A 72,089-nucleotide genomic window follows, 5' to 3' on the forward strand; every position below is an offset into this window, starting at 1 on the left:
ACTTTGTGACTCTGTGAAAGTACTCGTTTCTTTCTCTGTGGCTAGCATGAAGTCAAGGTTATCTCTGGTCCAGAATATCTGGCACATGACATATTTGCATATAAGCTGTTTAGTACTAAAATGGTTTTGACACCATATTTACTGCTAGGTTAAAGTCCTATAGACCAGTTGTAAATAGGAGAAATATCTCCAGGAGATGACTCTAACACAACACTAACAGGAAGGTAAGGCCTGAAGTAACACCACATAAATAGTGGTCCTCTTGTGTTATGTTAATTTTTAGAATAACCTCACAGCAACATTTCATCATGACATTTGCATCTGTGTACCCTAGTGGAGTCTTAGGTTGCTTCTTCAGGCACAGAAATATGTACTTCTTGCCTGTAGCTGCCAAAGTAAATAGAAATCAATGGGAGGCAGCAAAAAATGCTGAAGTCATTCCAATAGGGGAAGTGCCTGTTAATTTAAATTTTGCACTTGACATTGGTAAGGACTAATAGCAGAAAATAATGTCCTGGGCTGACTTCTAAAGTCATTTTGGTCATCACTTATATCTTCTATTTCTTTGTGGCTGCAAAAATAGTGTTACAAATAAGAAACACATCTAATTGTGATAGATCAGTAAAATAAAGGGGGAAAGTAGAAGTTGTGTATGCCTGAGTGTTATTAAGTCCATGGAAAACTTGTGCACAAAAAGGATCTGATCATGTTGTACTCGGGGTGAGTGACCTATGTGTGTGCATGCTCACACATGAGTGTATGCATGTGTATGATTTCTGAAACTTCAAAAGGCACCTCCTGCTGCTTTCAAAACCAGACAAAGATGTTTGAGGCCTGTTGGTAATTTAAAATAGGAAGATCTACACAGAGCCTAAGGTGGCTACACAGGAAATTAGAAAAGTCTTGACTCCACAGAGCAAAATGAATGTGCCATTGTATCACTAAATAATTGGAGGGGTGGGTCTGTGTTGTTGATGCTAAGCAGGTGTCCATAAATCAGAATAGATGTTTGTAATTAATTGCTATTAGTGTTAATAAGAAAGGGTTTTAAATAAGCTAACTTGCTTTTCCTTCAGTTAAATCTTATAGAGTTCAGGGCTTGTTATTTCAATCAAATGGATGGAGAAACTAAAGTGTTCTTGAGGATTCACTGAATAACCTGAAATTCTGTTACTTTCTCTTTTTCCTCGATAGAACTCCTAACTTTAGACAACAGATTCCTGGTCTGAGTTGTGGTGTCCCACATGCTGTTGGAACACCCACTTCAAAGAACACAGTTTTTGAAAAAGGAAAGGCCCAGTTTGTCAGTTGTTGAGGTGAAGGTTTTAGAGTGCCTTGTTCAGGACCATGAGTCTGTTCTGCTGTGGGTCCATCTGGCCCCACACCTGTCTCAAAGAGGTCAACTCCATTCGGCGGGCCCAGAACATCTGCTCTGTCTCCATCTTTTTTCCTTCAAAGACAGCTGTTAAAGGACAATAGAATTCTCTAGATTCATTTCTCAGATTTGTGGAAAAGCCTGAGTCAGGCACTTTGGTCCCATTGCACCTCCCAAGCCTGATGGTGAAGACCATTATTGTTTAATCTATATACATTTCTAGAAAGGAACAGAGAGAAAGATAGCCTATGAATTTGTCAGATGCTGGGGAAAAGATACTGCAGAATACAGATGGCCTGACACTTGAAGATTTGAAGTCTGCTCTGTGTTCATTCTGGGACTACAGCCTAGGGAGGAGGAGTCTGGAATCCTGTTGAAGGTGAAATTGAGATAAGGAGGATGGGGTGGAATCCTTGCTATCAGAGGACATAGGAGAGAACACTAACATTAACTACTGCACTTAGAACTCAAAGGCCTTTCTAAAGCAAAGCAGTATTTATTTTAAACTCAGCAAAGGTAAAAAAAAAAGTGCTTTTAAGAAGAGTTCTAAGGAATATAAAATATCAGCGAGAACATAGTTCATGGCTAGTCTGGGTAGGCTTAACAGGGCAGAAGGACACAGCTGACCTGCTCTTTCTGTATTGTGCCCTGGTTTTTGATGCCCTCCCACAGGCTATGGTTACCAGTAATCTGGAAAGTTGCTAGATGAACCACAGCACCATTACAGAGGGATGACCAATGAGCTCCCAGGATAAAGCCACAGTGTGGTTGCCCCAGGGCTGGGTCAACATGACCCAGAAGGCAGAAGAGGGTGAGGTTTATGAGCATTTGGGCTGAGCCCACCCCTGCTTACATGTTTCAGAAATGATCTTAATGATAGAAAAGAGAGATAAGGGTGGAAACTCATTAAACTTGTCAAATATGAGATGTGGCTGGGCAGGCTCTATGCAAGCATGGCAGAAAAGCTTTTAGAGGTCATAACACTTTCTTTTTTCAAAAAATGAGCTAGCAGCATTGCACTGAAGTGAAGAAACCATGCACTCTTCTAAAATTTAAAAATATTTCTACAATGAAAGATAGTAAGGTGCAAGCTGACAGCTTGATCATCAATGTTAATTTAAGCCTTTGAAGAGCAGGCTAGTGGGTTCCATGGGGACTTGGTTTCTATATTCTTGACCAATTCCACTGAGTCCATGTCTGAACATTAAGAAACTCCCCTCATAGAGTCCCTTTGAACTGGCCAGTCCCTTCTTCCCTGGCCAGGGTGAGGGTCTCTACCTTGGCTTAGTTCTGCTTTGTATGGAAGATTTTCCTGCAGTAAAAGTTACCTTTCTGGAAATATTTGCAGGAGTGAAATGCCACGTCTCCAACTTTGAGCAATATATTTGTCTGCCATCATTCGGTCTGGAAGCTTAAGCAGGAAGACCACTAGGAGCCGGACTTCAAGAGTGATCTGTCTCTAAGGAATAACGTTCATATTGTACTGTTTGGTCTTGCAATTCTTCCTAAGCTACTGTAAATTCTCAGCATAAATCTGCAGAAAGATTTCACCCTCCACATCAAACCCTTATAAGGACCCCATTTTACTCTCATTTTGGAATCTCCTTTCTTATAGACACAGGCAGGCAGAAGCAAATCAAGAATTCCAGACACTGCAACAACGGGTTAAGTCATATGTCAGAGGTGCAACCAGAACGCATTACAAGCTTTTCATCACATAATACATCACTCAGGGAAAAAAATATTTGGGGCAGCTTTTCTAATTCATCTTCCTGGTGTTAAATGAGCACATCTCTGGTGTTCGTGTCTTTCTGCTTCAATTAAAGCAATCATGCCTGCTCTTTTAGGAAACTATTAAGGGTTTATTACCTCTTTGTTTCATTGCTAATATTCAGTTTCTCTTCTTGATCTCCCCTTCCCAATACATCTTTCTTTCTCTCCACCTCATTTTGCTCCATAGCATGCCACACAGTTTTGCCCATTGTTGATAAAAATAGCCACTGTAAAGATATTATTTGTTTAATGCATATCAACAAGTGTTTGTGTCTTCTGTGTACTTGATATGTTGGGTGGGTAGGAGGCAGGCAAAAGAAATAGAGGTGGCTCATCTTCTCAATAGGGAGAAAAGATGTCTATATTCAAAAGAGCCAAAAAAAAATTTTCTATCAATATAGATCTGGGTATTTGATTACTGTATGGATAAGTAATCAAGTAATTTAAAATGAAGAGTAGCCCTCTTAATTAAGAAAGCCTGGAAAACAGTATGACACTTTTTTTTAACAGAGAAGAAAGGGAAAAGCATTTCAAACTGAGCAGATAGCCTGAACATACAGACAAGGGCTGGTGTGGACGAAGAGATGGTGCTTATCTGGCTCAAGTAGAGGGACTCTTGTAGAGGAGTCAAGTGGGGACTATTGATAGTGACCTGGAACTGCAAGGTTGAGAGGCACAAATTGGAGGCAGGGATTGCTGAAGTTCCCCCAACAAAGAGAGAAAGTGATACAGAAGGTAGGATATGAAGCTTTAACCAGAAATGGTTAAATGCAAGACTCCCTGGAAGAGAAGACCGTAAGGAAATAAAATTGCAAATGTTTGAATCAAGATGCCCATTGATATTCCTTCCAATCCACCCAGAGGAAAGTTACAATGTGATTCTATGCATTGTATTCTAGGTCCAGAGAGGTATCAAGATAAAGGAAAGAGGGAGGGAGAAAGAGAAGGAGTGAGAGACAGAGATATCTGCAAATGTTTTCCAGGAGAAGTGACATAGTTTCATGGAGGTTAAAACGATGAAGGTGGTTAAGGATAGCATCAAAAAAGGCAGAGGAGGGTGGAAAAATATGAGAACATCTAGGGCAAGCTAGAAACTCAGTTTGTTTGGAGGCAGACGTGAAAAGGAATCCAGAAGTGAGTTAGGATGGGTCATGCATGTCCCCTCTCCCAATTCATGTATTGGTCTCTAATCTCCAGTGTGGTGGTTTTTGGAGATGAAGCCTCTTGGAGGCAATTAGTTCATGAAGATGGAACCCTTATGAATGGGATTAGTGCCTTTATAAGAAGAAGCCAGAGATCCAGCCATTCTCTTTTCACCATGTAAGGATACCACAAGAAGTCAGCAGCCTCCATTCTGGAAGGGACTTTCACCAGAACTCCGCCATGCTGGCACCCTGGTTGCCAATGTCCTAGCCTCTAGAACTGTGAGAAGTAAATTTCTGTTTAAGCAACGTAGTTTCTGGTTCTGTGTTACAGCAGCCCAGGTTGAGTAAGAGGGAAAATGTTGGACTGAAGATATCTCAACTGGTTTCCTGCTCACCTCCATGACTGAAGCTCTCTTTCCAACATTTCTGTTAGGAATTATCTAGCTGTTCTCGAACACTAAGGCTCACAGGAAGCTCACCGTTTCTCAAGAGAACTCATGCCACTGAAAAACAATTCTGATAATTGGAAAACTCTTCTTCATATTGATCTCAAATGTGTCTTCCAACACTTTGCTCCTATTGATCTCCCTCCTGATCTCTGAGGCTAGCAGAAGAGGTATTAGCTTACAAGAACTCAAAAGCCAGATACCAGTCTGAGTTTCTGAGTTTAAAACTGGAAGCCATGAAATCTAGGAAGCGTGAGTAGGTGTCCTAGTGATAATTCCCGAATTTATCTGAGTAGGAGAATGATGGGGACATTCCATCTTGAGGAAGATGGACATAGCATCTCTGTAGGAAAACAGCCAAGTTGGAGAGAACATTTTGGAGACAAGCAAGACAGCATAGAAGGAGAGGTAGAAAGACCTTTAAAGCAATTGCTTAACTGCTGCGGTGAGCAAAATGTACTTATGTATGTGACTCACTTTTCCTATCTCAAAAAAATGAGACAGGTTACTTTAGAGAATCTTTCCAATTCACCCACCCCGTGATTCTGAGTTTTGGGAGCTAAGAGATTCAAAAGTAAAGAGTACTTTTCCTTATTATAGGTTAAAAAAAAAAGCAGAGAGGGCCAGGAATGAAAATGGAAAAAGTGTTGAATACAAGAAATATTATAGAGAATACTCAGAAGGTCAAGATGACAGCTCGGCTGTCTAGGCCAAAGGGAAAGCAAGAATTAACCATAACTCACTTCCTAGGTTTGGGGGCAGGGATGAATCATAATGCTTCTGACCTAAAAGAGAACTTTTAAAAGCAAAACTAGTTGGAAGGGAAAGAGATTTAACACATGGCATTTGAGAACACTGGAAACGTGAGTGAAAAGCTGGGGTAGGAGGTTTAGACCGCTGAAGCATGATGACAGGGGTTTTGTTGTAAGTCTTGGGACAAATGGTGTTACTAAGAGAGGGAGAAGAAGATAAGCCATGGAGGATGTTCCAAGTGAGAATGGGAGAAGCCATTGCAAAGGAAGTCAGTTGGACAGCAAGAGGAGGCATCACAGAAGGAAAGCAAGCACCTGTCAGAAGAAAAGGGAGCATTGCCCTATTTTGAACAAGACATAGTTGCAGGTTTATTCAGTCGATAAACATTTACAGAACATAGGCTACACCCCAAGTATTGTGCTAGATGCTATAATCATGAGCAAGACAGGCACAGTACCTCCCTCAGAAGTCTTGGTTTTGCATGAGGGAGATAGCTACTTATGAAATGATTACACAGTGAACACATAATACCATTTGAGAAGAGCCAAAAGGGAAATGCATATCATGGTTTCAAATATAAAACCAGATAGATCTAACCTAGCTTTGGTGGTCAGAAAGGCTCCCCTGACATTTGAGCTGCCTGAAGAATGATAGCAAAGAGAACTTCATGTTTGAAAGTCCTGTGGTAGGAAAAACATGGTGATTCAAGGAGAAGAGAGAAGGCCAGTGTGGCCAGTGTCCAGAGAAGAAGGAAAAGGGTGACACTAGCAGACAGTCATTAGTCAGTGGTCAGATACGCAGGGCTTTACCCACCTTCTTATGGGATTTTGGTCTTTATTTATTTATTTTGGGGTACTGGGGATTGAACTCAGGGGCACTTAGCCAATGAGCCCCATCCCCAGCCCTATTTTGTATTTTATTTAGAGACAGAGTCTCACTGAGTTGCTTAGTGCCTCATTTTTGCTGAGGCTGGCTTTGAACTCAGAATCCTCCTGCCTCAACCTCCCTAGCCACTGGGATTACAGATGTGTGCCACTGTGCCCAGCTTATTTTGGTTATTCCATGGACGAGGAGGAAGTGACACAATTGTATTTTTTAAAGTTTCTCTGGCTACGAAGGTAGGAACAGACTTGGTCTTCACACTTAGGGTCTATTGAGGAAACCCTAAATGTGCCCAAACCTGAGTCACATCAACCACCTTGGACAGGGTTAGAGGTTAGAACAGAACGAGGCATCAGGGAGAGGAGAGGGCACACTGCACAAGCAATATGCAGGACCTTGTGATCGCCTCTCATGACAGCGCATCTCAAAAAGACTCTATTTTCCCCCAATAGAGATGTAACATTGGACTGTATTGATATAACTTACTTTAATATTTATCATCTCTGTATGGGTGGGCATTTAAACTCTTCCAATTTTTTACTATTGCAAACAATACTGCATTGAAACATTCTTGAACATTTATCTTAGCTCCTGAGATATGCAGGGAAGTAAAAATGCCAGGTCAGAGTGCAGGAACATTTTAAACTTTAATAGATTATGACAAATTGCCCTGAAAAAATGCCATGGCAATTTTGAGCAGTGTTTTAGGAAATGTTGAGAGCAGTGTGTAATACCAGAGCCAGGCAGTGTAGAATCATGGCAGCCAGCAAGTGCTGGGTACTGTGATCTAGGGGTGAGGTGCAATGGAAGCTACTGGAGTTTGCTTAAATGTGGGCAAACACAACAGGGGCCACCCTAGTCCTTTGGCCTGAACAGTAAATTCCGGAAGATATGTTGCATGGAATATAAGCAGAAGTCTTCTGAGAAACTGGCTGCCAGGATTTAGAATCCTAGGTATGGTCTCCTTCAGTCTTACTCTTTAAGAATCCTGATAGTATCCAACAGCCCAACCTCCATCCTTCCAGAAATGCTCTGCTCTTTGGAGTTCCATAACAACACAACACACTCCATTATTTTTCCTTTTCCTTCATGGGCTGTAGTGTGAGCTTCTTATCCCCTTTTCCCCCTCTAAAATATTGAAGCTCCTCAGCTTGGGTCCTGGTCCCTCTTATCCATTTCTAAATTCTCTCCTCAAATGATCTCATTCCTTCCCATGTTTGGTGATTTTTATGTGCTGACAGCTCCTGAGTGTTTATCTTCATCCCAAACCTTTCCTGTGAATGTTGGAATCATATACCTGGAAATCAACTTGTGCACAAAGAACAGTTTCCATTTGCAATGTGTGCCCTCTCCTTGCGAGTTTCTCCTGTATTGGTGAAAGGCACTTCTATGCATCCTGCTGCTGAAACCAAGAATCTGAGTCCTCTGGAATTTCACCCTTTTCCTCACCTTCTCAGTAGTCTGTCAACAAGCCTACTCAAGTCCATTTCCTACAAATACTTGAACCTATCCATTTCCCTCTTTGCCCTCTCCACCTCCAGTCCAAGTTGCCATCTCTTGTCATTTAAAAATGCTATACCCTGAATTAAATTTTACTAATCCTATTTTCTTTGGTTCTGGACCTCTATGTACTTTACCATTAAAACAGTTTTAGGTATTTAGTTAGCTTTATGAAGACGTCCAAAGACCTTTGCAGGCTTGGGGTAAAGAATGCCGTGTTTGCTTTGGGGGAGTGGTGCTCACAGCAAGATAGGGTAGATTTCCCTGGGCAGCCTGGAGGGAATGAGGCAGATCTCTGTTTCTGGGGTTCCCCAGGTTCTCTCACTGTAGCAAGAACACTCCTTCCTCATCTGAGAGCTGACCGGTACATCCCACACTTTCAAGATTGGCCAAGCAGTGCTTGGTGAATTAACCATGACCAGTTAATTATTGGCTCTTTAAGGCATTTAAATCCACTAAATTTAGTTGTTGGCAGTAACAAGAACCCTGTGACTTATGGCCAAAGCCTTCTTCCACTTCTGAGGTCTCTTATTTTTAATCTATAAACTGAAGATTTGAATGTTCATCCTTACCTACTTCGTGAATTCCTGAGCTTTGTATCTCCCTTTCTCTCTGTCACACACATGTTGTGTAGAGCAGAGGGAAAAAAGAAGAGGAAGAAAATATAGAATCTGTGTGACCTGAGAAGACACTGTGAAAGCGCGGTGCTGTGGAAATAACTACATAAAACTTCTCCAAACACAGGAAACCTAACTTTTAAACTTTATCCTTTAGGACAATACAGACTCCCAGTCCAGTCCCAATACTCTGCCAAATGTCTGTCATCGTTTGCACATGTGAGGGCTCTGGTTGGCTTGATTTTATTGCACTTAAAAAAAAAATCTAAAACAAATTTGCCTTAACAATGGCCTGACATATTAAAAAGCTATAATTAATAAAACAGTGTGGTATTAAAATAAGATCAGATACATAGAGATGAATTAAACAGGCCTATAAATAGAGCTGTGCAGATGTTAAAATGTATTCTGTGTCAGAGATGGCACAGAACATCATTTAAAAAAAAAAAAAAAAACAGCAAAGAATAGACCTGCCCCATAAAAAATAAAATGTGATTCCTATCTTATACCAGATGCAAACATAAATTGCAGATTGGTTAAAGGCCTAAGATGTAAATAAAGCAGTGCTAAACCTATGAGAAGAAATATATAAATATTTTTAGTATTGGGACAGAAGCTTTCTTTTAACAAGATACAAATATATATATATATATACCATAGAGGAAAAAGTACTAAAATCCGACTATAGCAAAATGTATATCTTTTTATGGCAAAATCCCAAACTAAAACAAACAAAACCCCAAGCCTACTATAAACAAGGTTAAAATACAACCAAATAAGACATATGATGCTTTTTTCTTTAATAAATAAGTAGTAAGAAAACAAGAGGAACGGGGGCTGTTACGGACTAAAAAAGACCAAAGAGCCCTGGCAGCCTTGTGGAATGTGTGGGCTGTGTTTGGATCAGGATCAAGAAATCAAGTAGAAAAAGATGCTTGTGAGTCTGCTGAGGAAATTTGAATACTGAGTGATTTTTAAAAAAATATTATACTGTTTAAGAAATAATATTGTTTTTTTTTAAATCCTTATCTCTTAGAAGAGCTACTGAAATTCTTGTGAATAAAATTTTATACTGCCTGACACTTGCTTTAAAATAATCCAGCAGGTATGTGGGAAAGAGAATGGGATCAGGTGTACAGACAAAAGATTTGCAAGGATATATGTAAGATTTGAAGGATATATGTAAGTTTATTATATTATTTTTGTATACATAATCTGTTTGACATTTTCCATAACAATTTTTAAAAATATATATAATTAATGTATTTAGGACCACACCAGAACTATAATAAAGATGGAATAGATATTACCATTACATTTATCTTTTAAAAAGACAAGAGACATATACATTGCTTGTAGGAGTAGAAACTGGTTTCACTTCTACAGAGGATGATTTTGGCTTCACCTATTTTAAGGAATTTATCCAATAAATAGTTGCATACGTATGGAATAATATGAGGAGTCACTTAAGCACAATTTTTAATAAAAAAAAAATTGGAAGCAAACTAAATGGCAGTCAGTAAGAAACTGATGAAATGAACTCTGACTCAAAAGAAAAAAAGAGGATTTTACAGCCAATAAAATAAAAAAGGAAGAAAAGTTCCATGTAAACTGACATAGAATGATCTTTAAAATATCTTTAAGTGAACAAAGCAACATGTGGGAAAATGTGTAGTACACTACGTGTATATCAAATTTATAAAAAAAAATTGCAGGGTAAAATGTAAATTATTTTCTGTATGTGTATAAAACTTTTGGGGAGGGTATATTAGTACAATGATTTTACTCTAAGAAGAAAGAGAGAATGTATGTGAGAGGGAGATTTTTCACTGTGTTCTCTGTACCTTATGAATGAATTACTAGTTAAAATAAGATTTCTTTACAATGTATACAATATTAAAAAGAGTGTGATCCAAGATATATGTACTATTCTTACAAATGGGTAATATGAATACAAATAATCTATTAGAAAAATAAGCAAAAGATATGATAAAAGAAAACTGTTAAGCCAATAAGTCACCTTATAAATAGGCATATAAGTGAAAAATAAAACCAAAACTTTTAATATTTATTTATTTTTTGAAATATCAAATTGGTAAAAATTAACATCTAATAATATCATATATTGGCCAACATGTGAGGGAAATGGTCCCATCATTTTATTCTGGCGTATGAATCAGTATGGTCACTTGGGAAAACGTTTGGCAGCACCTCAGCAAAACAGAAACTGTGTATATCGTAGGCCCATAGATTCTACTACTGAAACTGTTTTCTACAGAAAAACTTCCATGAGCATACAAAGAAACATATACAAGAATGTTTATTACAGGATTGTAGAAAATAGGAAAAAACTGGAAAGGACCTAAATATTCCTCAATATCAGGTTGTAAATATGATGTATGTGCAAAGAAAAGTGATTAATTAGATTTATGTAGTTCAACCAGGATAGATTGCCAAAAACCCAATGTTAAGTAGAAAAAAAAATAAGTTGCAAAACCCATAGAGGACGAAGCCATTTATTTAAATAACAACATATACAAGCAATACTATGTATTACATGTGATGTATATATGTATATAAAACATGCATATTTAAATGGGTTAAAAGGACACAGAGTGGTTTCCCTTGGGTATGGGGAGTGGACTGGCTAGAGAGGCCTGGTTTTGGAATCTGATACATGTTATTAAAAAAAAAACTGGAAGAAAATATGACCAGATGTTAACAGTTGTTAACTTTGGATAGTATGATTGTGAGAATTTGTCTCAATTTCTTTGTATCTTTTAAATTTCTCAAGAAAACAGGGAGGGAGTAGGAGAAATCTTCCTCAGGGGAAAAGAATAATGTGGATTTTCCTTTGAGCTTTGGAAGGCCCAAGCAATGTGTGCCTTCCTTGTAAAAGAAAGAGGTCATGAGCTAATGTTTGACTTCCTCTGGTAGAACCTTCTGCTGATGGCAGTCCCGTTCCCTTCCCATGGCTCCTCATCTTGGCCTATACCAACAAAAGCATTCTTAGGAAAGGCAGCCATTTCCAACACTGGAAGGTTAAGGTCCTATCTGCCCACGTGAGATTGGGTTTGAGAGCAAAGAATTTCCATGAACCTGATTTGTATGTTTTAAGTTTTATGCTGTGTGTGTGTATGTGTGTGTGTGTGCGCGCTATTTTAATGGAAAACTTTATATGGGATCTTGAATTAATAATGAAAAATAGGTTAAGATGTGAAGCCTAAATTCCAAAGATTAAGTGCATTTTAAAGGAAAAGTTCTGAGTGAGCAGTGCTCCCAAATTTTTCGAAAAGAAAAAATTTGAAAAAGAGTTTTTGGAAAAATATTTCAGATATTCTTCAGGAAGGAAAGGCTTCAGACAATACAAGTAACTTGATTGGTAGATGTGTTTGGTAGTAAATGATGTTCTACTTACACAGGCTCCTTTTATTTACCTCTGAATAAGGCTGACCTTGAGCAATGGGAAAATATTACCTCCAACTCAGGTGATGTGATATGGGCAAGAACACAGAGTATTATTGGAAGAGAAGACTCTGAGGCCAGTGGACACTGAATAGCACCTTTTTAATGTTTTGATACAATTATAGCAGCTTATGGCACCAGTTGTCTGCCACCAACCTCTACTGTCATCCCTTAATGAAAACAATAGAACTCCATATCCACTCAGGGATCAAAAATGAGACATGCTTATTTTGACACCATAGTTTCTGTGGTAGCGAAAGGAACCAGATTGGGGATCATTGTCATTGACTGGCTGAATCAGTTAAGGACAACAGCATCTTATGGGGGAGGCACAGTCTTGATGGAATGCTATCACTCACTGGGAAACGGTAGCCCACTCTTCCTCTCTTAGCTTGAACCACACTTGGCCTCATATCAATACCTTCTGTGTTCCCAGGGAAAGGGAAGCACATACCTGTCCTCCAGTCACTTAACCTCTTAAGATGCCTGATACTAAAAATTAGTTATGTTAGCTGCCTTAGGGAGTCCTATGTGTAGAGATAAGTCTTTGCTTCTTACTTAAGCTTTGATTTATTGTCCTTGGTTGTTTGGAGTAGGGGGATGGCTGATTTTTAACAAGAAGATAAACTTACAGATGGAAATTCTTTTAAGCCATAAATACCATTAACTTGCCTGTTCAGGGAAGTTCAAATAAAGACACTGGGATTTAGCAGCTGCCAAAATGTTTTCTTTCTTTTCCTATTGGCTGAGGAAAAGAAGTGCCCGCCATCAGCAATGTCGGCGCCAGGGCCTGACCTGTGCCTGGGTGCATAAGCTGTTCGGAGCTCCTATTGCATGGAAGGGAGGCACAGGATGACAAATTGGTCTACACAGTTGACCTCTGAAGTGGAGGCATGCTTTATACAACAATCTCCAGAGGCTTCCTTATCTGTTTTATTTAGTATCAACACTATCCTTGAGTCCTTCCTGTTTCTCCTAGCAGGCTCCAAGGATTAATTCCGGGTCAGCAGCTCAATTCATCACCTCTGCTCTGTTCCCCAATATTGTTTCTTTTTCCTTAATCTTTTGCAGATATTGGAACGTCTTAACTCTGAGGGCTGGGGTAGTATCTTGTTCACCCTTGGAATCTCCCACAGCAGGCAACCTAGCAGATGCCACCCTGTAGGGAACAATAAAAGCTTGTCAACTGATTTACTCAGTAGTCTCAGTGCTGTCTGTGCACTAAACATCCGAGGAGCTTTAAACGGCAAGCAAATATACAAATCAACAAATGCTGCACAGACCTTGCCTCAGACCACCTGAATCCTCATCTCTGGGTATGGGATCCTAGCACTGGTAGGTCTGTAAGCCACACAGGTAATTATGGTGCATGGTGCTTGAGTACTGCTGGATGAATTAACTGTTACTTGGCTCATTCTGTTTGCCTCCATGTTTGGAAAAAACCTACTTGAATTCCTTCAAGGAAGAAATTTCCCAATCACTGAAAGGATGCCCATGCTATTTCATTGGTAGCATAGACTAGGAAGGGCTGGCTGTACTATGTGGCCTTGGGCAAATTATTGCAATTCTCTGTTCCTCAGTTTTCTCAATTTCTAAAATGGGAAGAATAATAGTAACAACCTCTTAAGATTGTTGTATAAGTTAACAAAAGAACCGATATATATAAAGTCTGTAGAATGGCACATGACATAAACATGAAGAAAGGAATGACGTGCTTGTTCTCATTGTTGTTTTCTGCTTTGGTTAATGATTTCTTCTTCATCCCAAACTAAGCTGTTCCAAGTGTTTGACTCCAGGCTGTCCTCTGTCCTTCTGTCTCATACCTTGTCAAGTCCTGCTCCTTTCCTTGCACAGTCCAGAATCTGATCCTTCCTTTCATTACCATGGCCTGGATTTATGGCTGCCAAACTGGTCTCCTTGCCGACCATCCCAGATGGCTCCCCAATCACCCTACAGTCAAACTGTGATCTTGGTGCTGCCAAGTTCAACAGTCAACCTATAGCCTCATTGCTGTGAAAATTCAAACCCGTGTGTGTGAGGTCAGCAGTTTAGTTACTTTCTCTAAACCTTTGTTTCTTTATCTTTAAATGGGCATCATAATGCTTTCTACTTAGGAGGGCTATGAGAACAGAATGAGAGAGTTCCTGCAAATAAAGCTTAGAAGTCCTAGGGGTTCAATCAATGTTGGTTTTTGCCATTATTTGGAACTTGACTGTTGGCAGCTCCTCCTCAGCCATCCTGGGCATATGGAAGTCCTTCCCAGACCACGCCCTGTTTAGGAACTTGAATGCCTTACTTAAGATACTGAACACCTTAGCTTCCACTGCAGTTATTTGAATATAGATTTTTCTCCAAGGAGACTGTAGCTCAATAGAAGGACTAATGTCTACCAAACTAATACCTAGAGGAGGCTGGCCTTGGGCTGGGAATTGAAGGATGACCGGGATTTGAATACACGAACAGCCAGTCAGAGATAGAAGCAGAGAGTGGCATGGGTATGTGTGTGTTTGTGGCGGGTAACTGGATAGGATATTAAGTCACAATGGAATAAGCCAAGAGAGGTGTGGCTCTATAATCAATATGATATGTGACTTTTTATTTTTGTACCAAGGATTGAATCCAGGGGCACTTAACCACTGAGCCACATCCCCAGCCCCTTTTATTTTATGTTTTATTTTGAGACAGGATGTCTCTAAGTTACCTAGGGCCTCACTAAGTGGCTGAGGCTAAGGCTGGCTTTGAACTTGTGATCCTCCTGCCTCAGCCTCCCAAGTCGCTGGGATTACAGGCATGCACAGATTTTTGAGAGATGAAAATGGATGAGAACCTTGAAAGGCAGGCAGAAGAGTCTACACCTGGCCTCCTTTCCTGGAAAGCACAAAGGCTGAGCTACATGGACTCATCCTAGTGGTTCCATCCTGCTGAGTATAAGCTGCTGTGGAGCTCAGGCTCCCTCTGCATCCCAGCAGCACATACATACTGGCGGCCCAATATCTCTAAACCCCCATCACTCTGCAAATTACTCTCATCTATGAAAACATGGGCTGAGGCTTAGGGCCTGCCATGTGCCTGGCTCCTTAGAGCCAAATCAGAGCTTTGAGGTCATTATGACTGGTATGCCCTCCCCACAAATCCTGCATATTTCCCTTAAAACCACTTTTGCTGCTTGGGAAGTTGCTTGACCAAAGAGCCAGAAACATTGCTGTCTCTAGAAAATGGGTTCTTTCCTCATTTTCAGCTTAAGCTTGGCTTAAAGATATAATCACAGGAGAGAAAGAAGGAAATGGTCACCCAAAAGTACCAGATCTGGGCTCTCAGCATGAGGCCCTGGGTTTTCTTCTATGGGTTTACTGCTAAGCCTGCCTCACCAGGTACTGATGAGGTTAAATAATTAATGCATGTGAATGTACTTTGTAAGCTCTAAAGCACTGCAGGAATATAATTAATTATGTTTATAATTACAGGTAATGTAATTATAATTATAATTACTTTGTGGGTGGAAGCAGAATATATATCCCATTCCCATTCTCTAGCAGGATACCCTTGGCAGATATCCTTGGTTAGACCATCAATTTATATATTCTCAACTCACTCTGACTTGATTTTCAACATTGTGAGACTTTGGCATAGGAAAAAATTCAGAGTGAAGCTGGAAAATCCAATATCTCAGTAGTAATATTCTGTTATATTTATCTTTCATGTTGATGAAGTTAAGGCGGTTTATTTAATTTGTCTATGCACAACAATAATACTTCCAGAGCTCCTATAAACACACAAAATAATAATTTTTGTAATTTATATATACAGATATCTATATCACTCAAAATGAGTCCAGTTCAGAAATCTACTAGAGTCTACAATAATCTAAAATGACCATGTAATTGTTAAATTGTAAATCTGTTCTATATTTTAGGAAATACATATTAATATCAAGCTAAAATATAATATTTTATAATATCTTGCTTCTTTAGCAAAATTAATTGCTTACTAGAAATGTCAGATACTTGCTTCCTTCTTTCCATGATTACATATTTAATCTTGGAAAATTATTGGGTTTGAACTCAGGTTCTGCAGCAATAGTTATCTTTGTATCAGAGGGAGGCATTCCAGAGCTCCCAATCCCCATGGTCCACCAGAGAAATCTAAACTTTTAAGACACACTGGAGCCATAGTTAATGCTTTTCCCATTTGAAAAGTCATGGCTATGGCAAGATATTTACCAGGAAGCATTCTCCCAGAGTCTCCCTCTTTGAAATTGCAAGATTCTGCCTAAGAAGCTAAACATTGCATTTCTTTAGAGTCTCTGACCTTCTGCCATTGTTCTTATGCGCTGTTAATTGTTGTTAATTTCTAACACATCATTAATTATTTGCCATTAAAGATGTGGGAGACGGAAATGCCCTTCACTCATGGGTGATCATAAGAATAAACCATTAATAATTACAAAAAGTGTGTTACTTTAAATGTGAAAAGTGGATTTGAGCCATTTGCATGGAAGTTGCTGTGTCTCTAGTGGCCAGGCTGCAACACAGGGACAGTATGGGTGGGGGCACCATGGGTGGCCCAGTCCTGGCTGAGGAGGAAACAGAGTGTTCTTTTGCTTTCTTAATGATGGTAACTTCTGGCCTCTAGAGCATGATGTACTTTTCCGAGAACTTTTTCTTTTTGCAACTTTCACCTCTTTTGCAGAAGAAGCCTAGAGGTGGAATAATTTTCTCCAATGTCACAGCCCAGATCAGTCACACAATTAGTACTTAACATAGAGTTCCTGAATCCCACTCCTGTTCAGCCCACCAGACCATGCCGGGAGGTCAGGGCTGGTGCTGGGGAGACTTTCACTCCTACCTCAAGTCTTCAGAGAGATAGAATCAAGGCCATTTCACTGACACTTGGTTCCTGATCTTTAAGGAAAAAATGTCTGGATTTCCAGTTACTGTTGAAATTTTTATGTAATGTCTACCTTGAAAGCTCAGGCACAAATTCTTCCGACAGTCTATGGCAATGTTGAGAATTGAACATTGTATTGGAAAGAAATATCAGGTATGGTTTCTAGGTTTGACGGTCCAGTAGAAAATGTCAAGGTACAAAGATTCTGGAAAAAAAATGATCAATGAAAACTTATTTTATGGGTATAGATTTCAGCAGTGAAATCAAGACAGCTTAGATTCTACTATTAAGATTTGTTACAAGGATAATGGTTTGAAGATGTTGCTAGCTTTGATTCCTTGTTTTGTTAAGAGGGTGGAGAGCCAGAGAGGATCAAGGGAGCTTTTAGTTATGAATGTGGGAAACATGAGAAATGTGAAGGCTGAGTTACCAAGGGCAAGAGGGTTATGGTTTTGTATTTTAATTCTGTTCTTCATCTGGACTGTGTATTGAAGAGCCAGGGCAACATATTCTCAGTCTGTTCTTCCCATATCCACTTCTTCTTTTTGTTCATTTGTGCTAGAATATGGGGGAGGCCAGAGGGCACAACCTTCTGCTTCCTGGAGCACATTGAAAACTATACTAGGTAGTGTGGGGCATGAGGTGATATCAAAGACAAAAGGTCAGCTTGGAAGTCTAAACAACAATCTGATTTTAAGAAACCATTCAACCTTCAAGCCTCCCCCCATTCTTACTCATGGATAAAATGGGGCACTTATAGGTTAACTTTTAAGAATTATTAGATAGTTAAGAGTTTAAGGTTTAAATTCTTCTGTAATTTCTTTTTATTCTTTTAGCCATTTCTTTAAACTCTTATACAACAATCCATGTCAAAGGCAATTTCACATTTAATTTTTTCCCTTTTCTATCAATGGATATTTAGGTTGTTGAAAGTTTTTTTCTACCAAAAATAATGCTTCAGGGCTGGGGCTGTGGCTCAGTGGTGGAGCTCTTGCGTCTCATGCATGGGGCCCTGGGTTCAATCCTCAGCACCACATAAAAAAATAAACAAATAAAAGATATTGTGTCCAAAAAAACTAATGCTTCAATAAACATTTTCTATAAATCTCTATGAATATATGTAAAAATTTGGCATATTTATTTTTATCAAAATACACCAAATAAACCTTCAAAATGACTATAGCAATTTACCAATCTGCATTCCCTTACCTCTGTTCCCATGAACTGTTATGGAGTTTTTGCCATCTTACCATACCTAACCCTGGCAAACAGGACCCAAGTACTTACATCTTTGTTTTCACTGTTTTCTTTCAAATCTCTCCCTATCTAGCATACCTGGGGCTCTTTCCTTTGGTAAGAAGTGAGGAGGTAGAGTCTATGTTGTGCTTATGATTTGCTCTACCCTAAATCTTTATTTCCCCAAGGGACAGACTTTGAAAATATACAAATCAGGAAAATAATTTTTTCTGTTTGATACTTTCTCATTTTCGTTAAATAGTAGAGACATGTCCAGCTGCTTGCATGAGGAAGAAGAAAGTTCAAGAGGGAAAAAAAAGAAATGTTAGAGAAAGAAATCAGGTAATATCTTATGATTTCTAAAAAATTGTATCCTTCAACATAATGAATTTAACAAATTGACTTGATTAAAAATAATAATATTATATGAAATCTAAGCTCTCTGGGAAATCTAGCACTTAGGCCCATTGTTACTATAACACGCTTCACTTCTGCCTTTGATTATGAGATAGTATTCTATTACTTGTGTGTTTTACATGTCCTATAAGAAGGCAATGATCCAGGATTTGGTAGACAAGCTAGGGTATATCCATAGACATGGAAAAAATAAGAGGGAATCCAATAAACATTTTGTAAAGGAAGAGTTTAAATGGAGGGAAAAACAGGCGGGTGGGGAAAAAAGCTCATGCTTTTGAGTATTTAAACCAGGGGAACAAGAAGAATGTTTATTCATTTGATGAACAATGGAACAAGAATATAGCCTGATGTGTTATTCAGCTTTTCATCGTTGTAACTAAAACTCCTGACAAGAACAACAGAGTAGGAAAAATTTATTTTGGGTTCATGCTTTCAGAGGTTCAGTCCATGATTGGCTGGTTCCATCACTCTCAGACTGAGATGAAGCAGAACATCAAGAATGCTGTGTTGGAGAAAGTTTCTTACTTCATGGCAGACAAAAAGCAGAGAGTGAAGAAGGATCGAGGGGACAAGATGCAATTCCCAAGGGTACGCCTCCCTAGTGACCTGACTTCCTCCAACCATGCCCCACCTGCCTATAGTTGCCACCCAGTTAGTCCATTCAAATTATTAATCCATCAAATGGGTAAATTCATTGATTATGTTACAGATCTCATAATCTAATTGTGAGAACTCTAAATATTGTTACATTAACAGGAGATTTGGGGACACCTCATATTCACCATAATATTCCATATCTGGTCTCCAAAAGTTTATGTCCATCTCACAATGTAAAATGCATTTAGTTCATTTCCAAGAGTTTCCATAGTCTTGACAGTTATAGCATTGCCCAAAAGTCCAAGTCCGAAGTTTCCTTTGAGACTCAAGGAAAATTCTTGGCTGTGAGCCTCTGTAAAAATCAAAAGCAAGTTACATTCATTCAATATATAATGGAACAGAGTAAACATTCCATTTCAAAAGGCAGGAATGGGGGCATAGAAGGAAAGGATGGGGCCAAAGCAAGACTGAAACCCAGCTGGGCAAAATAGTCCTACAGCTCTACATCAGCTTCTGGGGCAAATGGCAGTGAAATGCTTTCTCCAACATGCTTGGATAGTCTCACTTCTTCGGCCTTGCGGGTTGCAATGCTTATGGCCCCTCTCTTGGCTTGGCTCTCTCTGTAGCCAGCAGCTTTCCACATCACACAGTCCATGTTACTGGTATCTCTTAATCTAGGAAGTCTCTACAGAAACTTTGGCTTCCTTCTCACAGCTTCACACAAGCCCTTCTCAAGGGCTGCCAGGAGGGATTCTGACCATGCCCCATTTTGCCTGGTCTCCCATGTCTTCTTTTGAAATCTTGTTGGAAACCTCCATGACCTCTTAACTCGAGCATCCAGCATTCCTGCAGAACTAGCACCACACGGACAATGCCAAGGTCTTCTGCCAGCTTGATCAACAGTTAGGCCACCTGAACCAGACTACGGTATCCTCTGAGTGCCTATGTGGTTGTGCACAGTAAAACAACTGTGGGTATGTCCACAGTCTCTTCTCAAAGACAATTTTTACTTTTATACTCTTGAGCCTGCAATGATGTGATCTTGACAATTCCTGAGATGCCCACAAGGCATCTTCTCTACCGTCTCTATGCAAAGAACTTAACATTTATTTAGTGGCAACAATCTCTTTAACAATCACACTTTTCTTAACCCCAGTTTCACACTCACTTTTCTGGCCAAATTGCAAGTTTTTAAAATACTTCTGCTCTACTCCTGATTTCTCACAATAAACCTGGCTAAAAGCTGATAGCATTCTCCATGCCACTGCCTAAATTCTGTTCTGTCTTGAAATTTTCTCTGCCTGTTTATTAGTCCTTTATCTTTAAATTTAGCCTCACACAAAGTCTCAGGACATAGGTAAAATGTAGACAACTTCTTTGCCAGAATATAAAAATGAATGACCTCTAGTCCAATTCCCAGTAGAATCCTCCTTGTCCTCTGTAACCTCTTGAGCATAGTCTTTACTGTCACATTTCTAGCAGCATTCTAGTCATCACCAGAATTTTCGATTAAGCTCTGATTACAATATTCTAAGGCTTCTCCATCCTGCATTTCCAAATTTTTCCAAACTCCTCCCACAAACAAGTTCCAAATACTTCTGAACCACATGGTCAGGATAGTCACAGTAATGACCCCACTTCTTGGTACCAGTTTCTGTTTTGTCAGCTTTCTATCACTGTAACCAAAATACCTGAAAAGAAAAATTTAGGAAGAAAAGTTTGGTTTGGGCATATGGTTTCAGACATTCAGTTCATGGTCAGCTGATTCCATTGTTCTGGGCCTGAGTTGAGGAAGAACATCATGGTCGAAAGGTGTGGGGAGGAAACCTGCTTCCCTCATGGTAGTCAGGAAGCAGAGAAGGAGGTAAGAGGCCACAGAGAAGATGAATCCTTCCAGGGCACATCCTTAATGGACCTACCTCCTCTAGCCATGCCCCACCTGCCTAGAGTTACCACCCAGTTAATCCATTCAACTAGGATGAGCTGATTGATCACAGCTCTCATAATCTAATTTCACCTCTAACTATCCCTGCATTAACACTAGGCTTTGGAGGGGACACCTTATATTCAAATCATAGTACTTGGGAACACAGGTGGAAGATGTTGAACTTGAATTGGAATGAATGTATAGTGTATATTCATCCCCAAGAAATTGTACCAGGAGATTTTCTTTCTCTTTAAACCTGAGTCTCAGGACATAGGCAAAATGTAGACAACTTTTTTGATGGACCAATACTTCTGTTGTGTTTCCATATGATGTACAGAGATTCTTCCTATTATGTGGTACATTTCTGCCACCTACTCTAAGTTGCATTTATCCTTCTCCAGCCCATTGTGCATCAGCTTTCTGCTTATTTAGTGCTTTTCACTCTCATCTCAAGTCCTAGACATCTGAGTTTTGTATGTGAGCACATGCATGCAAGCATGCGCATCTCCCTCCCCAATAACCCCTCAGACTGGAGACACTGAATGCACACCTTCTGGGCAAACTTCCTTCTGTATGTAGTCTTAGAACTATTTTCTATTATTATTATTATTATTATTTATTATTATTATTATTATTATTATTATTATTATTATTATTAACCAGGGATGAGCTCAGGGGCACTTGACCACTTAGCCACATCTCCAGCCCTATTTTGTATTTTATTTAGAGATAGGGTCTCACTGAGTTGTTTAGCATCTTGCTATTGCTGAAGCTGGCTTTGAATCCATGATCCTCCTGCCTCAGCCTCCCTAGCTGTTGGGATTATAGGCATGCACCACCATGCCCAGCTCTATTAACATTTTACCTGTGAGAATCCTTAAATAGGGACAGCCTTACCATGAACCTCTGTATACCTTTGGAAAAGTGAACATTCTATTTGGGTTCCTAGTTATATCAGCAGTAGAATGACTCACAGTCTTTTCCCTTTATCTCTATGACACGTGGGTATTCCTTGCATCATTCAAGATTTTGGAAAAATAAATTATTCAGCAAATTTTATTCAGTTTTCCTTCTTTTGCTTCTCATCACATCTAGGCTATAGATACCTCACTGATGACCCTACCCTCAGTTCTTTTTAGCCAGAGGCAAACACAACAAGGACATTTTTAACCAGTTTATTTGAAACACTTTTTAAAACAGATTGCTCTGAGTTATCAGTGATGTCCTGTTTCTAGGATGAAGAATTATTGCTCCGACCTCATAGTTGCTCTTTTCAAGGACTCGGGTTTAAAGGTTATGAAGAGCTATTCAAACTCATTTATTTCTGGTTCTCATTTCTACTTCCTGTGCTGCCTTTCAATGTGCACTGGGAGGCCCATTCATAGTCACAGGCTGGTTAAAGACATATAGGCTTCCAAGATTATAAAAACGGAGATCATTCTCTTATTTATCCTTTCAGTCAACATTTCTCGAGCAAGTTGGCATGCAAAGCTCATACACCTATAGAATCTGAAGATCAAAGACATCCTGAAAGATGCTGCCTGGAGTGGAACCCAACTCCAAGCAATTGGCTACAGCTAATTAGAAAAAAATTGTCCATTTTTGTGTTGTTTTCTTGTCTCTACATTTTTCTTTTCTGTGTTTCTTTATTTTTCATTCTTTTCTTTGGTGTTCTTTCTTCTTTTCTCTATATTTCCTCTTCTTTTTTGCTATCACATGATGCCATGCTATACTCAAACAACCAACCTTGTCCTTTCTTGTTTCCTTCACTTATTATTCCAGAGTAGCATATATTTATCAGCAAATGAAAAACAACCCTCCACTCTGCCCAATTCAAGGTCATTGTGGCAACTTTAGACATCTGAGAGTATACCAGAAGTATGGGAGAAAATGTGTAAACCATTTAATGAGTGAAGAAAACTATTGGAAAAGGAATAAGGTTTTATGACTTAGAATGAAGGCTCATATATTTTGAACAAAAAGTCAGCTCCTGGATTAGTCTGGATTGCCTGGGTTTTGTGGTAGTAATAAACAACCTCCGAATGTCAGTGGCTTAATCCAAGAAGAGTTTATTTCTTACTGATGTACATGTCCATCGTGGACCTGTGGTGGACCCAACTCCACCTAGTCATTCTGGAATCCAGGTTGATGAATACTCAGTTGTCTCAATATGTTTCCAAGGTCACTTCTGCAGGGAAAGGGACAGCTAGAGGCTGTTCTATTGACAAGCAAATGCTTTGGCTTGAAAGTGACACATAGTAGTTCTGCTCACAGCAACAGATAAATTGCATGGCTTATTCAACTTGCAAAGAGCAAGCAGTATAGCCTCTATATACATGGAAGGAGGGGGTGCCTGACTTTTTGTGACACTAGTAGTGTCTGCCACAGCACTTAGGATGACCAAGTTTTGAAGTGAAGAATATAGACTATCCCAAATGTCTAGCAGCTGTGCTTCAAGGTTAAATGTAGAATGAATAGAGCAAGCACCCTGCAATTTGTAGCAACAGTCCTCAGCCCCAACCCCTCTGGTTGCTGTTCTGCAAGTATGTCTCTTTGGCTGTACAAACCCCTCACAAACCTCCTGGCGACCTCTCCCATGGATCCTCGTTCATGAAGGCAGCATTTATAGTAAACTCATGCATGTCTTTTTATCCAATAAAACATCAATCTTAAATTACTAAGACAATTCATCCCTAGGATTGAAATACTCCCCTCAATTTACTTCTTTAATTAAGGGAGGTGTGGGGTTTGTGAATCTTGGGCCATTAGGAAGCATACGTGTTCTGAGGCAAGACTGGGAGGTTATCTCTCTGCAGTGACAGTGTGGTGGAGCGAGGCTGCCAGCAAGCCAGGGTGTCAAGGATGACAGGACAGCTCTAGCTATTGTGGCCACCAACCTGAATACTTAGCCAAGTGCAACACCTCCCTAGGACACATTCTCACAAAGTGAAATTAACTTTATGGGGTGTGTGACAGTCAAGTGTTTTGGGATGCTTTTGCATAGTGTCCCAGGAATATTTAGACTAGTGACTTTTGGGCAGCTATAACGTAATCAGCATAGACTTCTGGAATTCCTGGAACCCCAAGGATAAAGATCCTAAGGGTCATCCAGTAAACAGTGGGCACATCCCATGACTGATGGGCCCCCATTTAGGGCCCACTCTAAAAAGAGGAGAAAGCTGATAAAATCAGCCTGACACTGTGATAGTTAACAACCGAGACTTCAAACTCATGTTGATTCTGCATTTGTGTCTTAACTTTCCACTTAGGAGCTTGGGTGACCTTGGGCAAGTTATATAACATCTTTAAGCTTTAATTTCCCATAAGATGAGGATTAAAATAGTACTTGCCTCATATGCTTCTGAAAATTAAATGAGGTGATGATATTAGCATAGTGCTTGGCTTATACTGAGTAGTCAGAAGACATTAACTCTTAGCAGTTGCTGTTGTTATTAGTATTGTTCAGGGCAGCTAGCATGTCGTGGGTGTGCATCACAAGCAAAGTACTATGCTAGACACAGCAAAGGATGTTTGAGTAAATTGGGCAGAGTATCCAATTTAGGGATTTGCAAATATGTGTTGTGTGTGAAACAGAGAGAAAGAGAGAGAGAGGATTAGGAAATTTAAGAATGTTGTGGAGAGAAGAAATAAGATGGGAAAATAAAAGATAACTAAAATAAAAATAGATAACATTTAATTTGTGGGCTTACTCTGTAATAGGTCATTTGCATAGATAGATTTTTCCCGAACCAATCTCATCTAGTGTTCACATAACATTATTACTATCCCTGTTTTACATTTGAGAAAAATAAGCCTTAGAAAGATCAATTAACCTGCAGTGGCCGACGTGTGGCTGAGAATGTGGAAGGAGAATGGGGCTGTGTGGTCCAGCTTGACTGAAGCACAGAATACTAACCGAGTGGCACATCATGCACCAGGTGTCTAGGGAAGCCTTGTCCACCATCACAGGTGGTCATTGCCATGCAGAATTCAAGGCCATCTTTTATATTGGCCTCAAAGTCCTTAATGGTGTACAGTTTGACCAAAAAGCAAGAGACTGCCTTTAGGTGATCATTATGTCCTTGTGAGTTTGGAAAACTAAAACGCATATTCAAGGTATCCCGAAGTGCAGCTTCAAATCATGGAGCAAATTCAGAACCTCCCAGGAAATGGCAGTCAAAGGCAAATTAGCCTGTATGGTGGCTGCCAGTGAAAATGCCATGGTGATCTAATGTTGGCCACTAGATGGAGCTCTGGGGGGCAGAGGGACACACCTGAGGACAGTGGATTAGTTTTTGGAACCCAACATGAAGAGGTTTTATTTTTTAGTGCTGGGATTGAACCCAGCCTTGTGCATGTGAGACAAGCATTCTTTCTGCCAGTTGAGCTATATCCTCAGTCCCACAGAGAGATTTTTAGGACATATATTTGTCTTTGCAATACTACAAGGCTAAGACCACCACCAATACCATAGTTTTTACTCGCCTCCTCAAATCCCTACTAATAAACTTTACTCTGAGTTCAGAGATCAAATCAAAAGTTGGAAAGTATAAGAAAACTGGGGAACTTTCTAGTTATTCTAGACTTTTTGCCCCATTAGCACTTTTGGGGAAAAGGCAATCTCCATGTAAAATCTCCATTAAAATCACCTTGTGGGCTTATCTGAAATTAGCACCTCCAGAATTCTTGTTCTGCCTCTTGGTTGAGTTTACCTACATGTGTCTTGATCTTATTCTTGATATGCCCCTCTAATCAGGTAAAAAAAAAAAGGATCGAAGCATTTCTGGATTATAGACCAATCTTAATGGTATTTGAAAATAAGAGTTGGGCTTGGGGGTTGAGGTTTTTCCCTTTTTTATTTGTGTATGATTTAGTGTTCATCCTGCACTAGACACTAAAATGCATTGTTTAATTATCTGAGCTCAACACACCATTTTATAATTCATTAGTCAGTTGCTCTTTGCAAAAGCTTATTTCTTATGAAACAAAAGTGGGAATCATGCAACTGGACTATTTATCTCTCTTTAGGGGTTGGGGGTTAATATCTGATAGCTCATAACATCTTTATTATAATGCATTTATAATGATTTACTGGAATCATTCTATGGCTAAGTATCTAATGTCAAAGCCGGGATCTGGCATGAAATAAAATGCTGTATCCTTGGGTAGCTCTAGGGGAAAAAAGGCCTCAGCCAATATTTTCTGTGTAATTCTACAAACTGTAATAAGGGTAGGGGTAATTGCCTTAATGTCAATTAAGCTATTAATAATGCCCATCTTGTCATTCCTAAATATAGCAGTGTCTCAATCATACATTACTGTCCCCTGTTAAGGCTACACAGAAGTGAGATCAGGAAGTCTTTCTAGCAGCCAGTCTCATCTTCTTTACATTAGAGAAGGTTATTTATTTAGTTTTGATGAATATTTTCTACTTGATATGAATGTGGATTTGTGAGGGCAAGCATGGGGAATAATTGTGAGAAAGGTAAATGCAGTCCTTAAAACTGGCCCTGTTTCAGCTCTGCTCCCAGATGACAAGGAAAGATGCTCCTTACCAGGACCAGAATTCCAGGGTCCTACTGATAAGCCAGACAGTTCACTAACAATCACACAGGCATTTTAGCGTGAGGGAATGTGCCTTCTAGGTCAACCTCATGCTGTGCTGTATGCATGTTGTCCCAGGCCACACAGATGCACACAAGTTCTTCAAGGACAATGACAACAGGGTAAAGAGAATGACGCAGAGACACTGTCACAGAGTGAGGATGCCAGCAGTTCATCAGCAAGTTTCAGCAGACAAGGTCAAGGCTAATGGCACATTTGGAATAAGGAATGGGAGATGAGCTGTGGGAGTTTGGTAAATGGGGAGATGTCTCCAACTCTTCCCCAATCAGCTCTAAATCAGGACACTAATCCACAGTGAAGAAGCAGGACAAGACCCTTCTTTAGTTGGCACTTATAGTCCTCCTGGGTGAAGACTCTGAGCAGACACATCCTTCTGTACCCCCCGCCCCTTGCTGGCTGTCTTGGTGAAGTGAACTTCTACTTGATGATATTTAGAGCTCATTAATTTGTCCCAAGGAAGCTTATTGTATGGCAGTTTAATGACAGAAACCTGTTTTAATGCAAATGGACATATAATCCCACTAAGCCACTCTGAGGGTGTAAATTTAAAACAATTGCTAGGAACTGACACCAGAGTTTAATAAGATGGAGGGCTAGTTCCTAGATCCTGGTACGCCCAGGGGACCTTGCTTGGACACCCAGCCCTGGCAGTTTTAGTGCAGCCGTCTGTTACCATGGCAATTAAAAAGGAGGGGGCTTCAGGGAGCTCTCTCAGGTGCTGGGGACCCGAGGGAGCAGTGCAGGGAGGGAGAAGGCATTCAGGGAGGAAATGGAAGGTGAGTGGGGGTCCTCTACCAACTATTCCTCAGGGCACAGGTCAGGGAGGATGAGACTGAGACCCAGGAGGCAGCTTTCTCCTGTAGCTTATTATAAATGCCTGATGCAAGCAGATTCTCACAGAAAGAGCACAAAACCTTTCCTGGGACCCCCATTCTCCCAGCAGGTAAAAGGGGAAGCCTGCCTTTGAGGGGGCAGGGGAAATGAGACAGAGGCGGGAATTGTTTGTGAATATTTGCTATATTATAATGCTGTTGGGTACTACATCATTCTCCAGAGAGCCCTGAATAAGGTTATTATGGGTGAAGTCATTTTTGTAATAAAGTTGGCTGTAACTCTGGGTCATAAATCATGGGTTCTGGTACGAAAAAAAAAAATTACTAAACATGCCTCTGTTACCACAGACTGTCCTCCTTTTAAATACTTTGATTTTACTACAAATCTTCCATTGACTGAGATGGGGGAAATACACACAATGAGCAAATGATTCCTTCCGTCCCCAGCAGCAGCCCCGCCGGCATCTGGGCCTCCCAGAATGATTTCCTGAGGTGTGATGTTATTTATAGCATGCTTTCTCTATCAAAAAGGCAAGCAGCATCCCAAGTGACCCCGGAGCATTTGCATCATTGCTTCTCTTGCTAATTGATTCATCCCTTGGCAGGGCCTGAGACACGGGCTGTTAGCCGGACACACTCTCTCTGAGCTGCGGACCCTGTGGATTAAGGTGCATAATAAGCAAAGATGCTAATAAAATTGTTAAATGTCAAAACTGCAAAACCCACACCCATTCAGAGCCCATCCGCTCTTCTGGAATGATTTGGTAAAATACCATCTCCTCCCCTCGTCCTTTTCTCAGTCTAAACTCCATAACCTTTGTTAAGTAAGGGGATTAAGGACTGTTATTAACAACACTGATTGTTTAATTTCTTTCATAACTTCTTCCTTTCAAATAAGAGTCTGGCACAGAATGAAAAGGAAGGTTATCATATGAAGTGCATTTCAGATGTAATAAAGCAGAAAGGAGAGGGTGGCCGCAGTGGCAGTTGTAAGAGGGACGAAGTGTGGATCTCTATAGCTCAGTGGCTGCAAAGCAGAAAATGAAGATTGTAAAAACGTCACATAAAGAAAAAATGCACAGTGGATTCGTTTTGCGATGCCCATAATTCAGTAATGCCTTTAAGTAGCTAGAAGAAATATAATAAATGTTTTTCCACAACATTGATCATACTGTATCAGAGGAAATATTAGTGTGCAGGGAGCCATGATTATACTGGTAGTAATTCTCGGTGCAGAAAACTAGTAGAAGATGGGACCCTTTATGGGCCGAACTTTTATTGGCTGCAGTTATTTACCTTTAAGAATACACCTAATACATTGTACTATAGCTAAATATTTTTGTGAAAATTCAAGCCAGTACTACCAGTAAATCAGAAATCCTGCCACCATTTTATAGAATATATATATATATATATATATATATATATATATATATATATATATATATATATATATTTTTTTTTTTTTTTTCTGCAGATGCTCTGATATGTTCCAGAATACAAAAATCAGCCAATTGACCATGTAAAAATTCTAGAAGGCCTGTAAAACAGATTCTTCCTCTGTATTCTGGGCTCGAGATAGGGGCAGACAGGTTTATGGCATGTGATTCCATCCAAATGCCACGTGTATATATAACATCTCTCTAAAGAAATTAAATGGATTATTAGATTATATACTGTAGTAAAACTATACCTGAAGCTGTGGACCAGGAAGGGATGTACACGGTATACACCTGCTTATTTTTTTTAGGTTCCTAAAACACTGAAGAAAGCTCTACAAAACAGTCTTTTCCTTTAGGGAGGAAAGAAGGAACTGATTCTTCATGCCAGCCTCTTGCTCCTCAGACTGGCAGGAGCTGGTAATGCGTGGCCATGGTGATATTGATGCAGGAGGCCCTTGTGTGCTAAGGGAAAGTTGCACCTTCACTCTGCATGGGCTCCAGATAGATTCCAGAAATCATCTGATCAGGGTTCTGGGTGCTTGAGATAAGAGCTGGGTCAGCCAGACTCCTGCAGAATTAAAAAGAGAGGTGAGACTCAGGCACGCTAATCCTCCATATATTCCTGATAAAGTCCTGCTATGAAAATGACTGAGAAGCTGGAAGCCAGGGGAATCTTGGAGTAAAGATACTTTGAGCAGTGTTAGGAGGGAGGCATTCTCCAGAATCTTCATAATCCAGCCTGCAGTTCAAAGGCTTTGTAAATGCAAAACAAACTGGTTAAAGGCTGCAAAATCACTTGCTCTGTCTCAAAGCATCTCTCCCCTAACTCTCCCTGACACAAATGGGAATCATTTCCCAGAGCAAAAAAAAAAAAAAAAAAAAAAAAAAAGAGCCATCCCTTCCCTTCTCTTTGTCCTAGTGCTCTTTGCTTAATACAACAGTTTCCACCCATACAGTTTCTTTCAATCAGACACATTTTGGAGAATGATAGTTAAAAGAAATTTGGGGGATTTTTAAAAATGGAATTATATCTCACTTTTAGTATTTTCTATTGGAGTTGTATAGGTGTTTTGTTTCTTTATTTTGTTTTATTTCCCCCTGCTCCCCAAAAGGAGAAGAAAGTTCTTCCCATCTCCAGAACTTTTTAAAAGAGGAAGGTGATTAAGGTGAAACTGATGTTTACAGAATCTTAAGATTGAGAAGCAGCATGCCTGGTGGTAGTCTCTCTGAAGGAATGGAAAATTCAGAAGTGGTCACTGGTACGCTCAGCATTGACACGGAGTGAACAGCTTATAGGCTGATAGGATGTCACAGGCTCTGCTAGAGTTCCTCCCCAGCACAGGGTTGGAGAAGCTTTTTAAGCATATTTGCTCAAGTGGCATGTTCTACAGCAGCAATGGCAGCTGTTTTCATACTTTTTATTAATGATTTTTTTAAAAAACTTTTACTTAATGAATTGCCAGTCAGTAGAAGGAATGTAATTTAAAACAATTTATTTTATTATATTATTTATTTATTTATTTGCAGTGGAGGCTAATATCTCTTTTATTTTCTTCATAGGTATGTTAATGAGTCAATTGCTAAAATTTAATAAAGATCCATGAGTGATCCTGCTCTTTTCTTTCTTTCTTTCTCTTCTTCTTCTTCTCTTTTTTCTTCATTTCTTTCTTTCCTCGCTTTTTGGTTCATTTCTCCTCTCCTTTCTCTTCTTGATTTTCTTGTGGTTTTTTTCTTCTTTTCCTTTTTGTCTTTCTCTTCATCTTCAATAACTTGGAAAAATCTTACTTCACTTCTTTAAGTAATTCTGTAACAATAAAAGTGCTCAGGGTCACAGATGTCTTCCTGTGCACAGTGCTGAAAATGCAGTCTCTGTTTTTCCTGGGTGTGCAGAATACAAACCATATCATTTGTGCTTGTAAAAATACATATATGTGCTAGCAGAGTGAGAGAAACCCTTGGAAAGCCGACCTATTGCAATTTTAGCAAAAGTAAAACCAGGAAAATGACCAAACCCCCGTCTTTGGAAACTACTTAGTAAAAAAAGAGTATGTCTGCCTTATTTGCCACACATTATGAATTATTGACATATATATTGTCCAGATAAGGAATACAGACAGCATTGAACAATACAGAATATTTGGTTATAATACAAAACTTTTAAAATATTTTAAAATGAGATTCAGTTGTTATTATATCTTCAACCACTAGATGTCACTGTTGCACACACCTGGCAGTAAAAACTTCCTATCTAGTGGGACAATCTGAAACTGATATTTTAAGAGCAGTTTCCTTCAGCTCTCTACCTTTTGATTGAACACATACTATCAGGCTAAGATGACTCTCTTCCCCATTCAGCACAGCCAGCTCCATTCTCAATTATGCTCCTCTACTGATAATTGTTCAAATTTACGTAGGATGAGAGTAAATTAGAAATTCTTCACTATATTTAACACTATATTTCTTTACTATGTCTTTTATTACATAGAATTCCCAACATTGTGTATTAATTGTAACCAGCACATTCTAAATATCAAACGGAGAGAAGTGAACAAAAAACCATAAATTGCCCTGTATCTATAAAGTGCCCTCTCCCCATCCCCAAATTGCTCACAAAGGTTTCCTATCTATTTGCTCAATCATCTTCCCAGCACCCCTAGGGGGTCACCTGCTCTAATGCTCTTATGAGTCAAAGCTGACCTGTGAAATAAATGGAATGAAGTCATTATTTGCACGGGCATCCCAGGAGTAAAGCAAAAGCAAACAGTGAAAACTGTTCCAGACAGCTCATTCCAGTTTGCAAAAGTTAACTTCAGTGGTTCTGGTTTTGTGGAACTACTTTTAAAATATCTTAATTCATGGACACTTTAGTTCTTATTCAAAAAATTCATTTTAAAAATCTGGACCATTTTGTGGAGCTGACATTATACAGAAAGAATATCTGAACATGATTCCATTCTGGAAAAAAAAAAAAAAGTCTGGCCTAGTTCAATCACTAGATAGAACAGCACCATAAAAAATAAATGGGTGAACAATTGAACAATAGTCAGCCTTTTCTATGTTAGGAGATGACCATGAGCTTCACCAGAGATATCCAGTTTAGTCTCTTTCTTTTGACTAAAACCTGCGGTTGCTTTTTTTTTTTTTTTTTAACTTCCTCACATGCTTTTGCACTGTTAAAGACAGAGCTGTTCTTGAAGGATTGTCGGCCTGGATTTTAGCAGGGGGAGGGGAGGTGCTGCTATTGGTTCTTGTGCATTATCAGAGAGCGGAGCTGCCTGCCATCTATGGGATGCTTTGATCCAAAATTTCAGTCATTGTTTCCACATTTAGGGGCTGGAATGAACATCAAAGAAGTGGGTGTACGGAATTTACTGAATGCCAAAGAAGTACAATAACATACAGAGGATATAAGCAAATCCCAGTGGCAAAATTTGTTGCCAATTCTTACGCATAATAGAGGCTCTGAAGTGACAGTCTATCTTTGACAAATGCATAATGATATCAACGCCAAGGGAAGGAACTAGCATGCTGAAAGGTGAATAAAAGAGTTGGGAACAATTCAGTGGACTTACACATTTCCTCCGTGTGTTTTCTCACAACAAGGAAAGCAGATGACACAAATGCATTAGGTAATCGTTGGCCAGGGCTGCAAACTCACCAGCAGGTTTGAAGAAACCTGGCTCTTTCAGGATCCAGCGCTAAAGATGAGAATAAAATGTGATCAGAAATCAGTCATTCTCTGGAGGAAAAAAAAAAAGGAGGGGGGTTGGGGGGAGTAAAGTGAAAATAGCTCTCTTATTCTGTCTTGGATGGTTCCAGATTTTAAAGCCCATATGTTGTTTGCTATAACTTCTTCCCCTCCCAGGGCCAATGCATTCCAAACGCGTCAGTGGTGCACTGCACTGAGGAGTCTCGGAAGCTAGGGCTCATTTGTATCCATAGTCTTTGTTCAAATATGGATTAATTTTGGTTAATTTCAGTGGGTGCACATAAAGTAAAATGCACAGAACTGAAACCACTGAAATCGGGCCATTGTGTGATCATCTAAAAACCTACTTTTCAAGCTCCTTTAAGTTTTATTTTTGAAATAAAAACAATAAAATGACTGTAAAAAGTTTTCGAAAGCGTTGACATTATGAACAATTGCTAACCAAGGCTATTCCCAGAATGATCAAACAAATTTGGACATAATTCTAGAGAAGTTAACTGCCCTGCACGGCCACTGTAAACATTTCATTCAGAAGGTGATTTGATAAGGATCCTGTGGAAAATGGCTTCTGCCTCCAGGGCTTGGATATCTAAGTGGATGCACATTGTGCTGGTGTCACCAGGGCTGGCATCAGAGGGCAAAGGCAGATTCTTGCCCTCAAGCTGCAATCCAAATAGATGAAGATGAGGGTGGAAGGCATTCTGTAGGCTGCTCTAAAAATTCAGACTGGATGTGGATGTTCAGAGGAAGAGGCTCAAAAAATGCCATAGTACATGGAAACAGTGTACAGGGTTCATAAGCACAGACTGTCAGTGAATAGGATACAACAACATCAAGATGCGTGGGTTTATTCGAAATCCTACTTGATTAAGTAAGAAATTGGGCCAGCTGCAAATACAGCCGGCATTTCTGTCCTTGCTTTTAGATAATCAGAGCAGATTTGTTTTTATAGACCCAAATCATTTGCAACTCAGCCTCACAGTTCTTCTGCACTCTTTGCAAAAATTTCTTCTATGGCCTTGCACTGCATAATAAAAGGGCTCTTGGAAAGATCCTGCTCTGTTTATTGTGCATGTTAAGTGAATGCAATGATTTTCATTATTTCAGATTCTATAATGAAATGACTGAGTGCCCGGCCATGTTAGAAAATGGACAAACACGCATTCAACTGGCTGGATGAACCATGGCTTTCTGGCATTAAAAGTGTAATATTTACGAGTTAATTTAATCATAGAAGAAAATATTGAGTAGGTGACTGAGTAAAATGATGACTGTGTATTATGCTTTTGCCACGCAGCTGGATAAACATATTCAATGACAGACCTTGGCAAGAACTGCAGAGATGCTCTTGACAATGGCATGAATAAATATTAGGTGCTGTCTAAAATTCACTACATTTGGGGGCTTGAGCAAAGCCAGGTGAGTTTTAGCAGAAAAATGTAGAAGGAGCCATGTGTTGCACGTTGGGATTATGTAAACACTGGAGTCCTTCTGCTGCCCAGGAATCGCTCCAACATTCATTTTCATCTACATCACCGAGAGATTTTCTAACTCATTATCCTCACTTCTAGGAGTGTTTTTGAGCATGAGATCTGGATTTTGGGAAGCTCATGGTCCATTTTTCAGTGATATGAATGTGGAGAGAAAAGAGATATGGCAAAAATGATGGTGTTTTTCAGTGACCCCATCTAATCTATGTAAAACAGCAAAGTTAAAAATTCCTTTAGATTGCTTCTTGAATGAATTTCTTTACAATGTAAGAATTTCTGGTTCCAAAAAGAATCAGAAATGAAAAGAACACTTGAAGAGCAGGATCCAGCAATATTAACAAGTCACTTAAGGAAGGATTTGTATCTAAGGTCAGAGGAATCAGTGTGCAAGAAGGTGTCATAGAAATTTATCATGATGGTCATTGTGGTTATTTTTTTTTCCTCCTCAGAATTGTTATTTTAACCGTAAAGAAAATTTATTAAGGTCTTGGGGGTTTCTGGAGCATTTTCACTGTCTCTAAGACAACAGGAAGGAGAAAGAAGAGGAAGAGCAGAAGCAGAAGCAAACAGAAAAAGAACAAGAACAAAAAGTTGGTTTCTGAGTCACAATGCACGTGCCATAGGCTTCTGCTAAATCAGTGTATTTCCTGTACTGTTCTCTATTTTTCCTTTGCCTTCACATTGGAACATGAGAGCATGCACTGGAGAGCTTGGTAAAGCCTACTGCCGAAGCATCCATGTGGCGTGGAAACTCTGGATTCTCATCTCCATTGTGTGATCTTGGACAAGTCACATGGCGCCTCTGAACTTCATTTTTCCATCTACAAATTATAATAACATCTGTTCACCTGGCTTTGAGAATGTGGTTATAAAAGGAAAATTAGATCATCTATCTAAACTAATATTTTCTTTTGTTTTAAAACTATACCATGCTTAATTTAAACTGCTTTATTCCAGAAAGGATCTCAGTTGCATTCAGAGAAATTAAAATGAAACTTTAAAGTATTTTTGTGATTACTATTAATATCACCTGATATATTAAAGCAAATATGGTGAGTCATTTACTTAATTTTTCCTTATATTCTTCTGAAGAAATCTCTCAATATCTTCATTTTCACAAGAAAATCTAGCTTACCTCCCAATTACTTTGTCTTTTTAGTATCTTCCTTAATTGGACATACTCCACTTTAATACCTCTTTAACAAATGAGTATCTGGAGGGTATGAACGGTGAAGACAGAAGTGGCAAGAAGGATGTTTGGGAGGTGAGATCACCATGACCTGGTGTTGTTTGGGATGTGGGGAAGTGAGAGAGACAGGTGACAGAAATGACACCCAGATATCGTGTACAGAAAATGCAAGAAGGGAAAAGATTTGAAGGAATAATCGAGAAGTCAGTTATGGGTAAATTCAACTTGAGATGACTATGAAATACCCAAAAGAAAAAAAAATCCAAAGAAAGACCACGTAGGCAGCTATAATGACAGAAGAACACTCGGCTTTGAAGGCAAAAAACTTCATTTACAAGCCTCAGGGCTCCATCGATGTGTGACCTCAGGCAAGAACTTGCTCTTCCTAGCCTTGGTTTACTCATCTCTAAAATGGCATTATTAGCATCTATCCCATCACCTGCTTGGGAATATACAATAACAATCTTTTGAAGGTATTTTACAAGGATCTGTAGTACTTCTTGTTATATCTAAAGAGACATGAAGAACAACACAAAGAAACAAAGTGAGCCCTCTTTCTCCTTGGGGCTTTGGAAGCTGAGGTTGTGCAGACCTGGCCAAGCCTAAGAACAACACCAAGCACACCTGGTCCAGGAAATGCAACATAAATGGCATCAAAACCCCCTTACTACAAAGATACTAATTTCTGAGTGAAGTTCACCACAACTTTCTGAGCAAGATACATTTTGCTAAGGCGTACAAGTAAGACCTGAAGAAGATGCAGGTCACCAACATCAGGCCCTGAGTACATGTGATAAGGGTGTCCAGCCTCCCAAAGGCCCAAAGAAATCAAGTCCAAAATTCCAGAGGACATCAGCCCTCTCTCCATCATCCACCCAAAGATCACAAAGTGTGTCCATGTGAGCCTTGCCAAGTATGTCTGGCTCTGCTCTCTGGAGGCCCAGAGACAGGTTCAAACCAAGACCTGGGCTGTGGCTCCCAAGGTGTCCACAAAGGCTCCAGAGCAAAGTTCTCTGTCTACGCATGTGAGAATGGAATGGTTGGTGTCACCTGAATGTGGTGTCCTCCTGTGACATTCATACAAATAAACCTGAGGCAGGAAAATGAAAACACAGAAGGGGGGAGGGGAGAGAAAGAGAGAGAGACAAAGAAAGAGAGAGAGAAAGTTGGAACTGCCTCTCCTGGAATCATCCCCCTAAGTAACAGACATCGTCCTCCTCTTGGCGTCTCATGCACTCACCTGGTGCCTTTGCTCATGTCTTGGCTTCTCCCTCCTCTGTGATTCTCCACCGTCAGGAGGAGACCTATGAGCATGACCTCACCTCTAAAGGTGCTCAGAGTCAATGTGAAGAAGTCTCACTAGAGATTCATGGTTAATTAGGATGAAGCTCCTGGGGCAGGATTCATGACTCTGGAATGTTATAGGATCCCAGTGAATATTAATTGGTTGGGAATATAACTTCACCATTTTACTACTATGTTTTCAACTTGAGGGAAGGAGAAGAAACTTTGGTCAGTAGGGAGAAAAGTTTCCCTCCCTGCTCACATGGGTTTGAAACCATCCACTATCCCTAACCTTGAGTACTAGGTTGGCCACAGAAACTGAGAAGGGACCACGGCCGTGGAAAGAGGAGCAGGAGCTAATTATCCAGCACCACCATTTGTGTTTTCCCAGGGTGACTTCTCTAAACCCACCCTACCTGTACTGAAAATCCGTGTGTGATTAACTCTTTTTTTGACCACCCCAAAGCCAAGCAGACATTCTGGTTGCCAAGAGTGGTGGGGGCACTTCTGATTACTCTAGAGGTTATAGGAGGGGAGAGAAAGCAGCTCCTCTTATACAGAGTGTATGAAGGTTCATGCTTAGAAGAATAGGGGACTCTCTTAAATATAGACTTTGTGAAATTCAAACATTTATTAAACCCCAATGTTGGAGCAAGAAATATGGATACACCTGAAATATTCCTTAGTCTTACAGGACATTTGGGTGGGAGTTCCTTTAAACTAGTAGGTAAAAGAATTGGTTTTGGATAGTATCTTACTATGGTTTGGATAAATGTTTCTCAAAGGTCCGAATGCTAAAGTCTTGTTCCCCAGGATAGAATTATTGCCAGGTGCTGTGGACTATAGGGAGGTTGGGAGAAGCGGGAGGCCCTTGGTCTTTGGAAGTGTGGCCTCAAAGGAAATTGTGAGACCCTGGCCCCTTCCTTCTTCTCTTTTGCTTCCTAGCCATGAAGTGAGCAGTTTGTTCTGCTACACGCTCCCCAACCCCCAGCATCACCATCTGGTGTGCCCTTCAGAGGCCCAAAGCAGTGGGTCCACCCGATTTGAACCAGAACCTCCAAAACCATGAGCCAAAATATTTTCTTCTTATAAGTTAATCATCTCAGTACTTTGTTATAGTGCCACAAAGCTGACCACTGCGTTTCTATATTCTGATGCAGATGTATATAGGCATATATGTCTCTGTTTCATGTGTGAGAATTTACAAATACAACAACGAAAAATGTAAACATAAGTGAAATTATCTTCATATTTTCCAAAATTGATGCTATTTCTGTACTAATAATTTTTCCATTCATATTCTATGAACCAATATCTGAACACAAATTTCTTGTTTTCTGGGCATTACATGTCTTTTCCTTAACGACTGTCTCTAGCATATTCAGCATGAAATCTTAAAATACTCTAATAAATAATCAGTTTTTAATAAATTTTCACAGCTGTGTAAAGAATCTTTGAAAGCAGACTTGATGCTAAACTCCTCCATGTGCACGTGCAGGTTAGAATATATATCACGTTAAAGAGAGTGGAAGACCATTGGCTATTTTGTATATGGAAAGGTCTGAGCTACTGTGACTAGGGCTCAGCTGGGATGATTTCATTAGACTTGCCATCCTCTGGCATGGATCTAACAGATATGCAGTAGAGCAGCCTGTTTGCCTCTCACCTTTGAGTGACCTTTTAGAAGGCCATCTTTGTGGGTCCTATGTTTTTGCCACTGGATGACTCTTTGTCAAAGTGAAGGCCTGGGGTGTTGCCTGCATAGTGGCCATTCCTATAAAGTGGTGCTTCTCAAACTATCTGTGGAAGGTGTCACTCCCCCTCCTACCCTCAAACTGTCACCTGCTGATATCCGGGAAAGTGCAGTAAAAGTAACATAAAGTGAAATAAAATCCTCCAATGCATATAAAATTCAAGATTCATTTTTTTATTATAAGATTCAGCAGACATAAATGTTTGCTGCCAAATGGCTCTCTGTGTACTGAATGCTTCCTCTCAGTCCTGTGCTTGTCTCCACAGTAGCCAACAGATATGACAGACCATGTGCCTCACTCTGAGCCACAGTGTCATAGAGGACAGTGGGGAATCCCAAAGGCCTGCCATGCTCACACAGTCTCCTTTGCATAGGGCTCAGCGGTCTCTCTTCCAAGCAGGGGACACTATGGGTCAGCAGGCCTCTGTCCCAGATTGAGATGTTCAAATCACCATATGAAGCTGGTGCATGGGAGGTAACTCAGAGAGGCCAACTGGTGAAAGCTATGTTCTGCTACTGGCCATTCTCACAGCGGGGATTTATACACAGCTAAGCAGTAGGCTGTTTAGTGCCAACGCACAGGTGTGGAAACAGTTTGTGATAGGCAGGTTTATAGCAAATAAACACATTGTATGATATACTGTAATCAACTATATAAACAACTTTAAAATTGTCTATACTTCATATTTCCAGCATTTGGTTTTGTTAATCATATGTCTTCCTGACAGCAATTAAATAACCTTGAGAGAAAATGTACACCTGCTGTCTCCCCTGGGGAACTACATCTCTTTTGTGAATGACATAAGTTCTCCATAAAATATAACTGAAGATAGGAGAATTGAATTTGGAGATATGTCTCCTTTCTCTCTTGTTTTATTATCTCCAGTTGAATTGGAGTGCATGGTTTAATATAGCTAATCTTTTTCTGGATCCCCATTCTGAGATTTTATTTAGACCAAATTATTTCCCTGAGGGGCAGATTTGAGACAATGGATAATAAATGAGGTTGTGACAAGCATCACATAAGTGGGAAGGTACCCATGAGCAATCTTGGCCTGCACTTCCCTCTCCAGCTTCTCACCCCAGTGTTCTTGGTCCTGAAGCAGATCTCATCTAGCTCAGGAACACCATTCGGGTCATGCTTTCCTTAAAATAAAATCAAGCGTAGCAAAGTTGTCTGTTTGCTTGAAATCAGAACCCAAACAAGGTGCATTCATTAGGAGCAGTTAATTAAGTCTCTGTTAATTTGCAGGTCTCTGGGGCTCCTGAGATGAGGGCACAGAGCTGTAACTGCTGCTACTGCTGCTACTCAGAGCCACCATGTGGGTGATCGGGACTCTGGGCAGGTATGCCCCAGCCTGGCTGAGCCTGCATGACTGTCCTCTGCCATGCTGGTTTGACAAGACCAAGTTTGGGGTGTCTGTGTACTAAGTCACATTTTCAGTGCTTGCCTTGGGAAGCAAAGGGTACTGGTGGCACTGAAGGGTCAAGGGTCACCCAAGTGCCAGAACTTCACGCATACTAACTAACTTCCCTTCCATCTTCAGCTATACCAACACTGGGCTGGAGTTCATGGCATGTTTCTTTCACTTGGATAACTGGGCCCACCTCTCTTGGGCTGCAGGGACCAAGTGCATAGTCCTGACAAAAGCATCACAAAGCCTTCACAAACTAGCTGAGTCTGGTATCTTAGAACTAGAATCCTGGGAATCTGGTTCTCCATTACAATTTTTGGTGAGTTTAGAATAGCTGTCCAAAAGAGGAACTTATGGTAGACCTTTATTACTCCCTCTTAACACAGTCCCACCTACTCTACCTACTTGGAAAGAAAAATGGCTTTAAAATCCATCATTTTGTTAGTATAAAAAACATGCCAGAGCCATATGATGTTATTATCAGGTGCAAATCGGATCCGATTCTGTGTGATGGAGAGTAGGAATGCCCTGATAGTTATCGGAATTCTACAGATACTCTTTCTTGACTGTACAATGATAACCCTACCAAGGACAAGGTGGTAGTAAATGACTGATGGGGTCAGAAATGTTCCTGTCACCATGGAGGATGCTATAACTGTCAAAATAAATTCAAGCCTGGGAGGTTGCCAGACCACAAACGGGAGATATATACCACCATTGACAAGAAATCCTGGGCTACCATCACAGCGTGACAATGTCAGACATCGGAAGTAAATCTGAAATCAGTTCTGACCTGGTTCAGACAGTAAGTTTGGGAAGCAACTATCTTCTCAACATTGGAACAATTAAAGATGGACAGATGTTTCCCATATTTCAATAAAGGCTTCTTGTCATTGGAGAGAGGTTGAGCATCAGTGGGGAGTCATCTATGTCTCTGAACATTTTATGGAGGGTGTACATACACCTCAAAAGCTTCAATGGTTTGTGCCGTTTTTTTTTTTTTTTACACTGGACAGCAAATGAAGTCTTAAACCTTGAGTTCCCCATTACTGCCTCAACTGCAAAAGTAATAATGTTAGGAATCTAGTATCTGAATGGTCTACAAGTCTGAGTAAAGGCCTCCTCATTTCTCTGCCTCCTTGCCACCTTCTGTACTCCTAGTTGAGGTTTCTTGGACTGTAAAGCTGGCAGAAATGGACGGATCATTGGAGTTTAAGAGAAAAGGATCACTGCCTGCTAGTTCTTGCTTTGATTTGCCTCTTAAGGTACCATCATTGTAAGTAACTGACTTCTCTTCTCCACCTGTAGATGGTTTTTCCAACACTTTCTGATCACAGATACTGAATACATTATGCTGATGGATGGACTCAGGATCTGAGCTCCATGACTAGCTTACATCTTTCTGGTCAGCAAAGGAAAGCAGTGGATAATTAAGCTCCAGTTAAGTTCATCCAGCTTTGGAAATTATCTCAAATGGAAACTTCCCTCTATTCTGTCTTTGATAATCTACTTGCTTACTAATGACTTTAGATAAAGGATAAGCCAAGTCACCCATTACTTATGAGAAGAAGTAGGAAGGGCTTAGTAAGCACAACCACACCCTATTTATTTAGCACCAGTTGTCACCAATACTCTGATCCTCGCCCTCCAAATACAGAAAACGTAGAAGATCTACTGGGGAAGAAAAACCTGTTAGACTGCTAATGATAAACTTTACAAAAGTTTCCAAAGTGAATTAAGAGCTCTGAAATCCAGTCTGTTTACAGAAATACTATTAATAAATGAACATGATTCTGTCTTGCTTTTATAAATATGATAAAATAGGTGAGCTTGCATGTAAGGAAAAATAAAATCTAGGTTTCTCCACCATCTCTCTTGCCTGCAGTTTGTGGGAGGGGAGTAGGCAGGCTACTGTTGATGAAATTGGCTGTTTCCCAATTTGTCTTGTGATAATGGTTAATGCATTCCTCTGTAATTGCAAGCTGTAAATTGGTAGTTAGGTTTAGAGACTTGGCGAGATTAAGGTTCAATTGTTTTGTCAAGAATATTTTGTATGTAGTGTACTACATTTCTGTTAGCAGGTACATAATGTTTGATTGTCTCTAATGATAGAGACAATGATGTTAGCAGTCATTGGTGATCATTGCTCATAGCCATTAATTCATTAGGAGGTTGCCAAATGCTGATATCCTAATTCTATAATCCCTAAACCATTTGTTAGCTAGGCAAATTCTATAAAGAGAAACTTCCTCTTGACTCTGGTTACCAAGACTAGTTGTTTTTTTTTTTTTTTTTTTTTTTTTTTATAATACAATGAATAGTTTCTCTAACATTCTTTAAAAATGATTAATGAGCTTCATTTTTTTGTATCATACTAAACTTATGGATTTAAATTTACTTAATATTTTTCAATTTGTTTCATTTATTGTCCTATAGATGCTCAAATTATCCCATCTTTGGTCAGCTGGAACCTCTTTAAGTTGGTACCTGAATACTTTAGAGAGAATCCTAGACATTTTTTTTTTCCATAGCTTTCTTGCTACTTGAGATGCCAACATATTCCAGACTCATCTAATAAAGTTCTTACCTCAAACTTAGAATCAGCCATCTTTCCAAGAGGTCTGGTTCCTTTTGGTGGGAAATAGTAGTGAGAGTCACAGCCAAGGTTCTAGTGGTGCTCATTGCTATTAGATTGACCATTGTTTCTAGGCCTTTTCAGTGGACACAACTAGAAAACAAAACATAAACATAAAACCCATTGTGGGTTAGTATTGCTGCCTCAGATTTATTTTCATAACTACAGATATTTTACTTCATTGATCTTACATCTGTGTCTGCTAGCTGAAAATCCCAGTTCTAAATGACACTAAAAATATATATCTCTTTGCTTTACCACACACTATATACACAATTTCAGAATATCAATACTCATGCTACTAAAATAACATGATCGCTGAACTGATAGACACAAATAAATCCAGTTATGAGATATAATGAAATAAAAGATCTCATGCTACCAGGCATGATGGTACACACTGGTAATCCCAGCAACTTGGGAAGCTGAGGCAGAAGGATCATGAATTCAAAGCCAGACTCAAAAACTTAGTGAGGCCCTGAGCAACTTGCCTAGCTAACTTAGCAAGTCCTGTCCCCAAATAAAGTATAAAAAGAACTGGGATGTGGCTCAGTGGTTTAGTGCCCCTGGATTTTTTAATCCCCAGTACCAAAATAAAACAGAAAATCACCTCATGCCTAATATTTAAAAGCAAAACAAAATATCTCTATGTAAATTTAGCAAGAAATGTTTAAAATTGCTGTGAGGGAAATTATTAACATTTGTGAATATAAAAAATTAGACTTAAACAATCAGTGAAAAGGTAAACTATGTTCATAGAAAAGCCCAACATCATAAAGATCTGAACTATTCATATATTTATTCAAATATTTAATGCAATCCCAGAAAAAGTGTTATCAAATGTTTTTTCCTGAAGCTGGACAAATTGATTTTATGGGGGGTTTGAAAGAATGAACATGTAAGAATAGCCAGGAAATTCATCCAAAAGAAGACCAATGGTATAATATTAAAACATCATAAACCTCTAAAATTTAAACAGTTTGATAGTGATGGATGAGACAAATGGGAAAAACAGAATATTCAGAAGTAGACCTAATTGCATATGATTATTTAGTATATGATAGAAGTGGCATCCCTAATTTGTGAGGAAAAAGTGGAATTTCTAAGAGCTGGTATTAGGATACCTGCATAGCCAGATGAATGGGATAAAATTGAAGCTATTCCTTGTATACTCTCTATATTATATTCCTTGAAATCCAGGGAGAATTCTAAATGGATGAGCAATAGAGTGTAATAAATTAAAACACAAATACCAGGGCGAGGGAAACCAAGAATAAATCATACACGGAATGGGGATAACTCTTTTGATTACACCTTGAAATTTAAAAGTATCAACGCAACAATTACACGAAAACAAGTGCCTTACATTCCATCCACATGAGTTACATTAGGATCATTTTGCAGATGGGAAACCAAGAGACACTAAGTATCTTGTCCAAGTTTGTAAGTTAGTAAATGGTGGGGATGGGACTTGAACTTGTGGAAAAGGCAACTCGTTGCACACGGAGCACCTAGGCTACTGTTCACTCTAAGCATATTGAGAAAATCCGAAAAGAAACATTTCCCAAACCACTCATAACCAAGGAATAGAACCCTATTACCACTGGCAGGCAGGTTCCCAGTGGTTTGACAAAGACTTAATGTTGAGATGCTGAAAAGCTTTAAAAGGTCTCTGGGGACAAAGAGAGACTTCAGTGTATTGTGAGGATGAACTGAAGTAAAGTATGACACCTAACATGGGGATTGATACCTCTTACATTTTATTCTTTGGTCAGACACACTTTGTGATACCAACGTGACACTTTCATTGAATTATTTCTCTTATCTCTGTACAGTGAAGCACCATATCACCCCTAAGAATCTAGTATTAAATATATGAAGGTCGAATGAATCTTTAGATCTTTATGGATAGTGACCTGCCCAAGTTGTTCAAATGGGAACAATTTAACGAGTTGCCTGGTTTATAAAGGCAGAAGTTCCAATTGATTGAAGCCTGGATTTTGGTGTTCTACACAGTAAGAAATTGGTTACAACCTTGCTTTCTGCCTCCTGTCATCAAATTTGTTTACATCTTAATTCGTCATCTCTTTATAAGGCATCTCATTATCTAGACAATAAAGACTGAAATTCTCTTTCTGTTCTTTCGAGAAAACTTTGAAAGCTGACAATGCTTTCTCTCCAGTAAGGGCACGGTTAGTGCTTGGCTTGTGAGAGCAATGCAATCCATTCATTCATTTCACGAATATTTAGCAAGGACCCACTGGTGAGCCAAGCATTGCACCTGGTGCTGGAGATACAGGGAGGACAAGGCAGACAGGCTTTTGCTCTTGAGGAGTTTTACATTCTATAGGAGCAGACAGAGATAAAAGAGCAATGAACAAATACAGAGCCAGACAGTACACAGTGATTGTTCTGTGAATGTGAATATCTCACTGATGTGACAGTGACTGTGAGTGGGTAGGGAAGGAACTTCCTTAGCTTACATGGTCAGAGAAAGTCCTGATCCAGGACTTGAACCACATGAAGACCCAAGGGGAGTGGTGTCCAGGCAGAAGGAGCAAGTGCAAAGACTCTGAGGCCGGAATGTGCTCCAGGTGTAAGAAGAAGGGAAAGAGCACTGTAGGGGTGAATGACACCCAAGTATAATTGACATCCTGGTATTTAAGAATGTATTCCTTTGTTAGTTTATTCATTTATACTCTACCTTGTTCTAAAAAGGATTTAAAATAGCTCTTGAATGTTGCTGTTCCTTAAAGTACACACAGACTCGAGAAAAATAAAAAATGAGTCCTCTAGCTGTTCTAGTTCTTTTTGGTTCTAGTACAACAAAAAGATCTGACACAGGGCATTGGGCCTATCCATGCAGGAGGCCTCCTTTTTTCTTTTTAAAGACTCACACACCTTGAAATATCACTTAAGTAATTATTTTTAAGAAAATTGTTGCACTAAATTTAATTTCAAATCAACAGACCCATTATATTCTCTAATTAATCATGGCACATGCTATTTACCAAACTCCTGTTAAAAACAAATTTCTTTTGTACACATTACAAAGAAATGTTACATAAAATTAAGCACCAAGTAATGACTTTAATTTGCGGTTAGTTAATAATACACAGATGATCACGCGGCTGTAAAGGAAGCCACTTGGGACATTAGCAGATATGCTGGCACAAAGGAATTGGAAACAGACACACTGTGAGGCCTGTGGGCTCAGCTCTGGGTGGGGAGGAAGCAGGGCTCAAGAGTCAACGGACAGTTGATGCTTTGGCTTCCAGTTATAGGCAGAAACATGCTAAAGGCCTCTCTGCCCAGTGACATCTGAATGACATTTATGTTTCTCAAATGGTTTGTTAGTTAATTTTTACTTCTTGCCCCAGAAAAAAAGATTTTAAAAAACTTGATGGAATTTGCATTTATCATGAGATTTACTGAGTGACCTTGACTCAGAAGTTGTTTTCGTTTTTGCAAGAAGCTATAATTGTCCCAAATTCTATAAGCCACTTTACTCAACTAATTTCTTGGCACTTAATGATCCCAAGCTAAGACACTCAGACTTTACATTTTTGGAAATGAAAATAAAATAGAGTAAAGCCCTAATATTTGAAGGAAACCAATATTACATCTCTCTGAAAGTCTGCAGGCTACACAAGCAATCATATAAACAGAGAGAAAAATGAAAATCTTCTCATATTGCAGCAGATGGGTTAGAAAATCAATGGCCCAATGGATTTGTGATTAAAATTTGTTTAAACCTCTAGAAAGGAGGAATGGATGGAAAGGTGTTGGGAGGCTGAAAATCATTCCCCTTTCTCTTACAGAGCAGTTTTTCAAATATGTTCCCAGTTCTACTTGCTCCTATCTGAAATCCAGGGTGGGGTGAGGAAGGGGATTAGAGCCAGGAACGATTCCTGAGATCTGAGACCAGCCTCAAGATTTTATTGCCCTAAGGAGTAGAGATTCCTAATGGTCATTCAAATTTCCACAGTGTAACTCTTGCGTGTCATTTCTGTGTCCCTGTGCTTCCTTTGCTTTGCATGTGGAATGGCTTTCAAAGATCCATATATTAGATGACATTTGAGCTTCTTAATTTGATGACATCCCCATCAAATCTAGGTTATGGATTACATCAGCACCTTCATTACTTCTCTCAGGTATTTGTGTCTGGTCTTTGTTTCCCAAGGACACCAAGTTAAGTCATTCCTAAGTATTCTTACTGATTATGGAACGGAATGAGAACAAGGAGGTTTGTATGCTAAAACCAGAATAAAGGCTCATCGGTAGGCCTTTTCAGGCTTTGGGGCAATATGATAATGCATTCACACAGACAGGCACACACCCCATTACGGGACTAATGACGAGCTGAAAATAGAAAAGAAACTTAAAAGAAAAGAGGCTTCGGGAAGGGACTAATCAACAACTCCAAGGCAATGTCATGCTGTGCTTATGTTTTCTGCAAATATTGACTTTTAAAAATTAAACATGTGGCTAAAAAACGATGTCATTGTCCCTGCGAAAGAACATTTCTATGTGTCTATTTCAGATCCAGGAGAAAGCAGAATAATAGAGGGCCCACACAGAGTACTGGATCCTCTGTCAACTGTAAGTGGGCACATGTGCATAGTATGGTTCTTTGATAGTTTTGCTCATTTAACCCTTGATCCATTGCCAACAAGAAGTAGATCACAAACACACACTATACACACATGTGCATAGGTGTGTGCGTGCACTCACACATGCAACTTGAACTGGAGGAAAGAGAAAGGTAGTAGAGAAGGACCTCTCTTTCCTCTTTCTTCGGATTTGCAAAGCCATCACAAGCTTCTCCAGAAATATTTGGAACAGAGAGAGAAGTCTGAACCCATGAGAATTGGAAATGGGGGAATAGGGAGAAGAGAAGTTCAGGATACAAGTCAGAGAAAGAAGGCATGATTCTTGTAACAGGCTGAATGAATTGGTGCTGGAAGCCAGGGATCCCTCACTGAGTGAGTCATGACTGTTTCAAACAGAATCAGCTGGGAGCTGACCAAGAAGCCAAGTGGCAATGCTTTGATGTGAAATCTGTGTACACATGGTTCCGCAACAGGAGGCCTGGATGGATTTTTTCTCATCAAATTGTCAGAGACTGTCTCTCAGGCAAAATCTTCACTGCATCTGATGGCATGTTTACTCACCACCTAAGTTTAGATTTAAACTTTGTGGTGGATTGGGTTATCATTTGGCAAACATTCCCTCCCTTTCCTCCCCAGGTTTCACCTGTGTCCCTCCATGATGAAGTATAGCTCTCTGCCCCACTGATGGTGGGCTTTGTCATTGACTTGCTTTGCCTGAGGGAATATTGTTACATGTGACACAAGCAGAGACTAGAAATGTGTATGTGCAGTTGGGCCCATTCTTGAACTTCTGCCATGAGAAGAAAATGACATGGCCAGCCTGGTGGTCTAAAGAGGGTGAAGAAAACACAAAGAAGAAATAAGAACCCAATCTGCAGCCTGAAATCAAATTCAGCTGACCTGAGACTGGATCAGCCAAACCCAAACAGATTCAGGGGAATAAATGATTGTTCTTAAAGCCTACTGAGTTGGGGAGGGGGGTGGTTTGTTGTATACATATACAAGCAGGACTGCTGAGTAAGCAGGGAACAGAGGCAAGGAGTGTCACTGTCTAATACAGGCAAGGTTTAGTGAATAAGCAAAATGGTGGTACCTGCTGCTGGGATGGACAGAGTCGTGGATAGCAGGGGCTACATATACAGCATCACCTTTGTGCAAGAAAGTGGAATACGCCCTTGTTGAGCACAGACCAAGGGTTGGAATTTGGCTGCTTGTGGAATAAAATAGATCAGTGACTATTCTGTGCACAAATTTGTATGAGTTATAAGAGTTCTTGTTTTTGGAGCAAGGAGAGAGTATATATAATTTTTGTTGCTGATGGTGGGGGGTTTCTCTTTATTTATTTATTTGGTGCCAAGGATTGAACTCAGGGCCGCTAACCACTGAGCAACAGACCCAGTCCTTTTTTATATTTTATTTAGAGAAAGGGTCTCACTAAATTGCTTAGGGCCTCACTAAGTTGCCAAGGCTGGCCTCAAACTCCCAATTCTCCTGCCTTAGTTTCCCAAGCTGTCAGGATTACAGGCAAGCAACAAAACAGCGATTCTTATATATATCAAATTATGGCAAAGAACTAGGGTGAGGACCATTCTCTCTACTGCTTGGAGGTAGCCATCAACTCTGGCTCCTTGAAGATTGATGGATGAGGAAGATGTTGCCCATGTTACAAGCACTTGTTCTCACCACGGGCATCACCAGCTGTTGCTACTCTGAGCTTCCTGCCAGCCTGTCCTTAGTGGAAGGGATCAGAGCAAGATAGGAAGGAGTGGGGCTTCCTGGAGGCCTGACTGGCAGGTGTGTGAGATGAGGCACTCTTTGGATATGCCCAGGATGCAGGAGTCTAGAGCAGGGAGGGAACAAGACAAAGAAATTTGAGACAATATCAATGAGAGCTCATCTGAATGTATATGCTAGTGAGGCCGTAGAGACAGTGCAGTAACTTTATACCTACAGTTGAAAGGTCTAGTTGGCCTAGTTCTCATTGTTGATACCCATGAAACTTTAGGATGTTGGGCAAGGGGTCTTTAATTGCATATTTAGCCCAACAGACCACCCAGCCCTACTGGAAAGAGAACATCATCAATATATCATCTTTGTGGAAATTCTACCGTTACCACTTCAGGATGAAAATCCATGGGCTCATAATAATGTTGCTAAGATATGTTGGAAGAGAGATGCCAAAGGCATGCAGTTGTTCAAGAGGAATGGATGTAAAAGAAGAAAAGAAAAGAAAAAGAAAGAGAGATGGGAGAAGGGAGGAGGAAGGAAAGAAGGGAAGGAAGGAGGGAGGGAGGGAGATAGGGAGAAAGGGAGGAAGAAAGGAAAGAGAAGAAAGGAGGGAGGAAAAGCTTTGTAGAAAGACACGAAAGCCTTAACTATGTGATATATATACAAAGGTTCTTTTCTAACCACGGAAAATACCAGTGTTTTCTTCCCAGATACAATGATATTTAGTAGAAAATTGGATGCTATTTCAAGAATATAGAGTTGGAAAGGCTCCCTTAATATTCCTTGGCCTGTATGTGGAAAATGAGTCACTCTCAATTCTGGAAATTCCCTGATCCCACACATGGAGATGGGGACTGTACTGCTCCCTCCCCCAACATGAGATAATAAATTCCATCCGCTACTTTTTAATTTTTAAAAATTTTTCATGATCATCATCTTCAGATTTTAAAATATCATTGGTTTATGAATCCCAAAGCAACTGGTTGTCTGAAAGGAGTCTCATTGTCACTGGGAAATCTCTCCTAAGAAAGAGTATAAATATATTATAATCTCAATATAATCATTGAATTATATGAAGTGATATTTACAGCATTATGAGTCAGAGCTTCCCATTAGGTATTTCTCACAGAAGGAATTTAAAGAAAAAATTCACTATTAATGAAGGAGAACATTTTTCATCCAACTAATTATTCACTTATTTGTGCAATGAAGGTTTGTCAAATGTCTCCTAGATTGAAGCTCTAGGCTACATGTTTGATTCTTTCTTTTTGGCCCAGGAGGAGAAAAAAGCAATTCAAGACAGCCAATTCCTTCACCAATGTAATCTTTCTATTCTTCCAACTGGTCTAATATCAACTGGAAAAAAAACCTGACATCTGGCTATGCAGCTTCTGGGAGCAAAGTCAGATAATGAATGGAGTTTGGACAATGATTGGGTCTTCTTGGCTCTAGCCTTTGTACTGGCTTAACTGGCTTATGAGCTCATTTTCCAGTCCCTTCCATTCTTACACTAGGGAAAATGATACATGGCTGCATGAGTATCCAAGGAGTATCCACAATACCCAGTATTCCTGAGTGACAAAGAGAAGTGGAGGAGAGAGATCAAAACACGAGTAAGAAAGAGTGCTATGGTCGGTGGGCCAGTATATCTAGCAGGAATCCCAATGTATGTTTAGCTATGGATTTACCAAGCTCTAAAATAGGGCATAACTTCAGTCCATACCTGAGAAAAGGACTTTCCTCTTAGTGCAGATCCACTGAGTCCTTTGTATTGGTTTCTGTGTCTACATTTCAAATCCCTAATGGAGTTACCTTATATTAGGAAAGTATATATATACTTACATGAGCAAAATGGTAATGGTGGGCACTGAATCCCATCTCTGTCACTTACTAGCTCTACAATCTTAGGTAAAGCACTTAACATCTTGATCTGTTTTATTCATTCACTTGCTCATTCATTCATTCGTTCAACTAAAAATTACTGAGATTCTACTGTGTGTCCAGGGACTCCACTAAGGCAGTGAAACAAAAGATGCCTGAACTGTAGCCTCCTAGAACATGACATGCTAGTGAGAGAGACAGCCAGAAAAGTCCAATAAATAAACAAATGAAACAAGTGCAAGAAGTATTATGAAGAAAACTAACCAGGAGCCCAGATGGAGAAAAACGTACTTACATTGGATAAGGTACTTAGGGAGAACCTGTTTACAGGTTGCCATTATCTTAGGAATAATAAGACACTTCTGCATAAAATTGGGATAGCAGTCTTCCTTAGATCATAGTGAGGCTTAATTAGATGATGCATGTAATACCTTTGATTTAGTGCCTGGGCTATAGAAAATGTTCAATACATATTTATTATTATTTCTTCTATCCTGGACCAGACTTAGCATATAAATTGCTCATAGTATTTAGCACATAGTACTTGCCACATGGCTTTGTATCTAGTAGGGCCTCAATAAATGTGTGCTGCTGATGGGTTGTGAAGAGAGCGTGGTGGCATGGTGCTCCCCCCCACTCCATTGCTGTTCACTATCTCTGTCAGCATCAGAGGGGCTAAAATTGCTCTCTGGAGCATGTACATATAACTGCAAGGAATACATCACCCTCTGGACCCCCAGAGTGGGTCCCTGCAGGATAATATTGTTCCAGGCAAAAATCGAGGGAAACTTGGTGCTGATTTGTGCGGCAGTTGTTCACAGTATAAACAGAAGCCGCCAGGGCTGTCCACTCAGCATTTCTCTGCAGGCGCAGGAAAAAAAAAAATGTTTTTCTTTTTTAACCGAAAGATGGAAGAAGGGCATTTTCAGTGCAGGCTGCGGCTCTGTATAACATAAACTGCTCAGCCCAGGGGAATTGAAATGGATGAAGCATATGCAAAGTCAAACAATGAATGGAGTTGGAATAAAAAAGAAAAAGATAAAAGAAAACATACTTTCTTTTTTTCCTATTCATAGTGATGTTTGCTTGACTTCAACTTGATCAATGGTACCAATCTCATTGATACTGAACATTTAGAGAGAGGGCAGCAGTACTTCTGAGATCACACAGACGATATAATAGGATTTGTTGTTTTAAATTTATTTGTAAAATAAAATTTCTATTAGATACTAATTATAGGAATTTCTGGGACCACCATTGATTGCACAGGAGAAGTGAAACTACCATATTTGTCAGCCTATCTATAGAACTTGGAGACACCATTTTCATCCTCAATAATGGTATGTTAGTCAAATTATTGATGGAGATGAACCATGAAAAGGGGAGAAGAATGCACACTGAGAGGCAGACAATCCCATTTTAGATCCAAGCCATCACTTATAGAGCTGAGTAGCCATCTGTGTCTGTTGTGCCTTCTTGATTGCTGTACCAAAAAAAGATGAGTCTTGTGTTGCTGGCTAGTGTAACTCTCAGCCCTTGAGGCCCAGGATAACTGAAACCCTGAGCTAGTTGTCAGCTTAGGACTCCTCCAGTACAGCTTTCAGGCACTCTGATAGCATGCCCATAGTCCCTGCAGGTGGCTGATGGCATGAGCTTGTCTGCAATGCACCAGAGCCAAGAAGGTGCTCCTTGCTCTACCAACTTCTTGTCCCAGGGGCTGAGGAGTGTGATGTCTGAGCCAGGTCTACGTTGAATGTGTGAGACAGTAAAGCAGAGAAGCCAGGCAGGAGTCCTGCAAGGCACAGTGCAGAAGGCAGTCTGCGCCTCTTCACATATACCTTATCCTTATACCTTTTGAATGGAATCCACGCCAGGGGCAGGGCCAGGGCTCCAGCACTGCATGCACATTTTGCATGCTCAGGCACTTTCTTTTTGAAATGCTTGGAATGAAAAGGTTTGACTGGATTGAAATCCATTCTCATTATCACAAGAAATTTCAACATTTACATCAGTCAAAGAAAATATAAAAGAAGAGCTCTTAGATTCTTTAAAGATAATTTCAACCGTTGTAAATTTTTGAATGGCTGTAAAAAATGGTTTTAAATTTTTTATCACCTACTTGTGCGAACAAAGTTTCTCATCAATGGTGACTATCAAGAATTTGAAGAGATCATTAAAAAGACTTGATCAGGACTTGCTCATAGCCATTTCAAACATAAAACTTAGTGTAAAATAGTTATGTGCATGGAAGCAAGCTCAACTTTCTCATTAAAAATTTTGGAAAAAAATTATTTTGAGCTTTTATATAAATTCAATATTTAATATCCATCTATAATGCTCTGTATTTTATTTTTATTATCATCATCATAAAATACAAAGAAAATGTAGTAAATGTTTTTGCCTAGCTCATATAGATGTTCCTCAGGTCCCTTCAGTTTATTCCAGTGTGGTATACAAATATTATCATATCGAGTCTTGATTTCAAGTATGTATCAGAACACCTGAATGCTAATTCTGATGTCTTAGTCCAGTTTTTTCTGCTAAAACAGAATGCCTGAGACTAGGTAGTATATAAAAAACAAAAATTTATTTTTTTATAGTTCTGGAGGGTGAAAACTCCAAGATCACTCCAAGATGAGCAGGTTAGGGCTTTGTCTCTTTGCTTCCACGTTGGTGCTTTTAATGCTGGGTCCTCTGTGGAAGGAACATAATATTCTCACATGACTAAATAGCAGAAGAAAAACAACCCATTCCCACAGACCCACTTTATAAGGGCATTAATCCTAACACCTCCCAAGACGGCCCATCTTTCAATGATCAAGTTTCTGATACATAAATTTTGGAGGGGATACTTTCTTTTTCTTTTTAAAAGTTTTTTATTTGTTCTTTTAGTTATACATGACAGTATAATGTATTTTGACATATCATGGAGTAAATCTTTCCATTTTGTGGTTATACATGATGTGGTTATACACTGGTCATGCATTCCTGTATGAGCATAAGAAAGTTATGGTTGATTCATTCTACTGTCTTTTCCCATTGCCATCCTTGAAGGGGACTCTTTCAAACTATTAGAACTGGTTAAAGAATGCTTTCCTTCTTTGACTAAATCACACCATCAACTTGGGCCTAAGTTCTTCCATCTGGAAAATGACTGGATTAGATGAAGTTGTTTCAATCATTCCAACTGCCAAGTTATTTTTAACATGGTTTTCTTCTATGGTCATAGCAAGGATTTATTTCTTAGGAGAATATACCTTAGTAACTGATCAATGATTTTTGAATAACCTTCATGTAAAATGGTCTTGCTATAAACCAAAGAGGCTTGGTATGCATCACACTGATAGTAAAATTGAGTACACTCTGTGCCAAACATATTTATCATAAAGGAAAGTTTAGCCAGCATCTTGATTTACTCCAAAATTATCCAGGTGCTATGTTAATGCCACAAAGCTATTTGTTCAAGTTAAAACCCCTGTAAACATTTCCTTTATTTCTTTAAGGTTGGGAACACAGGTCAGTTTGAAGCATGCTGAGGTATACTACCCTTTCCCTTTGCATCAGAAGGATCTGCTGATATGAACTGTGCCCATGTCAATCACTTTTACACTCCAACATTTCTGCCCATTGATTTTTAGCCATCTCTGTCCACATTTGAAAACAACTATCTCAGATTGAGAGAGGGGCAAGGATTCAAAAGGCAAGAACTATCTTTTAATCAATTCCATTTGAGCCAGAATTCAACCTTACCTGCCTTCTTCTCCCCAGCCTCTTCTGCCCTTCAAAAGCCGACAATGCATTTAAAACAAATAAATGGAGTCAGATACATTTAATAGCCAAGAGCAGAACAAAGCTCCACTGAGATCCCTAAAATCAACATGCTTTAAGAGGAGGTCCAGAAAAATGCATTTCTGAGTATCAGAAAACTTTGAAGCATTAATCATCCAATTCAGAGAAAAGGATTTAAGATAACTGAGTTTAAGTTACCTGATCAGACTTGGGCAGCTTTGGCACTGGCCCTTGAGCGTGAGTGTTGGCTCCTAATTTCCTGTGGGCACTCTTAAAGTTAGAAGTACTTGTAGCCTGGAGAAGTCTGAGGAGGAGAAAAAGTCTGTATCATGATTCCTCAGATATCCTCTCTGAGCAATGAAGCCAGTCTTTCTAGGAAGGTCAACCATCAAAAGCTATATAAAGAGATGACTTAATATTGTCAGCTCATTTCTTCCAAGGATTAGCATCAATTTCACAAAAACAAGCACCATGGGGTGGAAGCAAGAGTTGAAGTTTTTCTCTTTGGGTGAAGAAGATAAAGCAAAAGTCAGGAAATACTAAGGACTTAAAAACAATGGGGTCTCTTGGGTCCCCACAGGAACTCAAGTTACATAAATGGGCCTTTTAGTAAAGATGAAAGACACCATAGAAAGCTGTCTGTAAAAGGCAAGAGCCCATATTGTAAAACCAGAGGAAGGAAATCACATTCATGTGCCACATGTAGAGTAGGGATAGGTGCCTTCACATCCTGCAAGGTAAGTATAACCACTCTATCACTCCCCTGTCCATTCGGGAAGGGACCAGGACTGACAAGAAGGCTACAAAATTAGTCACAGATCATAAACTGACAAGTAATCAAAACCTGCTAAGCTCAGACTTGTTGCCTTGAGGCATGGGTGTGTCCATCTCCTGGACTAGATGAACTGAATTATTCCAACATCACAGCATCTTTCCTACTGGCTCCACTGAATCCCACTGTTACAGTTAAATTCCTTAAAATCATGGAATTTTGTTTAAAGAGTTCTGGTTGAAATCAAATCACCCAAGGTATGGGGAGAGTTAACTAATTTCCAGGCATTTACTCAGAAGGAAAGTATTGTTTAATGAGCTCTCCCAGGAAGCCAAGAGCAAGTACCACAGGGTTGGAGATGTCTCCTCTGGGTTCTGGGGTAAGTGAGGAGTCCCTACCACTACAGTTCTTTTTTCCTGTACAATTTTTGACTGCACACTCTGGTTGACTCCTCATATGACAGTGTTGTGATGTAGTAATATCTACAGAGAGCTAGAAAGATAACTTTAGCCTTTAACAGTATGCATCAAAATTTGATACTTTATTATTGATGGATTAGAAAAGTTCCTTTGCGCTTCAGACTTATTGTGTAAATATATTTGTGAATATCCCCTGCAGTTCCATTTCAAGAACAGGAAATATCCCAAGAAGAGATGGAGTTCCTGAAAGTGAACCTTCTATTTCATAATTTGTCCAGAGGCATCTTGAGGTAAATCTACGGCATAGCTAGAGAAGCTTAACATTCAAGGTGTTTTCCAAGGCTCGTGTGTCACCTGCAGAAAAAAGCAGCCACCCCAGTAAGGACACAAAGAACACCCACTTGCCCTGGGGGCATTGTTCCCTTGCCTGTGGTGGTCCTGGGACTTCTGGCTGGGTTGGTGAACCTCAAAAACACCTCTTCATCTACCTGATGCCTAATGACAACTTCTGGACTGCCATCTTGAACATCCTGGCCTTCCTGTGCCTTCAGGGACAGATATCTAAATCAGACATGTGCCTGGGAGCTGGGGCAGGGGAGTGAGGGGCTGCCCAGTTGCATCAGAGGATCGACAGGCTCCAAAACCTTTGGCTTCAGGCAAGAAACTGATGAGGAATTTACAGATATGGCATTGCCAATAAAAGGCTGAAGTGAAAAGTCACCTTTTGAAATCATCAATAACCACATTTTGAGCAACAATGCTAAAGGAAAAGCCGAATTACTTGTCTATCTAGAAAATATTGCAAAATCGTTACCATATAAAGAGGCAATCATAGATAATGAAAGCAGAGAGGTAGGGAAACAATCTTTATAGAACTCTATCAGGCAATTAGTTACTAAAGTCATAATGTGATTTTCCTGACGCTTTTAAAATTCTGATATTAGTCAGTTTTATAAAATTTCTGATGATGATAAGTATGATTTATTTACTCATTCAAAATAAGTCTTCCTACTCATACCTGATTTTGTATTCATCTTTTTGAATTCGTTTTCTTTGGAGTGCCTCACAAATTTAAGATCCCATAAACCCGGATTTTTCCCCTGCAGTAACCCTGAAACTTCTGCTATGGCCCCAAAGGCCATGCCCAGTATCCTCATGCCCTGCAGCTGCTGTCTCTGCCTACTGTGATTGTAGGAAAAGGTTCAAGGAAAGAACATGATGAACTGGAGTGGGACTTCAATTTTATTTCCAGATTAACCTTGTTCTAATTATATGCCCTTACGATGCTCAGTAAAAAGGGTTTCTAAATAAGAGCCCCTGCTCATCTAATGGGGATGTCTTGCATGAGTATTATAGTAGTGATGTTAAAATAGTGATGTTAGAATCTTTGTAGAAGGAAGCCTTCACAAAGGAGCAAAGCCACTGCAACCAGCTCTTGCACCTTCGCCTGGCCAGCAAGGAACTGCCAGAAGCTACTGGTAGCATTGTGGTCAAGTTTTACCACCTTATTATACTGTTCCCATATCACTTTGAGACAAAATGAAAATTGTCACGTTTCCCTTTCCAAATGTTCCCTAAGTGTTGTTATTGGTAGTGATGATGGGTTTCTTTCTGTCTTTGGTTCATTCGTTCTTTTTTAATAATATGGAAGAAGTAGAAACACTTGTCTCCCTCCTGCTCCCGTTTCTGTCTCATTCAGCCCCTCCTCTTCCACATTCTCATTGGCTTCCCACCCCCTCAACCACCTGATGCCTGCCACTGCCCTCCACTTCCTGTCAGATGCTGACCCAGCCGTTGTCCTCCGCTACCTCTTCCATAGACTGGAGGAGTGAGATGTGAGACCATGGAAGAATAACCGAATGGGGGCTTTAGTCAGATTAGCAATGTAGCCAACAGTCCTTTGTGTTCTTCACTGGTACGTGAAGGAGAAAGTCCCGATCTGTATCCTTTTCCTCACCACACCCTGATCCCACCCCCAGCTTCTTTTGTCTTCTGATATATACAGAAAACCAGCAAAGGAAAACAGGGGGATATAATCCATAAAGCCAATAGCTAATCAACCACACTTTAGTGTCTAAGACAGGAGAATAACACCCTCAAAGGTGTCATCAACCAGCACACAGGGCAATGAGTTGGTCCCATTTGGAAATTTTCTATGTCTCTGTAAATGTGTTGCTCAAGGTAAATCACCAGTCTGTCTAGTCACATTTGTTAACAATGCATGTAACTTCTTAACAGCATCTCAAAAGCATACTTACTCTCAATTTCGCTTCTCATTCGTTTTTATGATGCTAGAGAAATTCAGATTATATAGGCTTTCTTTGTGCTGAGATGGTAATTTTATATCACTGTAGATTAATAGCATTTTTAGTGATATTTGGTATCACTCATTTGTCTCCTGTGGTCGTAAAGATATATATTTTTTCTAATTTGGCTTTGCCAACAAATAAAAAATAAGAGTCTTTTTCTGTTGAATGAGCAAAAAAGTCATTCTGATCATGAAGAATTATTCTCTTTTAACATACCCACAATCCACCATCTAATTGTTTTTGTTATTGCAGCAATACAGTTTCTGCAGGAGCGTGTGTATGTGTGTGTGTGCGCGAGCACGCGCGTGTGCGCGTGCACTTGCGTGCATGAATACAGTTTGGCCCGCAGAATAATTTCTCCTTGCTGTCACTTGATCTTCGCTTTGAGTCCTGATTGCTAAGTAACCAGTTTTTCTAATTAGAGCCCTCCCCCCAGGGATCCCAATTTAGGAAGACTTAAATACCCCCTGCCTTCCCTTTCCTCTCCCTGGATCCTAAGTTTCTGCAGATATCTTTACTTTGTAAGCACACTGATATTTCTAGAATCCTATTGTGGAAACTGGTTGTGCAGTGTTCACTTGGAACAAGCACCCATTCCAGGGATGGTTATTATGAAACAGAAAGGCAGTCAGACTCGGTTTAGCTATCAGCTTTTAAGAGCTTCCTCCATCTGCTAAAATGTGCACTGCAAAGTTGCACATAAAATGCTGATTAGTACCTCAGTGTAGACTCATATAATGATCCACTCTCTCTTGGTTTACATCACACCCTCCTAAGTACCTATTCACCTGTTCTATTGGAAAATTTTAATCATCTCTCTGACATTAGGTTGGCAATTTCAGCGGCCACTTCACAATCTTTCAAAGTCTTTCTGCTCCATTTCATTCCTATTTCTTTTCTGCTTGTGTTAATTATTTTTGCAGCCAGCATACGTGTTTGTCAATAATGCATTACATTTTCCATGTGTCAGTTCTTCAGCCCATCAAAGAGCCCTGCTTTTTACATTCCGAATCTATTTTCCCCTTTCCCGACTCAGCTCATTTTGCTCTGGGCCTGCCTTTCTACTCCTCATTCAACTCTGAGGGAAGTTGCACGAAACTTGGCAACTGCAAAGCAGTCCCCACTTTAATTGGATCTAATGCTCCATAGGGCATTAACTTCGGGTTTGCAACAGGCTGCAAGTTGCCTAAAACCCTATGATTTCTTTGATGTCCCTACCTCTGATATGTGCACAGAATTTTCCATGTAGAATAAAGGGCTAGGGTATAAGTCCTGTTAAGTTTGAAGACCATAAAAATCTCTCTTGACCCCACCAACTCTACACCTACATGTGATGCCCTTCCTTAATGAAAAAAGCCTTCTCTTGATAGCCGTGGAAAGAAACCTCTAGCATGGTGCTAAGAATGTACCAAAGCTCTATAAATACACAATTGATAGTTACTTAAAGAGCTTTGGACCCATAAACTTCACAGACTTGGGGGCCAGGGCTGGGGGAGTGTTGTGTTGTTCATGTTTTAAAAAAAAATCACTGCTGTTCTTCTTTCTGTCCCCAAATAGCCCATTCTTGGGAATTTTCTAATAGCTAACATTTCCTTTTTCATGAGTAATGTCAAGGGTACCTACAAGTTTTCATGATCCCAAGACTTTTTGTGTGGTTACTTCTGAGAATTCACCAGCTAGTTCCCTCTCACAGGCCAAGGAAACACCATTTCCAGAGAACTCTGCTTCTCAGAATGAATGCTCCTTTGGTGAAGGGCACACGAAGGGAAGTTTCTTTTCTTATTTTGCTTTTGTTTTAGATTCCCTCGTGGATTACCACTCACTTCCTATTGTAATCACCTGGTTCCCTTAGGGAAACACTCAGGCTTTTACGGGAAGAGAAGGGATGAAGGCCCTGAGCCCCTGGACTGATAGATGACGCAGCGCTCCTCTGGTTGTGTCTGCCCGTTTTTTTTGTTTTGTTTTGTTTTTATTTTTCTGCCCAACTTCATTATTCATGCACACTGGAATCATTCCCGACGCCCTGCACAGTGACCCTGGTATGAGTCCATTTCTGATTTCCTTCACTATGACCTTGACCTTCTTTAGCTAGCTCCTTCTGAAACGTTAAACTTCTTTCTGTGGTCTGGGTCATCCATGCTCCAAGAAAATGCTGGCAATGGCTGGGCAGAAAAGACAGAAGAGTGGGAATGTGTTAGAAAGAGTAGGAACTCGAATTCTGAGTTCAGACTGGCAAACAAAAAGCTCCTGCCTGCTTAAGGATTTTAGGTAATTCCATTCTTTTTCCTTGTTAGTTGTTTATTAGTAATCACTACAAATGAGCATTTCATTCCACTTGTCCTGCAAAGAAAAACTGCTTTTTAGATGTTCTTTTTGATGTTCTTCCAGCAGTCATGCAAATAAACATAAATCAACATAGATTGACAAAGGCCAACTAAGTCATTCATTTCATTCATTGTTCGGATGTTCACCTGATCATTGTACCTACTGATAGAAAAATGAGGCCTGCTTCTCTCCATTAGGTGTCTTTTTTCTGTATTTCCTAGGTCTTCTTGGAAATGTCTTTCTTGAATTTGAAGACCCCCCCCTCTGGGTACTATTTTCCACGATAACAGACCTCTGGGGTAGGCTTCACTATGCAATAACAGGAAGATGAAATATTGCCATGCCTCCTCTGGACCCAGTTACCTTGTATTGGAAGCTGACACAGGACTGACATCCTGGGGTTTACTTTCCGCCTTCGTGGCCATCTCTAATACCTAGGTCAGGTGAAGAAATCACCTTCTGTAGCCAATCCCTGCTTTACTTTGCCTAGTGAAATAAATATGAATTGCTGGTTTTACTCAGTTTGCAAACTCCATAGGTCAAGGTAAGCTAAACAGAAGTAAATGTATGAGAGGAAATGTTGGCAAATCTCTGTATTTATTTACAGGAAAGATCTAAAATTAACTATGCTTCAAGAAAAATGTTTCATTGGAATGATCATAGAGAAGGGTTATGTTAAGAAAAGCTGAGGACAGAAGGCTTCTACATCATGTCCCCTACTGAATTTAAAAATAAAATAAGGTTTCCATAAAAATTAGTTTTTAAATTACAGCTTCGACAAAATTTAGATAATTTTAGCCAAAGCACTGGAAAAACAACAACAACAACAAAAATCTAATCATCATGCTGTATATCTTGAATATATACGATTTTATATGACAATTATATCTGAATAAAAATTAAAAAAAAAAACAATTTTCATAGGAGGAAGAGGAGGAAAAAGTGTAGGAAGAGGAGGAGGAGGGGTAAGAAGAGAAGGACTTGATTCACAATAAGTATTCTTTTCTGTAATTGTACAAATGTTAGTAATTACTATTATTATCAACTAATAAAATTCTTAATTGTGCTTATACCATTTTATCCATTGGGGAAAGGTTGAAGAGAGGACTAATAGTCTGTGAACAGGATGCAGTCTGCATACACAGAGTTTTAGAAATTTTTGTTTTAGTTGCTGCACTTTAAAACTGAAAGAATCCTTTTTCTTTTCTTATTTTTCTTTTTTGCTACCAGGGATTGAACCCAGGGGCATTTATTCACTAAGCCCCATTCAAAACCCTTTTTATTTCTTTAATTTTGAGACAGAGTCTCACTTAAGTTGCTTAGGGCCTCTGTAAGCTGCTGACACTGACTTTGAACTTGGGATCCTCCTGCCTCAGCCTCCCAAGCTGCTGAGATTACAGAAGTGCACTTCTGCACCTGGCAAAAAACTAAAAGATTTCTTATCAAGTAAATAAAAATAAAGAACTATTTCCAGTTTTGATTTTAAATGGGAAGACCCAACTTAGACACCAGTCCTGCATTTCTGCAAAGCAACAGTGGGTCACAGCCCAAGGGCCCTTTTAGAGGTCGAGTCTAGTCCTCACAGAGCCAGGGTGTTCTCCAGATTCGCTGCTTGACCTCATTGTACCATTTTCATTTGCTTCTCCTTTCTTATATTCTACAAAGTACTTTTATATATGCCTTTTAATTTACACTGCAACGAAGGTTAAGCAACATTATCCACATTTTACAGTTCAGAAAATTAATAGAAGGATTGGTTAACGGACTTGAAGGTGTTGCACAGCCACAAGGACTAAAAAAGACCACCTCTTTTTCCCCAGTATGTGCTGCTTCCCAACCATGTGAACAAACGTGTTCCTCAAATTCCTTTAGAAACTGTTTGTCCTCTGTCAATTGCATCGAATGCTCTTTGCTGTGGTTTTAAGAAGCAGGGCAACATGCTGTGCCAGTTTTAAATGGTAAGTTAAAATGTGACCTAAGGTGTCTGAGGCAATGTCCTCTCCACTCTGCTAATAAACAGGGCAGTTTCTAATTATTTGCATGGAAGTTGGCTCCCAAGATAATTCTGTGTCCGTGTGGCTCTGTTTCACCTCTACTTATTTCCATTACCTTGCATATTAGCTATGTCAAGTTGATGGGCCTGCTGTTCCCCAGGGTGGCTATTATAAATACTGGTGCTACAGTGAAATGCTTCCAGTCTACTGGAACCTCATTTGAACTAAGCAAATTCTCCATAATGATCATTAATGATGTATTGCTTGCATATAAATGTTGGATATTAATCTTTTGTTTACCTTCTCTATGCCATCAGAGTTTTTAAAGGTTCTTTGAAATGCTCGGTAGCTGATAATCAGGAGTAGCTTCTGCACTTGGGACTGAATGACTTCTTTAGCTGATAATTTACTGTGCAAGTATAGACTTGATCTTTGAGCACTGGCTAACAGATCCCCTTCCCTTGGCAGATGGCTTCCAGTGCTCTTGGAGCTAATCTGTCATTCATGCTCAAGTACAGAACCTCATCTGACCCTTTTTTCAAGTCTGGGAAGATTGATGCCTCCTGAGTGTCACTAATTTAGTACTAGAAACCCCATGCCAGGAAGCTTCTGCAAGATGACTGGGATGAATCTAGTCACCAACCCTTGAAGGAGGGATATCATAGGTGCTGGATATATTCTGTTCCTTTCTCACTGGAGCTAGATGAGGCCCACACTGCAGTGGGTCTGAAAGTTCATCTCATCTGGATCCTCTGGTAAACTACCCTCTTTGGGAAACTCAGAGAGACTTCCATGAATTAAGATAGGCTTATCTCCCTGTATTGAATCCGACTTGGAAAAATTTGGTTTAGTTTGACTTTGCACCATGGAACTGGAGTAGAAATAGATTAGCACTTGTGCAGGGAATGATACAGCATTATTCTTCTTCATGGCACAAGGTCACAGAGCTAGAGCTCAGGAATAAGAGACTTGGATTTGAATCCTATGTGCCACCTACTATCTATGAAACCTTGGGAAGGTTTCTTAAATTCTGTTTGGGCCTTGGTTTTCTCTTTGCTTAATAGGGATACAAACAGTGCCCACTTCATAGGATTATTATGAGGATTAAATTACAAGATATATATAAAACATTGACCCCAGAGACTAGTATAAAACTAGTGTTGAATACAAAGTACAAAGCTGTAATAATTATTTTATTATTATGAGTCCACATTGGTCTCAGCTGTATAGAGTCCTCTACTGACCTAAATCATCCTGAAAACGAGAAGCTGTTTTCTGGGCTGTCCCTGTGTGTCCTGTCTTTGTGATCAGAAGTTAGAAGGTGATCAAGATAAAGAAGAATTTTCTGGGTTAGCTATAAGCAAGATGAGGAAATGGCCCTGAGCCAAAACTATAAACATACCCAAAGTCTCTCTTGGCAAGGAATGCACACAAAAAACCTGTTGGAAGTAGACATGCTGTGACAAGTGAACTCATGACTGAGGAAGGTGTGGAGAACCTCTTGGGACAATGCAGGCATAGGCACTGAGGCCACTAAGGTGGGCACGACACTAAGGTGGGGTCAGGAGGAAGAGTATTAGAATCATGATTGCTTTTGATACCATAGCTACAGTCTTGGTATCAAAATTCATCATTGCCTGTTTTTCAAATCTCATCATCTCTCACTTCAAGTATATGAGAAGTTATGACTATGTTCTCTGCTGTTACCCTTTTCTTGCTCCAATTCATTCTTCGAGAGTGAATTCCAGAATGGTCTTTATGGAACACAGCTCTCATCAAGCCTCTTTTCTGGTCCCCATTGCTTACCTGATGGAGTCTAGTGGCCAGAACCAAAGGACCATCCCTTAGACCTATGCATACCATTGTCGATCCCTTGAGCCCTGAATTCAGGTGAAGCTGGTGGTTTCCCTTCAAAAGACAGTGCTAGAAAGAGGCTAGGAAACTCAAGGAAGGGTTTTCCGCCATTCCCTTTAAGGACTCACCTGGGAACTGATAGAAGGCGGCTCAAGGGGAAGACACATTTGAGTTCCCCTCTTGCCTAAAGAGTAAATATCTTCATAACTGAGGAAATAATTATGGCTTTATATTTCTGAAAGTCCATTCCATCTGGGTGTTGATTCTGTAATCTCCCTGAAGAGTCATAGCAGGGGACTTAAAGTTGGCTTTTTCAAAGGATTCCCTTCTCCTTTGGGAACCAACTTTTTACCTCTGCTGCCTCAGTGCCTCTGACTGAACCAGCTTTCTTAGTGTTCTTTGAATATGTGCCTGCATTATCTGATTAGAATTCCAGTGATTCTTAGAAGAGCCTCAATTGTTTACAGCTTTTTCATGCTCCCTGAATAATCATCATTTAAATAACATGTAAATAGAAGTTAAGGTGGCTCATTTCAGATTCTTTTAGAAAAACTGAGATTTTCCTTGGCAAGTCAAGAAGCAACTTATTCTTCAACCCAGAGGAACTTGACTCAAAGGAAAGATGATTCGTTTGGACACAATTGAAAGGTATAGGGCCTCCTATTCTTCTTCCACTCTTTCAATCTCTTAAGCCCCACACCATTAAACAGAGACTGCCCATCTCCTGGGGATTCAGGGAGACAGCCAGGGAGGCCACTATGGTGATGATGGTGGTAGCAGCCTTCTTCAAGCTCCCAGACTTTGCTCTGGATATGGCTATTGATATATTCATGTTCCCATTTCAGTAGTCAAAGAAAGCAACATTATATCCAGTCCTTCCTCAATATTGACCTCACTAAGAGGTATAGATTAGGAAATAACTTTTATTTGTTTTAAAGCAATTATCCCTGAGGCCCCAGACTTATCTGATACCGATCATAAAACTTTTGGTCTTTGATTTTGAGTTGAGCCAAAGCCATGGCTCGTGGAATGAGGAAGACCCCTGGGAGCCCGAATGTTCTCTGACAGAATTAAGTGTTCTAGTATCAGTTAGTCAAAAGCTTCATTTGAAGGTGGGGGAGCGGGTGTGGGCAGCTCAGTGTTAGAGCACTTGTTTACCATATCCCAAATCCTTGGTTCCATCCCCAGTATCATTAATTAAAAAAATGATGACAACTTACTTATAAAATATTTTATTCTGAATGTTGAATGAAAAGAGTACTTTAATTCCATATCCTAACAAGCAGTTTGTGAAAATACAGAAAATGGCTATTAATTTTTGTTCTTATCAAAGAAAAGGATAGAAAAGATGGTGAGGAGAAAAAAAAGCCTTCAACTCCTCTTCCTGGAAATGAGAACTCAATGGTTCAACAGGCAAGATTTCCATTTATAAGACCATTAGCTTCTAAGTCCTATTAGTTCAGTCTAACAAAATATTTGGTTCCTAACATTATTGACCTATGTCCCAAATCAGTTTTTCAAATATAAAACTATTTTGCTCCCATCACCCTTGTGTGTCGCTAGAGATATGACCTGAGAAATGCCTGCCAGAAAAACTTGTATTCTGCAGCATATTTCTTATTAAGTTAGCAGTGCAAAAAACAAAAATAGAAGTTAGTGATTTCCTACAGAGCCCAAACCACATTGTTCTTCCAATAGAAATGTTACAACACATTTCTCCAAAATGTAGACTAGGACCCCTGGGTATTTTACAAGTGAACAATGGCTGAGTCATTTAATTTAAGAAACACAGCTAGCTGAGCTCTCATTTATTTGAGCAAAAATTTAACAGGGCTTTTATCATGCTTGCACAAGAAGCAGATATCTGATGACTCTGTAAATCCATAAATACCCTCTGACATGATGGGCCATTACAGCTCTTAAAGACTCATTGCTGTCTGTTGGATCAAACATGTGCTTCACGTGGAAGCCTGAAGAAGATTTATATGTCGACCATTCTAAATCAAATCTCTATTTAAAAACTCACTATCTTGGGAATGAACTTCAAACTATTTTTTGCCTGCTGGTATGAAGCATTAAGTTCCCCTACCAGAAAAATTTTAGGAACATTTCAATTCCCTAAGCTCACATCTGTGCACACCTGCAACTAAATCTCATCTTTTTCTCTTCTCCCCAGGGTTGGAACTCAGCTCAGTAGATAAGTTTCATGGTCTCAGACCTACCATTTAACACAAACTTGACCTGCGTCAAATAAATCACTTAATCTTTTGGAGAGATGAGTGTTGGAATGAAGAGTCAAAGATCACTTAAGTTTTTCACTTATGAACAGAAGAAAAAGCAGGGCAGCGCTGCCTCATTAAAAGAAACAGAAGGAAGCTTCCAGAAGCCAAGAATAGTAAGCAATAATGTGTGGGAGAGAAAGGCTAAAGAGCATGAGAATTCTGAAAAGGATCTTTGTTCTAACCTCTTCCCTTTCTCCACACCCAGCAGGTCCTTTGGTCTTGGATTCTACCTCTCCAGTGTCTCTCAAATTCAACTTCTCCTTCCCATTCCATCTTCTTAACAAGAGGCTCAGTACAGGCCATTGTCATTTTTTCTCAACTATTTGTCTGTCTGTGCCACATTGCTAAGAGCAATATCTTTGTTATATATATAGAACTGATCGCCTGTCAAACCAGGCCCTCCATGATTGGAAGTGTGTCTTCCACTCTCCTGTCCTCCTTGCCACCAGATTTCCTGTTGTTTCTTCAAAACAGCTCAGCTCATTCCCATTCCTCTCTGCTTAAAACATCCACTCGCATCCCCCTCACTGTTGAAATCCTAAACCCCCATGAAGCCCCTTCAGTCCACTCAAAGAGAATTCACAATTTCTGCCTCCAATGTCACATCCTCAAAGCACTGTCTTTCCAGAATTCATAATACTGATCTCCTGCTTTGTGTTCTATTAATTTTTTCTGTGAACACATGCCTTTCCCCATGCTGTAAGCTCTCAGAGTGCGGAACTGATATCCTCTATGTTGTTGCTACGTATTAAGTATACATTGAACGAATGGCTATGTGTGCACAGGTAAGTGGATTTGGCTACTCACATTTGATAAAGGAGAATTAAGGGGGTCAAAGATACAAAACTCAGAATTCAAGACTGTAAGGTGGTAAAGGGTGGTGAAAAGGCAGAGGTATCCTGCCAGGTGGTGTGACAAAGCTATGATCTGCATCTGTGGAGTTTTCATTTGTGAGGGTTCTCATGTATTTCTTTCTTCTGTCTTCCCAGTTCTCTTTTATCTATACCCTGCAAAGTTCTGTTCCTTATCAGGCTCTTAGTCAGTATTGAGAAGTTAGCATCACAGGGTCTCTGTTGGTGTACCTGGGTCTTTCAAATTGAAGCTCCTGTGAGTTCATGGGATTGGTGTGGAGATAGTTCTACAGCCTGGTTTCCTTTCTGCTTCGCATTGCATCGATGCTGGTGAGTTCTGACACATCAGATATTTTTCCAATCCTTTTTTATCTTCAGAACATTTTGAAACTATCTCTAGGTCAATTAAAGTCTCATATTTTTGCTACATTTCTTATTTTCCCTACATCTCAAAATGTAGTTTTACTGTCACCTTAAAAATAATCGAATGCCAACATCTGATGTCATTTACATTCGTTCAGACTTCTAAATAGGTTTCTCCTGCTCTTCAATGTCAACAATTTATTCTGAGCTGAAAAACCTTTGCATTTGTACTCTCCCTCGCCCACATGTTGAGACTGTAGCTCCTCTAGCCTCTAAGGCCCTTCAAAAGACATTGGCAACATATCTGGGATTCCAACCTGGAGTTGTTCTGACTCCAGTTTCTTTCCCAATCGTGAACACTGACATCTAGGAGCTGTCTCCCCACTTGCCTTGTCTTTACATCTGCAGGTACACTGACAGCCAAGGCCCACCTCTCACCACATTCAACAACTTCTGGGTCGGTTGCCTTGGGATACTTAGGACTTATTGCCACTACACCAGCTTCTAGAAAGGTTTCTGATTTGCTTTTCCACCACTTGTCTATGTTTATCCCAAAGGGTTCTCACCCCTTGGATAATGCTCCTAAATGATAGAAAATCCTGCAACATTAGCTGGAGAGCTGGCCCAGTCTAATTCTATTCTTCATCACATGCATGCCCACCATCCCACTGTGTCTAGTTTTCTCTTATGCACCTCTGATGCTTTTGGATAATACCCCCCAAAGAGCCTCATTTCCCTCTGCTTTTCTCTGCATTTCTACCCCATTCATCCTTATTTACAGTTATTATTTGCAACAACAGCTAAACATCGTTGGTTTCTTGCTAAGAGCCTGGCTTTGTACTTTTATGTGGATTATCTCACTTATTCCTCATTATAATTTTATGAGGACAAGAGTAGTAGTTTCATGCCTACTTTACAAAATGGAGAACTGAGGCTTAAGGGATGAAGTAACTTGCCTCAATTTATTCAGCTAGAAAACAAGAGCAGGAGTTAGATTCCCCTCTCTCTCTCATCGTATACTATAATGCCTTGCTCTCTGACTTTTCTCTGCTCATGGATGGCAGCTTATAGCAGGGCTCTAAGGAGCTACAGTCTCAACATATGGGTGAGGGAGGGTGCAAATGCAAAGATTTTTGAGCTCAGAATAAATTGTTGACATTGAAGAGCAGGGCTTATAGTTTGGAATTGCTGATATCTTGCAACCAGTCTGCTAAGTACCAAACAGCCTCCCTGGCAGAGCGCCTAGTGACGGCTGCCATGGAAACGACCTTTCTCCACACCTGCTCACGCTACTTCCATCTATGAGAGGCACCTTGGAACCTTGGCTAATTCTGGTTTGATTCCTTCTTCCAGAAAACTCCACCCTCGGGGCTAGCGACACACCAACTGACATTGGCCAGCAAGCAGCCACCTGTAGCCAAACCTACCCTTGGAGAGACAACATTGAAATGAGCATAAACGCTTCATGTCACAAGCTTTCTCTACACCCTTCTCCTGCATAGGTTCCTGAAAAGAGAGGCACCAGCATCTCTCCCTGCCCTTGCCTGCAGCTTCTGCTCACTGCTTATTAAGGACTGATGAAAAATCTGAGTACAGTAAAAATTGAATCTCTACATGGAAGAGAATTTCTGCAAATTCTTCCCTGTCATCTTTCCCTGTCCTCCTCTTATTTTCTTGAATGTAGTCCTCTTATTTCTTCAGATGAAATCTTTGAAATCATTGACATTGTCAGAAATATTTTAGAGTGAATTAAACGTGAACTGTTGTTACCCTCATCTGAATTGGTTCTGTGTAAGATACAAACCAAATATCAGGTTGGTTTAGCTCTAGCTCCAACATTAAACTTGAAATTTTAGGGTATTTCTTTTTCATAAACTGATGGCCACCTCCAAAGCCCCCATCTATCAGAAAGGCTTTAAGAGCCAAGGTTACTAGGTTCTGATATTTCTCAGCTCTCAGGAGCCTGAATTTCTTAAAACAACACCCTATGGATGATATCAAAAATTCTTGAAATTTATATAGACTGTTGAAGTTAAAGTTTTGTTTTTTAAATATACAATCATTTTCTACTAGCTTGATGTCATCATTGACATTCTCTTTATTAGCAAAGCTTGGCACCCAAAACCATGTTAACTGCAGGTTCCATGTAATGGCTTTTTGTTTTAAGTACTGTTCCCCCACTGCATGTCCTTTGAAATACCCCTGCCTGGGCACCCAGCACTGTGGGGTATGCTGGGAATGAGGTGGTTAAAGCTTGACAGCAGAGGCAGAGGAGGTGACTAGGGAAGAATGTGCCTGGGCTTTGGGGCAGTCTAGTAGAAGGGCTGGTTTAGGAGGAGGGGACAGAGTGGCTGACAGGAGGAAACAGACCTGAGCAAGCCCTGGAGGTAGGAAGACCAGGTGGGTGCTGGGCAGTGCCTTCAAGTCAGGGTCCATTCTCCCCTCACCTGCCGGCCAGGATACTCATGCCCTCCTTGTGGTCCTATGTCAACCCTGGTAGTCAGTTCTCCATTTCTCTCTCTCACTCCCGCCATGGTTTTTCCCTCTGTCCAAACCAGGACCTTAGCTTTGCCAGTGATGCCCCTGTGTCCTCTTTCCTGGCTCCCCTACTCCAGATGTTGCTGTTATCAAAAGCTACTAGCTTTGGGGTTGTGATTGAGTTTCTATTTCAACAGAAGGGAACCAGAGGTTTGGCGTCTCTAGTGGGTAGGAGTTTGAGATGTGAACTCAAGGATTGTCTTGGAGTGCTGCTCTGCATCTACCACACATCTGGGTGGTAGTGCCTCATGCCATTTAGCTGCCCTTGAGCATGGAGACTGTATGCTTTTGTGAAGCAGAGGGATCAGTCTGTAATCAATGCCTGACAGATTCATGTGGACACTTTGGTTTGTGTAGCACATGGGAAGCAACAGAAGGTATCCGGGTGTGGACAGCCACCTAGTTCATTGTGTTTGGCTCCCCACAACTGGCCTTAACCCTGAGGAACGAGGATGGAGGAAAGAATAGATGAATGAGTAAGTGAAGGGTGACTGAATGAAGGGGAACAGAATGCTGTCTGGAAACAAAGAAGGGCAGGAACATGGAGGTGAAGGACTGGAGTCTGAAAACCATCCAGGCAGTGAAGGGCACTGGTCTTTCCTGGCTCCCGAAGTGGCCTGTGAGGCTGCCAGGACAGCCACACTGCCAGAGGCAGCTCTGGGAGGTAGGCCACTGTGCAGGAGGTATGGGAGCAGAGCGTGTAAACAGGCTGCACTGCTCAGCGGCTTAAGATAAATATTCATACTTAATACTGGTTCTAGGGTATGAATTTTTAGACGATAATTCTTTAAAATTTATTATAGTTTTAAACTTAATTGGGTGAAAATATTTATTGGTGGGGGAGGGGATGCAATTACCCAATTATCAAAGCGAGGAGGAATCCTAGAAGGGACACTAAAACTATCTTTAAGTACTGAGAGGATTTTATTATAGCAACTCTTAAAACAATAATGAATGTTATGTGTTCCTCAGTCTTTTTTTTTTTGCAACAGAAAGGAGCACACTATTTTCAAACAGAAAGCAGATTTGCATCTGTGGGGGAAGAATCAAGAAAGGGCTCCATGCCAATGAATCCTCCTCACAAACCCCCACCACTGAAAATTGCTTTTTCTTTGAACATTAGGAAGGAGTGGGGGGTGTGGGGAGGGAAACTGGTGAATCTGCAAAGATGTGGGAACTAGCATTAAAAATATGTTGGCATTCTCCCAAATGGGGAGTGCTGACAAGTATAATCCTATTACTCAAATCACATCAGCTATGAGATAAACGAAATAAAAACATGATCTCGTGCGACCGCGGTGGCTATTTGTCCACAGGCTCTCCTTGTGTCTTATCAATCTGCCCCCCGCAAAATGGGACATAGTAGAAAACAATGTTAAGGAGGCTTTTAAAACACATCATTGAGATTACAGCACCTTTTAAAATAAACAGCACTGAATACCAACACAGGTAAAATGTCATTGTGAGACGGGGATCCGATATTCAACGGCGTGCTTTATGGCTTTCCAGTGTGTGATAAAATCTGTTCACCAGATGTACTATATGTCTCCTGTGTAGCATACTTGAGCATCCTGTAGGCCCGAGGCCCATTTATTTCATGTAATTGCCTTTCCTGTGCACACCTTGGGGCACCCTAATTCTCTATTTTATTTCAGGCACTGTACAGGGTACCATCTGGTAGTTTTAAACTCATCCCGTTTTATTGCACGACTGCAGTGGCTGTATTCAGCCATGCTGCAGTGGAGACAGACTTCTTACTACCAGCTATTTATTTTTGCCTGAAATAAAGTAGCCTTGAACTATCAACATGCAGGACTCACACGTAGATCATGGTCGGTCCATATGAACTAGACAGGTTCCTAGGCAACCTGCAGATTCCAAGCAGTTCCGAATTGCTTCATGCACAGCTGTTAACTTATAGAATTGGGATTCTAAATTCTTTGCCTACTTCTGCACATAATGATATCATTTTAGTA

The 72,089-nt window shown here is 40.0% G+C and overlaps 1 pseudogene; it reads left to right on the forward strand.

Annotated features, from left to right (window-relative positions):
- Positions 1 to 40,113: 40,113 nt before the first annotated feature.
- Positions 40,114 to 41,040, forward strand: LOC114101132 (tissue alpha-L-fucosidase pseudogene; annotated as a pseudogene).
- The last annotated feature ends 31,049 nt before the right edge of the window (positions 41,041 to 72,089 follow it).

This window comes from Marmota flaviventris, chromosome 11 (assembly GCF_047511675.1).
Source record: "Marmota flaviventris isolate mMarFla1 chromosome 11, mMarFla1.hap1, whole genome shotgun sequence".
Taxonomy (NCBI): Eukaryota; Metazoa; Chordata; class Mammalia; order Rodentia; family Sciuridae; genus Marmota; species Marmota flaviventris.